The sequence below is a fragment of the Tiliqua scincoides genome, chromosome 1, assembly GCF_035046505.1.
Source record: "Tiliqua scincoides isolate rTilSci1 chromosome 1, rTilSci1.hap2, whole genome shotgun sequence".
Classification (NCBI taxonomy): domain Eukaryota; kingdom Metazoa; phylum Chordata; class Lepidosauria; order Squamata; family Scincidae; genus Tiliqua; species Tiliqua scincoides.
The window spans coordinates 226,184,673-226,246,310 of record NC_089821.1 but is presented as its reverse complement, the minus strand read 5'-3'; the positions used below and the strand labels follow the sequence as shown (position 1 = coordinate 226,246,310).

Here is a 61,638-nt window from a genome sequence, read left to right as displayed (position 1 = left end):
TGTAGTCCTTGGTACACATAATTGGGCACGAGCCCCATTACCCTCTTGGGGTCTTCTAAATAAATGTGCATATTATTATGGAATGGTAAAATGGGTTTTGGAGCTGTAATTATCAATGCTAGCCCAACGGGTTTTTTTTTTTTTTTTTTTTAAGAATATTGACTTTCTCATATACAAATGACTGGTAGCAGGAAATGACACTCAAGCTCTGGCTCCAAACAGTGTTTGGCCTGGGGCTGAACAAAAGGGCTAGTGTCTCTAAACAAAATGGGCACCTGGGATGAGGCAGGGAAAGGGTTAGGTGTCTTGCTACCTCTCTTGGGTAGTAAGAAGACAAAGGCAGCATGAGCTGGGAAATGCTGGAAGAGGCAAAGGGTTAGGATTAGTTCTGGGAGAATCTTGAGTATTGAAGCTTACAGGAGCTGGGAAGTAACAAAACAACTGTAGTTCATGCTCAGAAAACATGTTGCCTAATTCCATGCAAATACTCAAATCTGTAGATTTGCAAATAAAAAAAAAATTACAAAGGCACTGTCTGCATCCAGAGATCTCTCTACAAGGAAGCCTGGTCACTGTCAGCCCAATCCTACTGGTGTTGTACACTGCAAGAACAAGTGTTCCAGCGGCATAGGGTGCTTTCCAGCTGTGACAAATGGCAACATGCTGGAGCATGTGGTGTGGTGGCTGCTGCAAATGGTGAGCGACAGGTTCGGCACACATGATACCTGCCAGCTGGCACAGGTAAACATACATAGTGGAAGGTGACGGCAGGGAAGAGGATGGATAAGGACTGGAGGAAGTGGGTCCAGCTGCAGCAACATCTGCTGAATCCATTCCTCCTTCCTGACCTCAATCTCCTGACCCAAGAGGAGCTCGTGACAGCTGGTGCAGGTCTGAGTAGACCCATTAGACCCATCACATGTTTACCTCAGGGCAAGGGAACAAATGTCCTTTACCCCAAGGATGTCTCTAGAGGTCAAAACTCCCCTATGGGATACAGCAGGTGCCACTTTGGCACCACTGCACTGCCACACAGACACAGAGACTGCAGTCTTTTCTGCACTTACCTAGGAGTATGCCCCATTAATGGGACTTACTTCTGAGTGGACATACAGAGGATGAACATAACAGTAGCATCAGGCAGATGCAGTCAATTGAATGAAAGCCCAGAAGCATGATGTTTAGAAGAACTTTGCTCTTAGACAGAAGTCTCCAAACTTCTCAGTATAAAGGACATGTCATATATTTTACACTTTTTTGTGCCTCCCCCCAAAAATATTCAGTTTTATGAATGAATAAGTTGTACTTGGATCTTTTTTGTAATCCACATAATATGATTCAGAACAAGAAGAAACAATGCCGGGCTTAAACTGATAAATCATATATAATGAGTAAAAATGTCAAACATTAACAAATGTGCTAACCAAAAAAAAAGTTACTGTGGGCCAGATGTGGCTCCCTGGGCCAGAGTTTGAGATCCCTGCTCTTGGAGAGCAGGGTCGTTGAGTGCAAGCCTGGTTTTCAAATCTTACAAGGATTCAAACCCACAGAGAGCAGAGTTGGTGTGGAATAATAAGTTGTAACCCTAATAAAGCTGTGCCCCAAGGAGTTATTTTACTAGTGTCACCATACTAGCATTTGAACACAGAGCTCTACTAAAGAAAGAATACAGTAGCTTGTAACATGGAAGAAGGACTAAAGATATATAGTGCGTATGCTACCTTGTGCCCATGTGAATGAGTGTGCCTGAGAGTCCAAGCCTATGCATGTCTACTCAGAAGTAAGTTCCATTCTAGTCAGTAGGCCTTACTCCCAGGTAAGTGTGAATAGGATTGTGGCCCCAGCCGAGGCACGTCTACTCAGAAGTAAGTCGCACTGTGTTCAAGGAGACTTGCTCCCAGGAAGGCACGGCTAGGATCGCAGCCTGAGTTGGGAGGCGCTGGAGCTCGGCTCGGGGGCTGTCCCTCGACCAGCGGGGAGGGAAAGAGCCTGCCGGGGCGCCTCCAGGCGCGCGGGGATCCCGCCGGGCAGCCGCCGCTCCAGCAGAGGCGCTGTGTGTGTGGCCGGCCGGCCGGCCGGAGCCTTAGAGCTGCTGCTGCCGCCGCCGCCTTCCTCTCGGGCCCGAGCTCCCCCAGCGGGAGAGGGCGAGATGGGCTCGCGGCGGGTGGAGCTGGGCTTCGTGGAGGAGGCGGCGGCCGCGTGGCGGCTACGGAGCGAGCAGTTCCCCTGCAAGGTGGGCGGCAGGCCGGCGTGGCTGGGGGAGGCCGGCTTGCCGGGCCCGGCCGAGCTGCGGTGCGGCGTGTGCCAGCAGCCCTGCGCCTTCCTGCTCCAGCTCTACGCGCCCGTCCACGACCGGCCCGACGCCTTCCACCGAAGCCTCTTCCTCTTCGCCTGCCGGCAGCCCTCCTGCTACCGCCCCGCCGGCCCCGCGCCCGGCAGCCTGCGCGGTAAGCACAGCCCTATGCGTGTCTACTCAGAAGTAAGACCCATTGAATTCAATGGGTCTTACTCCCAGGTAAGTGTGTGTATAGGAGTGCAGCCATAGTCTGGCACGTTCGTTGTGGTGCTTTAGGCTAGCCAGTGTTTCTCAAGCTGTGGGTCGGTCGGGACCCACTAGGTGAGTCACAAGCCAATTTCAGGTGGGTCCCCGTTCATTTCAGACTTGGTGTTACCATGGCATGTGACTGCATTTGGGGAACTGTTAACAGATCTGTACTTTTCACAGGCTACTATGTAATATGCTTTTAACAATGAGTTAATGGGACACTCCTGGGTAAGTGTAGGGTACGATTGCAGCCTATAAAACTCTTCCTGCTTGATGATGTCACTTCCAGTCATGACATCACTTCCAGTGTATCCTAACAGATTCTCAATCTAAAAAGTGGGTACTGGCGGTAAAAGTTTGAGAACCATTGTGCTATACACACTATACACGTGTGCAATCCTATGCACAATTTCCTGGGAGGAAGCCCCACTCAATACAGTGGGGCTTAATCCAAGTAGACATTCATAGAATTGGACTGTTTAAACCTTGCAGCCTTTTTGTGATCAGCGCATGAAACATTAACTTCTACTGGCAGATCGTCAGGTGATTTCTATGAAAAGTTTATATACATTTGCACCCAGAAAAGATGGGGACGAGTCTTTAGGGCGCCACCAGACCTTCTGCTGTAATCTGCTTGGACTAAGGGCAAGATTAAAATGTCCAGTTAAAAATACTTGTTACCATTTTGTAACAAAAACTTGTCATATTCTCTCTTTCCTGGAGTTAATCATTTTATTTCTGAAATCCTTCAAGTTTTTAGGAATCAGTTACCAAGGAAGAATGACACCTACTCTTATGAGCCCCCACCTGAAGAGCCACATCTTGGAGAGGTGCCTTGTGTGAATCTGCAGTTGAAATGTGGAACAAAGTTGTGCAGAGTCTGTGGGTGTTTGGCTCCCAAAACGTGCTCCAAATGTCACAATGCTCATTACTGCAGCAAAGACCATCAGGTTAGGGACTGGAAAGCAGGACACAAGCAACTATGCACACAGTCTGGTAAGAGATTTGAAACTTCAGATAGCCTGAATTTTATCTAAATTATCTGAATTGATTATCCAGATATACATTTCTGGACCATCAGGCATCCCTAGAGGGTGATCAAGAGGGCCTAGTTCCCAAAATGAGAGCAGTTCCCCCGGTGGATCAACAGGTTGGCCAGAGGGTTAGGGTCTTTCTGCCCTATATCCAAGGAGTGACCGATTAGATTGGAAAAATTATGGGTCATGTAGATATGGAACCAATCTGTAAGCCAACTAGGAAGGTCTAACAGCTTTTGTGATCCATTAAGGATCCAACACTCCCCGGGATACACCAGCTGTTTATAGAATCCCATGTGACTGTGGTGATGTGTACATTGGTGTACCAATGGTGTTCCAATGGTAGGGTGTACATTGGTGTACCAATGGTAAGGTGTACATTGGTACCAATGTTTAAGGAACATTGAAGATACTGTCAGTGGGGGCAGGTGGATAAATCAGGTGTACCTGAGCACGCCCTCTGTACAGGACACCAGATTAATTTTGCCCAGACACGAGTACTGGTTAAAGAACAACATTACCAGACAGGATCTATAGAGAGGCTATAGAGATACATTGTATTGTATTGGCAACCTTCAGTCTCGAAAGACTATGGTATCGCGCTCTGAAAGGTGGTTCTGGCACAGCGTCTAGTGTGGCTGAAAAAGCCAATCCGGGAGTGACAATCCCTTCCACACCGGGAGCAAGTGCAGTCTGTCCCTGGTCTGTCTCCCTGGCTATGGGCCTTCCTTCTTTGCCTCTTAGCCTCAGACTGTTGGCAAAGTGTCTCTTCAAACTGGGAAAGGCCATGCTGCACAGCCTGCCTCCAAGCGGGCCGCTCAGAGGCCAGGGTTTCCCACTTATTGAGGTCCATCCCTAAGGCCTTCAGATCCCTCTTGCAGATGTCCTTGTATCGCAGCTGTGGTCTACCTGTAGGGCGCTTTCCTTGCACGAGTTCTCCATAGAGGAGATCCTTTGGGATCCGGCCATCATCCATTCTCACGACATGACCAAGCCAACGCAGGCGTCTCTGTTTCAGCAGTGAATACATGCTAGGGATTCCAGCACGTTCCAGGACTGTGTTGTTTGGAACTTTGTCCTGCCAGGTGATGCCGAGGATGCGTCGGAGGCAGCGCATGTGGAAAGCGCTCAGTTTCCTCTCCTGTTGTGGGCGAAGAGTCCATGACTCGCTGCAGTACAGAAGTGTACTCAGGACGCAAGCTCTGTAGACCTGGATCTTGGTATGTTCCGTCAGCTTCTTGTTGGACCAGACTCTCTTTGTGAGTCTGGAAAACGTGGTAGCTGCTTTACCGATGCGCCTGTTTAGCTCGGCATCGAGAGAATGAGTGTCGGAGATCGTTGAGCCAAGGTACACAAAGTCATGGACAACCTCCAGTTCATGCTCAGAGATTGTAATGCAGGGAGGTGAGTCCACATCCTGAACCATGACCTGTGTTTTCTTCAGGCTGATTGTCAGTCCAAAATCTTGGCAGGCCTTGCTAAAACGATCCATGAGCTGCTGGAGATCTTTGGCAGAGTGGGTAGTGACAGCTGCATCGTCGGCAAAGAGGAAGTCACGCAGACATTTCAGCTGGACTTTGGATTTTGCTCTCAGTCTGGAGAGGTTGAAGAGCTTTCCGTCTGATCTGGTCCGGAGATAGATGCCTTCTGTTGCAGTTCCAAAGGCCTGCTTCAGCAGGACAGCGAAGAAAATCCCAAACAAGGTTGGTGCAAGAACACAGCCCTGCTTCACTCCGCTTCGGATCTCAAAAGGGTCTGATGTGGAGCCATCAAAGACAACAGTGCCCTTCATGTCCTTGTGGAAAGATCTGATGATGCTGAGGAGCCTGGGTGGACATCCAATCTTGGGGAGAATCTTGAAGAGGCCGTCTCTGCTGACCAGGTCGAAAGCCTTTGTGAGATCTATGAAGGCTATAAAGAGTGGCTGTCGTTGTTCCCTGCATTTCTCCTGCAGTTGTCTAAGGGAGAATACCATATCAGTGGTGGACCTGTTGGCTCGGAATCCACACTGCGATTCTGGATAGATGCTCTCTGCAAGTACCTGGAGCCTCTTTAGTACAACTCGGGCAAACAGCTTTCCTACAACGCTAAGGAGAGAGATGCCGCGGTAGTTGTTGCAGTCACCCCTGTCACCTTTGTTCTTGTACAGCGTGATGATGTTTGCATCCCTCATGTCTTGAGGTACTCCACCTTCTCTCCAGCAGAGACAGAGGATTTCATGCAGCTCAGTGACGATGATCTCTTTGCAGCATTTTAGGACTTCAGCAGGGATGCTGTCTTTTCCAGGTGCCTTGCCAAAGGCAAGGGAGTCCAGGGCCACGTGAAGTTCTTCTAGGGTTGGTTCACTGTCAAGCTCTTCCAGCACAGGCAGGCACTCAATGTTGTTCAGTGCTTCTTCGGTGACTACATTTTCTCTGGAATATAGCTCAGAGTAGTGCTGCACCCAGCGTTCCATCTGCTGCGCCCGATCCTGGATGACCTCGCCTGTGGCAGACTTCAGAGGGGCAATTTTCTTCTGTGTTGGACCTAGGGCCTGCTTGATACCATCATACATCCCCTTGATGTTGCCCGTGTCAGCTGCTATCTGTATCTCGGAACAGAGCTGGAGCCAGTAGTCGTTAGCACATCTCCTGGCAGTCTGTTGGACTTTGCTGCGAGCAGTTCGGAGGACCTGCAGGTTGCGCTCACTGGGACAGACCTTGTATGCTGCTTGAGCTCTCCTCTTTTCCTCAATGACTGGTGTCAACTCCTCAGAGTGGGCTTCAAACCAGTCTGCCGCCTTGTTGGTCTTCTTGCCGAATATGGACAAGGCGGTGTTGTAAACGGTATTCTTGAAATGTTCCCATCTGCTGGATGCGTTTGCGTCGGCCGGGCCTGGAAGAGATTCCTCAAGCGCTTGTGCAAATTCCTCCACTTTTCTCTGATCCCGGGTCTTGCTGGTATCAATGCGAGGTCTTCCTTCCTTTTTCGTGTGATACAGTCGCTTTGTTTGCAGTTTCACTCTGCTGCACACCAGGGAGTGGTCAGTGTCGCAGGCAGCACCATGATAACTGCGTGTGATCTTGATGCTGGGAAGGCTGGAGCGTCTGGTGAGGATCAGGTCGAGCTGGTGCCAGTGCTTTGATCTTGGATGTCTCCAAGAGACTCTATGTTGGGGCTTTGTGTTGAAGAATGTGTTGCTGACACAGAGACCGTGATGACAGCAAAACTCTAGCAGGCGTTGGCCATTTTCGTTCATCCTCCCAGTGCCAAACTGACCTAAGCAAGTGGGCCATGAACTGTTATCAGCACCAACTCTAGCATTGAAATCGCCGAGGATGAACAATGGCTCTTTTACAGGGATTTTCTTGACAGTGGTGGCCAGGTCATCATAGAATTTGTCTTTGGCTTCTGCTGGAGACGACAGAGTCGGTGCATAAGCACTGATGAGAGTGATAGGTCCTGCTGATGACTGGAGCTGCAGGGACAAAATTCTTTCACTTCCCACAGTAGGTGGGATGATGGATTTCAGCAGGGTATTTCTGACCGCAAAGCCAACGCCATGTTCCCTGGTTTCGTTTGGTGGTTTTCCCTGCCAGAAAAATGAGAAATTTCTCTCCTTGACAGATCCGGAATCTGGCAGCCTAGTCTCTTGAAGGGCGACGATGTCCATCTGCAGTCTGCTCAGCTCCATGTCGATGACAGCTGTTTTGCGTGCGTCGTCTATTTCTTGCAGGTCATCAGAGAAGCCAGGTGTCATTGTCCTAACGTTCCAGGTGCCCAGCTTTAGGGCAGTAGTTTTCTGTTTTCTGTTGCATGGTGCAGAGTTGTCGATCCGCTTGTCGGTTTTCACCCTAAACCCCACGCACCCCATGAGGTTAACGGACCGTGGCGAGGCAACACCTTACTGGCTGGGGACTGCCCAGCTTAAGGCTATAGAGATACATAAGCATCATAATAACATAAATTGGAAGGAGAAGAGCCTGAGCCTTAGTCATGATTGGACCTGTGTTCTTAAAAACACCAGGATTCTAAGGTTACATGGAGAGCAGGGGAGAACTACAGGTGCCTTTAGGAAGTATGGAACTGGACAGCAGTTAGATGGAACAGGTAGTTGATTAGGTAATTGGGGGTATGAGGATAACAATCAGTGAGCTAACTAACTATAACTTTTTGGGTTAGAAAATCTGTGGGTATATACTGTATATCCTCCCTTTGAATTCAGATGGGAGTGGGCTTTTGTAGAAGCCAGATTTTAACTTAAATTTCTCAGGTTTGGGGTTTAGTAACTTTTGGTTGGAATAATTTGTTTTAGTCTTCACCATCTGTATTTTAGAGGAGCTTTTATATCTTTCCTCTTAGTGTTTTCATTATTTCAACTGTTATCTCAGTCCTTTGATAATGCCCTTCATTGTCAAGGGTGAAATGTTAGGGAGAGTTGAGCTAGTGAATGTACTCTTAAAGGCCATGGAAAGGATTTTTTACTCCATGGGCACCATAAAGTAAGCACCCAAGTCAGTGAATGTTTAGTGGCATGCATGATGTTGAGTGGCATGCAAGTTCTGAGACAATCTATTTCCACTGCTTAGCATTTAGGGCAGTGGTTTTCAAACTCTCATGGAGAGTTTGAGCCACTGTAAGTGCTTGCAGGGGCGGGTGGAAGGCAGCAGGGGTGGCGGAAGGCAGCAGCGTGATCCCCAGGATTGCGCCGCTCAGGGGGCTGCAGGGGCTTGGGGGCACTTACCCAAACCCCCTGCAGCCTCCCTGGGGTGCGGGGAGCCCAGTGTGACCTTTGGCAGGGCTCCCCGCAGCAGTGAAAGTAAAAGCGGAGCGATCGCGCCCCGCCTCCACTAAAGCAGAAGTGGAGCGCGATCGCTTGTGATCACAAGAATTCTCCTTGTGTCATTTGGCATTTCTCTGGCTCAGGTTTTTCCTGGGCAGCAGCAGTGGAGATCGATGCCACACTGTTTTCCTTCCATCTAGGAAAGACATGGAGTGAAGTGTGGGCATGTGTGAGGGGGATAATTTTTTTTCCATATTTGCCATTTAATTCCTATCCTTCCTGTGAATTCCTCTTACCAGTTTGAAGTAGCCTGAAGATGGAGGAAAAGAGGATAGCTAGGAAGCTTGGAAAGCCAAGTTCAAAGTGCACTTGTTGCTGCTAGTTTGAACTTTTGCCTTCTATAATCTGAAAAAACTTCATAGCACTAGATCACTACAGCACATTTTAAGCGATTTTTCACAGTAGCAAAAATATTGGATACTAATCGTTACACATTGTAAATGGAAGTGATCTAGTATGATAGCTGAGATTTTTGAATGACTCTTTTATAACACTTTCAGTTCATTTGGAAGCAATAGTGTGTTACAAAACAACTTCGCACTACGCCCTGTATTTTCCTCATGATTCCATTCTGTAAAATATGAATGTTTTATTCATTTTTACGTATGTAAAACGTTTTCAATGTTTGCTTCATAGCTCAGACAGCTAATGTGATTCTAGACCACAAATTTCTTTTTCCGGAGTATGAAATTGTAATAGAACCTGAAGAACTGGATTCCTCTGATACCCATGAAACAGAACAGGAAGATCTAGACACAAATGAAGAATTGACATTTGCAGATAATACTCGTAAGTAGTAGGAATGAGTGCCTGTGCTTCAAGGTATATTTGGGTACACATACTTTCAGCCCAATCCTATCCTTCACCAACCCCCCCCCCCAACCCCCCACTGGTGCAGCCAGGGTGAAAAGGCACATGCTGTGTCCAGCAAGGGAGGTCAGATTGAGGGGCTTTGGAAGGGAAAGGGGATTTAAAGCCTTTCATTCCACAATGGGTCTCTTTGGATCTATGCCAGCGATTTCAGAGAATTTGTAAGGCATTTATTTATGTGCCACCTATACACAGTACATAATCTTTCCTTAGCCTTGTGTTTTCAGCCCAACTTAGCGTATCTTGTCATATTAAAACAAACCCTGGCTGGTTAATTCTAATAATCATCAAAAGGCCGGCTTTTTTTGCTATTGTCCCCTCCCCTCCCCAATTAATCCCAATCTCAGATTATGGGAGTCTCCATTTCTTGCTTGCACTTTTCTATAGATTTGGTGGCATCCATTGTTTAGGTCTGTTTGCTTTTTAGATGAACCAGTTGAATCCTTGGATGAGAACTTGTTGGAGACAATGGCAAAGCATGAAACCCAAGATGACAAAAGTTTTCAAAAATTTAAGAAGAGGATATCTTTGGAACCAGAACAGGTTTTAAACATGCATTTTTCACATTTTCCTCTCTTCCTCCTAGTTGGTGTTATTTTAATATTAAATATATTTATTATATTATTAGTAATATTAATTATATAATATATATAAAATTATATTATTATTATTATATAATTTATATATTATATATTATTTTAATAAATAAAATATTTAATATTTAAGCATGTCTAACCTTGAAGTGTTTCTGTTGGAGATGTGAAAGTGGTACAGTTCAGAATCCTACAGTATACAGAAGCTTCGTTGGGCAGGTACCCAGGGTCGGGTGATGCAATGACAGCCCCCACATCATCACATCACCCCCTCCTTTGTGCATGAGCAGCCTTGGCCCCAGAAACAGCTCCATTGGAGCCATACAGAGCCAAAGGCAAGAGGGAGGGCCAATTTTGCAAGCTGTGCACTGTTGCCCCCCCCCTCCCCCCATGAAGACAGCAGAAAACCACCACTCCACTACAGGGAAGCAATGTACATCCCCCATGGCCTGGCTTAGCTACACCATTAATAGTATACAGACCAATGTCCTACTTTGGGCCTTTATAATACTTAAATATTTGGATGTGGGGTATTAGAAATGTAGCCCAAACAAGACCTTAATAGAAATAGAGCATGAGTTTTGAACCTAAATGTAAACATTACAATCTCTTTGCGCAAAAATATTTCAAAAGCAGCAGAAATTGAATGTCTTAGAAACCCCCAACTAATTCAGGGATTGTTTCTTTTGGTTGTAGGTCAAGCAGGTATGGTTACCAGGGAGGATGCTCAAAGCCTCCTTTCTTGTGGCTGGTTGTTTATCAAAGCTCTTTCTCTTTGAGAAAGAATTCTACAAGCACGCAGGGCCTCTTCCAGTCATGGAGAGAGCTTCCACAGATAAAGTCCTGCTCCACCAAAAATTGGGATGCTATTCATAGTGGGCTTTTTATGACAGTTTGTATTTACTGCATTATTAGGATGTGACCTCTTTTATTGAGAAGGTGGGATATAAATGTATTGAATAAAAAGCCTTTATTCATGGGGTGCAGTGACCAACAGCACAATTTTGTAGAAGGGATTATTTGCTCAATACTTTATCACAGCCTCTCTGATAAATTCTGTATACCTAACCCAGAAAAGTAAGGTACATTTACATGCCATTATAAGGGGGCTGATGGGCAAGTCAGTTTCTCTGGATTAGGGTCTGTGTAGTTTAATTTCCAACTCCTTTATCTATTGAATTTCAGATTATCAGATACTGTAGAAATGGAGAAGGCCCCATCTGGATTTCAGCAACAAATATTCCACAGGAGACAGAGATCCCAAACTGTGTGTGTGGTGGTAAAAGAATATTTGAATTCCAGGTATGTACATTTGGTTCAGTGTGTCTATTGGTTGGTTGGCAACCTTCAGTCTCGAAAGACTATGATATAAGCCTACAGCACCCAGTATTCCCAGGTGGTATCCCATCCAGTGTGTTATTAGGTTGTCGCCTTAGTTTGTCCTGACAAAAAGAAATTCTGTATAAAGTGATAGCAATTACCTGTACTGTACTAGTCAAATTTGTGGGAAAGCATTCATATTATACTAGTTCGCTCTTAAATCTTGCTTGTTTTTTGAAGTTTTTCTTTGATTACAGCTTAATGATAAATTGCTTTATTTTAGGGTTCAGAATGTATATGCAGCCAGTCAAGCTTTCTTTAATATGAATTAAAGTGATTTGCCAGCTCTTAATTCATTTGCAAACATTTTGTGTTTAAGGTTATGCCACAACTCCTGAGTCACCTAAAAGTTGACAGCCTTACAGAAAGCATTGACTGGGGAACTCTTGCTGTCTATACGTGTGCAGAGAACTGTAACTTGGACAACTGCTACATGGAAGAATTCATTTGGAAGCAAGATGTTTCAAGCTGTGTTTAGCTTCTACAAAACTGAACATTAAAATCATTTCAGGAACAAGCTTACAGTTGTCTTGATCATCCTTAAAGTTTTTTCACCAATATGTGAATATGGTAGACAATCTGATGTGGTTGGATTTTCTTCTGATATAGAAGATACTGAGTTAGTTCTCTCCTTCCTGGTCGGCATGCTTATTTGTCCTTGAGGCAGCCCCAATTTATTTTCTCAAACACTATTAGCACGATAAGGTTTGTGGTTATCTCATAACACAAAAAAGACAGTTGAAACTTGCCGTAAACAATCCAGAGCTTTAGAAGTCAAATATAGATTAAACGGAGCAACGAGACTGGGCTGTGACTAAGTCGCCATCCTGACTCCTCCCCCGATCATCCTTAAAGTTTACACACCAATATGTGAATATGGTAGACAAATAATCCAACACTTTCATTAACATAGTTCATGTGACAATAATAGTGACTCTTCATGCTCAATTAAAATAGTTGTAAGAAGCAAGATAAAAGTAATCTGATTGTCGGCCTCACAGCAAGGCATGTTTGATTTGTCCTGAGTTCATTTTTGCTCTCAAACTACAACTGAAATATTTTTACATAACTACAAAATGTCAAGTATCTGTATATAGATTATAACCTGGGTAGATTATATTCTGGGCACTTTAAATGCATGTCATATTTCACTGCTACAGTAATTTAAGAATACAGTGGATAATCCTTATCTTTGGGTGTAAAGCCTGTGGCTGGAGGGCTGCAGAAAACCTCCAGATGTGATTGGAAGTGCCTTCCAGTTGTGTCCAGGGAGGCCTTCTGAGGCTAGTCGTGTGCAGGCTCCCTGTGCCTCAGAAGGCCTCCCAGATGCTTCATTATATACAGAATTTGGTATCCATGGGAGGTCCTGGAACTGATCCCCCACAGATACTGAGGGCCCACTGTTCTGTATTAGTGACTTACAAGTATTCTACTAGGGAATAAATTTCCTTTTTTATTTTAGCACAGCTAACAAACTTTCACTGATGGACTTAGGAAAATCCATATTGTCATTCATGTTTGATGCTAGGATTTCCTGTGAGCATAGGAAAAAATGGTATGGAAATGTTTTAATTAAATGTTGAATAGGAATGCCTATCGTTCACCCTTGTTTTAAAAAGCATCTCAAAGAAATTTCAGTTGGTAATTTGCCCTTAGAGGGATCCCCTTTCCAAAAGGTCAAAGTTTGCAAGCTATGACAGAAGAACTGATATGAATAAAATTCACCTAGGAGGGGAAGAAGAGAAATGAAGGCAAAGCCAAGTGTTAACTCAGGTTAGGATTCGCAGAAGAGGAATGACTTTGTATGCTGCTGAATAGGTCAAAGCTGCTGCAGCTATTCCAGCATTCTTCTCTATATCAAGCATACATTTGAGAATCACAGCCCCAGCTCATATGTTCTCCACAGCCTCATTTTGCAGAGGAAGAATAAGTTTTCCCTCTAACTAGTGTGAACAACTTGCAGATAACTCGTGTGAATCAGGTGCTTACATGTAATGCCCTGTTTTCATTAGCTCTCTGGAGGAACTACTCTCACCCTAAAAAGCAAGTAGCAATTCTGGCACCTGCATGAACTGAGGCTTACTGTTAATGTATTGTATATAAACTGCAAAGTCACTATTAAACAAGCAATTTTAAAGTGGTAAAACACATTTGCTTTAATACTGAATTGTTAAGAAAAAATCTTATAAAAACCAATTCAATACATTTAAGCATTCTACAAGCATGCATTTAGCACATTAAACAGCAGAATAAGTCAGTCATGTTTTACTATTAAAAATTTTTCTTAAGTCTTATAAACAGATTATACACTCAAGACTCTCAAAAGAAGGAATATATACAGCCATCTGCTTTCATTAGCAAATTGATTCTGTCCTGCTGAACACTGGAAATAGGGAATGTGTCTGGCACAAAGTAGGTCTAAAAACAGAATTTAAAATTCTTAGTTATAAAATTCCTGGTTGAAAGAATGTAATACTGGAATCCAAGGTGTTTTAAGTATTGGGCAACATAGTTTCGCTCATCTTAAATCAATTTGCCAGCATAAAGTTTACAAATAAAGATTAGACATGAAACTGTTTAAAGCTAAAATATAAATAAAAACTCAATGCTTCTCCAAGGAGAGTCCATTGAAGCAACTTACAGTAGCTCAGGACAAAAATAATACACAGAGAGCACTACCCTTCCCGTCCAGGGAAACAGGCACTAACTGGGAAAATACTCCAAGTCCTGTTGTCGCAGTCTGTAAGTCTCTCTCCTTTTGAAAATGTGCCATCAGAAATACCTTTTGAAAATGTGCCGCAATTTCTTGGATAAGCACAGGAAACTGTTACGTTGTCTTTCTAAATCCTTTTAAAATAGGATATATATTTTCAAATGCTTCATAAATTTCCCCTCGGACTTTTGCACCTGGAAGGAAATATAACTAGTATATCAAAATGTTTAAGAAAATGCATGCATTATATTGCAGAAGTAATGATGCTTGTAATCCTCATTGAATGGTTTTTTTCCCCATTACAGGGCAATATGGGGGGGAGTATATGGGGGGGAGTATCTGCTCTCCTTGCCTCTAGAGGGACTTCTGAGCCCCAGAGAGGCGGCGGGCATTTGCCTGCAGCCTCTGCAGGTCTCAGAGCGGCCCTTTAGGCCCCCCCCCCCAAAAAAAAACCCCAAAGTGACATTTTTGGCCTAAAGGGCCATTGAGAGGCCCACAGAGGCTGCAGGTGGACACATGTGGTCTCTCCAGGGCTCAGAAAAGCCTCCGGAGTTGTGGGGGGGGGGGTTTCCCGGATATCTGTGGATTCAGCTATCTGCAGTGGGTTCTCAAATGGAATCTCTGCATGCCTGTACCTTGTTTGTACAGCCCATGTGGTTTATTAATAGTGGAGAGCAGACATCATGTTCTCTTACTACTACAATTAAGCTGTTGGATACCAAGGAATATACCCGAAGTCCATTATCTGGCCACCATGCACTACATGAAGGCAGCCCAATCCTGAGCTGCCCGGGGCGCCCAGGCTTGGCGGCACCGAGGAGGGCTGCCGCCGAACCCAGTGCCTCCTGCGCTACCACGGGAGGCGCCTTGGGAGAAGGGGATGTTCGTCCCCTTCCCCCGAGTAAGGCAAGCAGCCCTGCAATGGGGCTACTCACTTTACCGCCAAGTAAGGAAAAGGTTCTTGTACGGCGCAGAGCCCTCCTCGAACGCCTTGGATCCTGTGGAGCAGAGCTCTGCCTATCCTCCTCCCTCTTTCCCACCGGCATGCCTCCCCCTGCCTTCTCTCCGCCCCCCGCCGGCCTCCCCCCTCCCTGGAATGTCTCCTCTCCACCTCCACCTACTATGTCGCTGGTCGGAGGTCCAGGAGACCGCAGAGCTGTGGAAGGTGGTGCTGGGCTAGCACAGGTGGGAGCCCGGCGGTGAGCCCTGTGAACGTGCCTTATGGCACATTTGTGACTGCCCAGCGGCACGGCTCCGTGTCGCCGAGCACAGGATTGGGCTCTAAGCTAACACACAATTTAGATTTTCTGTGGAATGCTCCTTCAATACCACAATTTTAAGTACAGTCAGTGTGTAACTCGTAATGACTTACCAGTTAAAACAACCTTCCCAGAAACAAATATGAGCAGGACAATTCTTGGCTTGATCATTCTGTAAATTAGACCAGGAAATAACTCTGGCTCATAACTGAAAATGAAGAACAACAGTTATGGAGCAGCAAAATATGAAACTAAAGGTAGTGTGTGTTGATCCAAGTTCAAGATGTTTGTTTCTACACTGAAACAAGCTATGTCCTGTCACCAGCTGTACAGGTGGAATAGGGTAGGCAGAAGAACAAGAAGAATTAGTTCTAAACTGTGTTACTCATTTATGAAAATAGATTTTCCAAAGCCAAACACAGATCTGCAGGGTGCTCTCCTTCTCAAGCGACAGAGAGCATAGTTATTTGAGTGCCCAATTGTATCCAACTTTACTGTGGTGATGCAGCTGCAATGTAGCCGCAAGGTAAGGGAACAAACATTCCCCTACCTTAAGGAGGCCTCTGTGACTGCCCCCCCCCCATACAGGACGCAGTGCATGCCCCATTGGCACAGCTGCATCAGAACTGTAAAGTTGGATAGGATTTGGCCCTAAGTATTTTTTCTTCTATCCATATTGAACTATCGTGAATTACAGATTTACGGCCCAATCCTATGCCTGCCTACTCAGAAGTAAGTCCCATTAGAGTCAATGAGGTTTACTCCCAAGTAAGTGGGGATAGGATTGGGCAGTTAATTTCTTGGGCTACTGAATCATTTGTACTTATAATTGCACAAAATAGTATACAAAACTTACTCCTTATTTTACCCTATGAGATATAGCTATTTTTTATTATTTATTTTTTATGTACGTATATGTATAGAAATCTATACCCTGCCTTTCCCATGCCGAAGCAAATGCCCAAAGCAGCTTACAAAGCTTTATAGTGGAGTACAGAGTATCACAACAAATATTAACATCAAACAAGGCAGTAGAACATTAATTTTAACATTACATGGTAAAAAACAAATATCAAAACAGCAAAGTTTAAGAGAAAAAGAAAAAACTCATTGAGCCAGTGGGGAACACATACATCTAGGGAGGTAGTCAAGTCACAACAGTATGACAGGGACACAAAGGGCAAATATCGGCTCAGCAGCCAAATGCCAGATGAAACAGGTATGTTTTGAGCCCTCAACAAAAACCCTTAAGCAAGGGAACAGTTCTCAGTTCCCCCAGGAAGGCAGTCCACAGCTGTGGCACCACCACAAAGAAGGCTTGCCCCTGAGCTGCCACCCCTCTCACTTGGGACAAAGGCAGCACTGTAGAAGAGATATGACTAATTTCCTACAAAGCAAATGGAAAGAGTCATAATTTGAGTGCAGGGTCAAATATACAATTATTTGCTTTCCTATCAAGCTCTGATACAGATTGCCCTTATTTATATCATGATAGTATCACTGGTTACTTATCCTTTGCAAGCACTGAGTTTGATACTGTAGAAGATTTAAGGCATTGATTAGGTAGATTAGACAGGTTAAAATCAAATTAATATGGGCAAAAAAGACCAACATTTTCCTAGGAGTAGTCCACTGAACAAAATGGGACTTCTGAGTAGATAAGAATAGGTTTGTGCTGTAAGAGAATCAGCGGAGTAATGTCATTCTTCATGATTTTGTACCAAGTCGGAGCCATTTCTTTACCTGCTAAACTGTTGATGTGTAAGTACCAATCCCTCAAGTCTGATTGGAAATTTTACATCACAGCTTCCCACCATATTCTGAATCTTGAAATCCAAGAATTTGGCTGGAAAACCCAACTTCTGCACAACTCTGGCATATTTCCTAGCAGCCAATCTGGACTGTTCCTCACTGGGAAGGGGAAAAAAGTCAAAATTTCACAAAGTTAATAACATTACGAGGTTGTACATACCACTTGTTCAGTTCAGTAAGACCTTTATTGGCATAAAATACAGAGAAAACAGAACAGATCAGGAATATACAAAGACAACACAACACAACATAAGCATAAACATCAGTCACTGCCCAGTCCCAGGGCTCTGCCTGGCTATTACCCCAGATAAAAAGGAAGCAACATTATCCAGAGTCTCAGGATCAGGAGTGGAAAGGAGAGACTGAAGCATGGTTGAATCCTCCCAGCCCTGCATCCTAGCTAGCAATGGACCTAGAAATTTCTTGCGTGACACATCATGTAGCGGGCAGTAAAAAAAGGTATGCATTGAAGTCTCAACACAATCCCTACCACACTTGCATTTCCTCTCTAAGTAGGGGATACCGCTGAACCTGCCCGTTAACAAGGCTGATGGAAGAGCGTTACACCATGCCAGTGTGAAAGCTCTCCGGGCCTGTGGGCACACCAGGTGGTAAAAGAAGGAGGCCGGTTTCCCAAAACTGACTGGAATATGAAGATGGAGTGGAGAACATGTGATTCTGGCGGCACTAAACACCTCTTGTTGTTCGATATCCAGAATTCTTCCTTTGACAATTCTGTAAGCTGCATCACAACCAATCATACCTAACTCTGCAGTGTCTAGCCCTATTGACTTAATTTTAGTTAGAAGATCAGTGATCTCTATAGGCAGGACTGGATCCGATAATAATTGTTGCATTAGATCAGAAGAGGTGGGGTTAAATAAAATCCTAAACCAAAATTTCAGAAGTCTTAACCATACAGTAGTCCTTAGTCGAATTAACCCCACCTCGAGACACAGGACCGAGTAGGGAATGCACCTGGGTAAGTCCAAAATCTTCTGTAAAAAGGAGGCTTGGATGCGTTCTAGTGGTTGGTTAATAACCTTATACCAGACAGGAGAGCCATAAAGAACCTGGGAAAGAACCTTTCCCTTAAACGCCTCCAGAGCGGCCGGAACATAACCATTGCCGCAGGTGAAAAAGAAACGGTAAATGGCTGAGGAAGCTAGTTTGGATGCGTTCTGCACTGCCTTGCGATGAAAAGCCCAAGTGAGTCTGTAATGGAAGTTGATACCCAGGTACTTGAAATGCTTAACCTGTTCCATTTTGTTGCCATTACAAGACCACTTAAAAGCTTTCCATCTGTTAGCAAATATCATTATCTTAGATTTAGCATAATTGATCTGCAATTTGTTGGTCAAAAAATACTCTGTGGCACGACTGAGCAGATGTTTCAGGCCAATCCTAGTACGAGATATCAGTACTGCATCATCCGCGTACAGAAGTAGCGGCACTTGGCTTGCGCCAAGCTTTGGACAATGGCCATCTACTTCCTTCAGGGAAGGGGCAAGATCATTTAGAAATAGATTGAAAAGCATGGGGGCCAAGACACAGCCCTGTTTGACCCCTTTGTTAGTGATGATGGAGTGAGTTAGATTCACTCACTCCAGTTGTTTAGTTAAACACTCCATTCTCAAAAAACAACTGAGTTTTATTGGCAGAGAAAAAGAAAAAGTTTGTTTTAACTCAATGGAACAAGCTGCATCAAGCGATTCAACACAAAAATAATAAACAATTTTGGGCAGTTGTAGCGGGTTCATGTAGATCAGAAACATACGACCCTGCTATTATCCCTTCGTCCACATGGGCTCAACACTTTACAATCTTTTTTATGATAAGAGCAAATCCCCGGACACCTACCCAGACTTTACCTCTGTGGATCTGCCTATCTGGCCTCCTGTGACCCCTGATGAAATTAAAGAGCTAATTATGCAATTGAAGCCAGGGAAGGCCGCAGGGCCAGATGAAATACCACCCGAGCTTTTAAAAGGTGACCCAGAATGGTGGGCCCAGTTACTTGCCCACTTTTTTACAATGATCGACAGCTCTGGCCTATTACCCAATGCCTGGCTTACAGCAACAGTCGTGCCTATTCATAAAAAGGGTGACCCTACCATACCAGGAAACCTTCGGCCTGTTAGTTTGCTTTCTGTACTAGGTAAGATCTATGCTAAATATCTTTGCAATAAACTCACTCTCTGGCTTACTTCGCAAGGCATCTTAGGCCCCGAGCAATCTGGCTTCTGTCGGGGCAAATCAACTTTGGATAACTGCCTGATCCTGTCTCATTTGGCCTATAAGCAGGTCAGGATATGTAAGGCTCGTCTTTATGTAGCCTTCCTTGATTTGAAAGGTGCCTTTGATTCTGTGGATAGGGAGCTTCTTTGGGCCAAGTTGGAAGACATGGGGATTGATAAAAGATTACTGCTGCTGATTAGGTCCCTCCATCTAAATACCTCGTGCAGGGTTAGATGCTCCTGGAGGGGGAATCTAACTCACTCCATACCACTTGTATTGCATGTACTTTTCATCTAGATCAGTGGTTCTCAAACTTTTTAGCCCAAGACCCACTTTTTAGAATAACAATCTGTCGTGACCCACTGGAAGTGGTGTCACGGCCGGAAGTGACATCATCAAGCAGGAAAAATTCTGACAACCCTAGGCTGCAATCCTAACCACACTTACCCAGGAATAAGCCCCACTGACTATCATTGTTAAAAGCATATGCATTGTAGCCTGTTAATAGTACAGATCTCCCCAAATGCAATCACATACCAAGGTGGCATCAAATCTTAATATACTAAAAATTAAATACTGAAAGGAATGGGGGAACATCTGAAATTGGCTCATGATCCACCTAGTATGTCCTGACCCACAGTGTGAGAAACAGTGACCTAGGTCAGGAGTGCCCAAATCCCAGCCCGGGGGCCACTTGCAGCCCTCAGGGGCTCCCAATCAGGGAGCCCCCAGTCTTCAATGAGCCTCTGGCCCTCCAGAGACTTGCTAGAACCTGTGCTGGCCCAATGTAACTGCTCTCAGCATGAGGATGACTGTTTGACCTCTCACCTGAGCTGTTTGACCTCTCACCTGGACTGTTTGACCTCTCACCTCTCACCTGTGGGACGAGAGCTCCCTCCACTACTTGCTGTTTCATGTCTGTGATTCAGCAGTGGCAGTGAACGAAAGGCTGGTCTTGCTTTGTGAAAGGTCTTTATAAAAGCCTTGAGCTACTATATTCATTCATATAAGTTACATCTCTTATAAATTCATTTATGTAAATTTATTCTAATTTGAAATGTAAATTAATTTTTCCCGGCCCCCGAAACAATGTCAGAGGGATTATGTGGCCTTCCTGCCAAAATGTTTGGACACCCCTGACCTAGATCATAATTGGCTAACTCCAAGTTCCATAAAATTGTCAACTGAATAGTACGACAGATGAACATAGATCTGTTACAGACTCATACCTTTTAGCTCCAGTACACACCATTTTTCCAGAGCTGAATATAAGAGCAGTGGTACGTGGCTCTCTTATTCTCATGATGACAGCAGCAAAACGCTGAAATGCATACAACAAATGTTAATACTGCTAGAATCTGAAGAGCTACTAGCATGTAACCTTTGAATTACATTAACCTCCTCGTAATTCACTCTTCATTCATCTATTTAATCCTTAAAATGCTTATAGCCAATGAGGGTATTTTGGGAAGAAAAATTCTAATATAATAGCACAATATAATATACCTCAATTTTAAAGACTTTTTCTGTCACTGCTGCACAGCACCATGTTGGTAACAGCCATTTCCACTTTTTAAGACCCAGAAGCAATATTCTCAAGCCCAACTGGTTTTACTGCAGTAGTATTTCACAGGTAGTATAAAAAATAATTCAGCATCCATCACATCCTAACATGCACTTCCACTCCTGAGAGCTTCCTTCATCGGAAGGACACCTTCTGCTCCATCCACCTGATGGTAGAAGCACTAGTTAGGATGCCACCCTAAGTCTATAACAAACTACTGCACAATGTATATTCTTCTGTTGTGTTTTGTAGTATAGTTTAATTGTAGCAGAAACAAAGTCCTGTAGCACCTTAAAAATTAACAAATTTATGTCAGCATAAGGCTTGTCTGTCTTCAAGGTGCTTATAAGCTTTTTTTCCTGCAACAGATTAATCTGGTTACTCTTCTGGTTAATGTGGCAGGCTCTTCTTCCCAAGTTTCAAAATGGTAAAGAAGCAGTTTTCCTCAGAAAATTAGTCTTCTGTGGTGCACAGACTGCTCACAACTGAATACTACAATACTCTAGCAGAACTCCAGAGAAAAATGGCAGGCATATACATTTCCAAACTGAGCTCCAGCAGCCAGACAGCAAACCGAGACATGCAGCTGATCTATGCAAACAACTTGGGAGGTTGAGAACTCCCCCCCCCCAATACATCTAGATTCTTCCTTATGAGCCTTTCAAAATGAAATGGTAAGCACGAACAAGATCCCATTCCATCCTGCAATGCCTCACCACTTCATGCACCTCCTCTATTTACTGTAAGGTTCTCCTTCCTTCCCCATTCCCCACAGTAAAGGTCTCTCCTCCTGTCTGTCATTTGTACTCTGAGAAAAAAAAAAATTTATATACAACATAGAAGACTACTTCCCCCGCCCACCAAGAAGCTTGGACAGTAGACGGAAATCACTTGGCATGCACTACGTTATCCAAGCTACCTGAGATCCCCTCTGCTGACTAATAACCTATTATTAGTTCTATTCATTTGTCCTATCTTTAGCTTTCAAAGATAGAAGAGTAACATCTTACACATAGAAGAGTAACAACTTTTGTCCCAAGGGGGTTTCCTCCAAACCCTGTTTTACAGCCACAAGCACATGGTATAGTAAACATTTACATGATGGTATAGAAAGTGTTGATCAAACTGATCAAAGTTTTGCAACACTACACTTTTAATGCTGCTGCTACAATTCCATATGTTGAACCATTATTTTAAAAGTTGCTAACTCATGGTAACTAGAGTTCTGATTTTCTTGGAACTGTTGTTTACAAGGCATACAAGTAAGCCTCCTTAGAACAATTGAAGATAAACAATGAGACCCATACTGGAGCCACATGAAAGGTCAAAGGCAGTACTAGTAATCATTAGCTGATATTGACAGGTTTTGTCCAATTCTCCATTGTCCTTACCTTGGGATTGTATTCAGCATTTCGAGCACGAAGGGCAATAGTTTTTAGGTCAAGTTTGCAACCAAGATTTACTGTAGATACAATATTCCTAAAGACAAATTTAGACATGTTAAGCAAAGATTCCTCCATATTTTGAAGTTATTCCCCCATTTTGCCATTGCATTTAAAGCAAGTAAACGACAATGTCTGTATAACAACTGGCTTATCAGATTTCTATCTGGAATCATGGTCTGCTGTTTTGTACCCATTGCCATGAACAGGCACACTACCAATTCTGATGATTACGTAGATTCAACTTTGCAGCCACAGTCCAACAAAACTAAGCTGATGGACTAAGAAAGCAGTCGGGGAAATTTCTATTAAAAATACTAAAAATTAAGTTTATAAGACCTGCTGACTTCTAGCAGCTTTTTCACATCAAAGCACTGCAAAAATGTCACTGGCAGTCTCAAGCATACCAATGATAAAAGCATCTATTTTCTTGCCAAAATGTTTTTCATGGAAAAGAATTCATTTTAAAACATCCCTGTAATGTGTTGAAACAAAAATCTAAGCTAGCCTCTCATTTAAGAAGCTTCAAATGATGAACCCTGTACATTTGGATGTTTAGTTTTCCTCGTACATAAAGATATAAATGACAGATCATTTTGCCTGTTCCACACATTTGTTGGTTCCTATGTAGTCTCCTTCCCAAAACGGTTTTTCCATCAGAGAAATTAGAATTCCTCAGACATGACCTCTGGACATTAAATGTCCATTAATGTCCTCTGGACATTAAAATAGTTCCAGAATTTGCAACAACTGTGACTTCTGCTGCTTTTAACATAGTCAAACTTGTCTATAGTAGGTTCTCTGAAGTACTCCAAGATTCTGCACAGAATGGATGCATTCAGGTGCAGCAGTCATCTACATCTATCATTCAGGGCAACCTCGAAGTTGAAACTTCTCCCCTCTTCACCTAGGAAGGCAGGCAGTACAAGTCTGAGGCTTGCTGCTTCTCCTTTGTCTAATGACAAGCCATGGTCTGCTGCTGCATCAGTGCAGCCAATGAAAAAGAAATGCACTGTCATTAAAGCTACAGAAGTTAATTCCCCCAACACACAGGTGCATTATCAGTTGTGTTCAACATACAAAGAATGCCACCATATTATCTAAGAATGACCAAGACCACCATTGTGAACTTTCCATCTGTGAGCCAGAGCAGGTCACCAAGAACACATGGAAAAATTCTCCATCGTTGACATATAATTCAGGAATTCCCTGACAATGACCATCTGTTCAAGTCCAAGCATCTTTTGTAAGGCTTATTAGGGCTGGTTTGCGGATGAAGGCGTGTGGTTAAGTGGCTTTAGAAATTTTAATGAGAGCACTTCATTTTTGCTGCTTAAGCTAATATCTGACCCAAGTCAAGTAACAAATATTCTATGGGCCAAGATCAGTACATAGTCAGCTGTTTAGGAAGGATGAAGGCTATCACAAACAAGAAGCTTATAGTCATTTGGCATATAAATATATTTTTGATATAGCCTCGCAGGATGGTTTAAAGGAGAGGAGTATTTATACTTACTGTAGTTGTGGTACAATCCCAGAGCTTTCAGAAGCAGGTGTAGCAGGAGTTATTGGGGTCATAGGAGTCATTGGAGAAGGGTAAAGGGGTGTGGTGCCTGGCAAAGGAGCTGTGGTAGTTGTCTGTGAGTGGAAAAGCTGTGGTGTTTGCCCAGATGCTCCCTGAGTTGGTTGTGAGGTGGACTGCTGTGCTGCTGCCTGCTGCTGCTGCCTCTGCTGCTCTTCCAAAATAGATAAGCTGTTGGTGCTCTGAACAGGTTGGGGTGTAAGCCCAGTGCCATAAGGCATCATTGGACTAAAAATAGGAATGCCGGGAGTCATTGCACCCTACAAACAAAGAGAATACAAGAATGTGGCACTGCATAAAAGATCACAAACAGGAGGAAAGACTTGCAAGTTCCTAACCCGTTGCATTTTGCAACCTTTAAAACTAGGTACAAATGAAGAGTTTCCTCCAAAAAGCTTTGTTTTCCAGAAAAGTCCCAAAGTTTCACAATCTTTACCTGAGGGGATGCTAAGCCCTGGGCATATGGTGGCAAGCTGTTGTTCTGATCCATGACCGAAGTTATGTCTCTGGTCAGGTGTCAAATATTTCAGGAAGTTCAGCCCTCAAAAGCAGTTTCACACCATCGGCCTTAAGAAGATCTCTTTCCCTAAAGGATCCCAACATTCGCTACATAGTCAGTTTTGACATATTTGGAAGAACATAGTTTCCAGGTACCTAAAAATAAGGATTGCAGCCTGAAAGGGAGAGAGAAAAAAAACACTTACCACATAATATAAGAATGCTTTTTACATAGCATTTCTCTAAATATTTTTCATTGACCAAAATATGCTCTCCTGACAAGTGTGTTCTCTGCAGAAACATGTGCTGGAGATTCAAGTCATTCATACAAATAGATGAGCCAGTTTGCAGGACAGCTCTTGCACTCTCATCTTAAAGCACCCCCACAAAATGTACTACACTGAATTATGCTTTGGGCATACTTCAAAGAGCATATGCCTAATACCAAATTTAGGGCTCTAGGACAGAATGTTTGGATGTAAACTGCTACTGTAAACAAACAGGTAACTGCAACATCAAAGGGAAAGACCTTTATGTCCAGCCTCAAAACAAACCTTCCAAAATGAATGAAAGAGTACGCAATTTCAATAAGAAAACATTTGAATTTTGTCTCTTCTCCAGTCCAGCAATATTGTAACTTACAAGGTTATTCATAGCTTGACTTTTTGAAAAGATGTAAAATACAGCAATTTTGTCTATTAGATTGGTATTCATAATGGTAATGCACAAGATCCCTCGAGGAGATAAGTTGTGGTGTCAACAGTTGCCCCTTACTCTGGCAGGCAAGCATGGGGTTAACACCAGGGCCTTAAGATTGCAATGGTGTGTTGCACAGCTGCAGCCACTTGGAGGCACAAAGGCCCTTAGGGTTAAAAGTAGCTCCTGCAGGAAGGAAAAGTATGTGGGTAGTAGAGGAAAGCTTAGAGGAAGACAGGAGAGAGAACTAAATTGATGGATTAATGGACTGGCTGATGGACCTGTTGACTGACCAATGGACAGATGGGCAAATGGACTTTTGAGGAGTGCTGGAACAGAGACTACTGGAGACTGGTGTGCGGCTGCTATGCCCAAGACCTGCTGAGGACCAAGGTGTTGCTGTGGTGGCTGGAGGAACAGGTGAGCTACCCTGGTGATGGGGTCCAGCAGTGCAAACTAGGGCCATTGTTGGGAAGCTAATAGCTTAAAGCAGGCAAAAGTTCTCTAGGCAAATCTTGGACTGGGAATTTGGTGAAACAGTATTCCATCTCTCCTTCAAGAAACTCAGAACAGCAGCTGCAAGAGAGCTTTGGGGTGATCTGCCCAAGGGCATCAAATAAGTTTAATTAGTTGAGAATCAATTTGAACTTCCAAGCCTAACACACTAGACTAGTCACTACGACATCCTGGCTATGCTCAGCAAAAAAGATAGTACAAGGAGTACAATTAGTTGCTAATAACTACAGTTCTCACTGTAAAAATCATGAACTAGGTAAGTTAACCTACTTTGATTTAAACTAATTTAAAAGCTATTGCACTGACACATCTGTGGCAGGAAATGGGTTTTAATCTTACTGGCTTCACCAGGCCAAATGTCCATCAAACGATCAGGTGCATTTTTCCTGAACATATTTCAGACATAAATTTCTTGACATATATGCTGGTGGAAAGTCCACCATGGTAACTCAGAAAAGAAAACAACTCAAAAGTGATTGGATTAAAGAAAAAAAGTTCAAAGGAAGTCTCCCTCTTCCGGATACTTGACAGTTATTTAAATTACAATAATAGAAGCTAAGCTAGGATATTGCACACCGACAAAGGTATGAACAAAAACCATGTGGGTGCTATGGTTAGCAAGCAAAGGGCCCAATCCTATCCAACTTTCCAGTGCTTATGCAGCATTGCCAACAGGGTGTGTGCTGCATCCTGCAGTGGGGAGGGGCCACAGAGGCCTCCTCAAGGTAAGGAAACATTTGATTCCTTACTTTGGGGCTGCATTGGCTCTAGAACGTTGGATAGAACTGAGCCCAAAGTTAAGGAAGTTATACAAAGTAAATGTCGTTTTTGAAAAAGAGCATTGTGCAAGTGACACATAACAAATAAGCATGGTTTCTGCAAAGGAAGTCCTACCTCACCAACTTCTTTGAGAACCTCAACAAGCACATGGCAGGACTGATCAGGAAGACATCATATATTTGGCCTTCAAAAACAAAACACTCTTCTGTCAGGCTCTCCCTGAAAGCTCCAGATTAAGCTTAATAGTCATGGGATAGGATTAGTAACTGGTTAAAGAAAATAAAGCAGAGTAAATGCATTGTTCTCACAATGGAGGGAAATAAGCAGCAGGGTTCCAATAGATCTGCATTGGTACTGGTTCTGGCTCTATTAAATTTATTCCCAAGTGATCTGGAATAAAGATTGAGGTGGCCAAACTTCCAGATGACACCAAATTATTCTGGGTGGTAAGCTCCAGAAGGATCATTCCAAACCATGCATCCTAGGGCGAAAAAAAAATCCTTCATACATTTACTTAAGAGGTCTAAACTAATTATGACTAACCAGGAAAAGTGCCTTGGGGTTGTGGTAGACTGTGATGAAAGCATTGCTGTAGTGTGAGGCAGCAATGCTTCATTTATCAGCAATGCTTTCATTTGCCTTTCAAAAGGCAAAAGTCCAAACTACAGGTTATTAAGACTAACTGAAAATAGAACTATGATTGTCCCAGAAATTTCACAGAATGATTAATTTTACACCATTAAACTTTTCTGATGAATGGGGAGAGTCCAGGGAGTACTACCCTTTAATAAGCGAATTGTTGACACCTGCAAAAGTCGTCATAGCATTAAACTTGAGAAGTGTAAGAATGTCTACAAGTAAAGCAAGCAACAGTAGAATAGTGTATAGAAAAAGACAACAAAACTGGTCAAGATTGGTAGAACCACAGTACAATCCTAAGCAGATAAGTTCCACAGTATTACATATGATCTACTCCCAGGTAAGTGAGCATAGCACCGGCACCTAAGACATAGAAGATAAAGCACAGAAAGATGTGTTAGAACTTGGCACTCATTGATTTCTAGAAGCAGAAATCTGTTCATATTAATGTTTATTATTGCTTTTTATTGCCTTAACTCAGGATTGAGAATTTGTTCTATTTTGTATATTTATTACATTTTATATTAAAACTGAATAATGAAGAAACAAAACTGCCAACATCATAATGCCTTTATTATAAAGGCACTGTGATGTTGCCAGTTTTGTTTCCTCATTCAGTTTTGTATATTTATTACATTTTATATTAAAACAGATTAATTTCTCAATCCTGATTTAAGGTAATAATAAACTGAGAAGGCAGCTGCAAATGAAAGTGTATAGTTCTGTTGTCCCATCTCCAAAAGAATACTGAAGAGCTCAAAAAGACAATATGAGGAAAATCTTTTTGGCTTTTTAGGTTTTTTTGTAGGGGGGAAAAAGGAGGGACATGATCAATGCTTATAGTGTTTCACACGTTTTCTCTCTCCCATAACAACAGAATTAGAGGATATTACTGGCATGGGTCATAGATTTTAGGACATACAAGAAATTAATTCTTCAAATTCTGCATAAGTTTGTGCAGATCAGTGCTATAAGATATGGTAATGGTTAAGCACATTCCTAGTTATAAGAGCAGGAGCTTCACTGACCTATATGATCATATTTATGCCATCAACTTGCATGCATCAGTGCCTCTAATAACCTGCCTGGGTTGCAGAATCAATTATATTATTGAGTGCATTGTACTAAGCTATTTTTTCTTGGAGAGTTTTACGAAAGCAGTTATTTGTACTTCTTCCAAGAGTACAATTTTGTTTGTTTCCTGACAAAAGAACAGCACCAGGAGAACAGACTGCATTGGCAGTATACTATAATCAGTATTCACGGAAGAGGAAATAAAAAATTCTTGCTGCACAGATTGTTACACTGTTACATAATAGAGAAACTTTCAACTTTACTTCCAGATTCAAAGAATTGGATTAATACACAAATAGTATAGCTGTTGCAAAATACAACTTTCACCCAGTACAACATGCAATGTAGATAAATAGAACACAGAGAATATATTTGTACAAAAAAACACATGCATGAGGCCTTACAAAACAACTTCCCTGCACACTGATGTGATCTGAAAGTTCTTCTTCCATAGATAAGGAGAGGGATGAGAAAAAGAATAAGGGCACAATCCTAACCAGGTCTACTCAGAAGTAAGTTCTATTTTGTTCAATGGAGCTTATTCTCAGGAAAGTGTATTTAGGATTGCAGCCTAAGTCTGTCTTTGGCCCCAGTTGTGGGTTCAAGGCTCTTTTTGGATTCTGAGAAAGAAAATATGTTCAGTCCACAGTCAGCATGCAAAAAACCTATATTGTCTTTGAACCTGTGAAATACAAGTAAAAATCTAGGTTGTGTCTGCTTCCATTTTGAAGCTTGCAACTACCCTTTCACAGCTGGTGAGAATCTTCCTAATTGGAAGGTGGGGAGTTTTCTTGTTATCTTGCTTCTCAGTGGTCAAGAGGACCAAGATAAGAAGCTCAGTATAGCTAAGTGCTCAAGGGCATGCTAATTAAGAGACTGTTTGCAGTTGAGGTTCTCTGGCTAGGAGGGGATGAGAGCAGGTGACCATGAGTAGCCCAGAGATGGCATCAGCCTTCCAGAATAGTTTCTGGATCTGACTCTTCTGGTTGGCTAACAGCATCATCTAAGGCAGGGGTCTCCAAACTTTTTGGCCAGAGGGCTGCATCAAATATCTGGCATGGTGTGGAGGGCTGGAAAAAAATTTAAATATAAAATTTAAATAGAGATGGAACTTAGATGAGTGAATGAATGAATGGGCTCATTCATTCAACCTCTCTGGCCCTCAGAACACCCTCCAGTTACAATCAGAGCACAGATCTGGTCATGTTCAGCTGAGTGGGCCAGAGGCTTTCAGGACACAAGCGGTTGGCTGCAGGCCAGAAAGAGGCTGGCTGCGGGCTGTATCTGGCCCCCGGGCCGGGGTTTGGAGACCCCTGTTATAAGGTATAAGAAGGACCCCTCAATAAAGGGACTGGATATGCTCTTCAATCCATTGTGAGTGCCTCCCCTGATAGGTAGCCTGAACCTCCTGTCTATTCACAGAAATTTGGAATAACCAGGTGAGAGGAGTAATTAGAAATAGAAAGCTTCATTGTGTTAGGCTGCTGTGTGTTGGTCTTGCCTCACAAGCACTTAATGCCTTTTGACTACGTGTAGCTAAATCCTTGTTCTTAATAATCCAATATATACTTAACAGGCCTATGAGTGATTTTGAGTAGTGAGGAATTGGAATTCAGTTAATCTGGTTTAACTGCCCAGCTTGCTGTCAAAATACATACCAGTGTCTTAACATGTGGGTCCTGAGGGTAGAGGGAGCCAGGGTCTGCAAGAGCTGGGAGAAGCCTGTAGGTCCTTGGCTGCCCTGAAGCTGAGGGACTGGCATACCCAGGGTGGGGGCAGTATTACCAGAAAGAGGGCCTTGTTGCCTCAGGAGCAGTGTACTCACTTGGCTTGAGTAAGTATATGAGCTAGCCAGTGCTTATGACCAAGAACTTTATATTCTGTGTTTGATTTATTTTGGCTAAGAACTGTGCCCTGTTATCTCTTGAGTTCATTGTGTGCCCCTCCCCCATAGCATAGAATGGAAGAACCCAAATTAAGAACAGTAGCCTATACCAGTGATTCCCAAAACGGAGTACATGTTTTCTCAGGGGTACTAACCAGGACCTTTACAGCTACTCAAAAAAGAATTGAATAATGGCAGTAAAAGGCAAGGCTGGCAAGGCAGCTAGCTGGCTGTGAAAGCCCCACCAACTGCTAGTTTGGGGTAATCAAATTGTGTATTATCAGATATGGATCAGTAGCTGAAGACATAAATTTGAAATATCAACTATATCAAACATTTTGCTAATATAAGGGGTACAATTTATGGAACTGGACCGCCAAAAGGTACGCAAGTGAAAACTTCGGGAACCACTGGCCTATACAATCAAGCAGAGAGATTGGATCCTTTGAGTGCCTCTTTACCCAAGAATATAATAACTGGGTATTTATATACCACCTTTCTGGTCATTGGATTACTCTTGACTTTATTCAAGGTGGTTTACATAGGCAGGCTGTGAATTTGAGCATGGATGCCCCTGAGCTTTTGTGAGGTTGGGTCAGTGGGCCTGGGGGGTGCTATAGTAAAGCCAGGGAGCCCTGGGTGAGGACTGTCATAGAATCTAAAAGCAAAGTGTACAGAGCAAAACTGAAAGTATTATCAGGTGTGCTTGTGGGCCAACATGGCATGCCTGGGCAACAAGCTAGGCTGATTATGTGATTATACTGGCCAACCTACAGTGAATCAAAACAAGCAAGAACAGGCTTATTGACAGCAAGGTGATAAGTTACTAAAAAGAAAAACTATGTATAACTACTTTCAGACTTTCATCAGATGGGAACTTATCAAACAGGTCCAACCAAGTAATGGGAGAGGCTGGTACAAGCAAAAGAACTATAAACCTTAAGATTCTTGGGAAAGCACTATGTAATGTGTCTTGGAACTGTTGCTGGTCATTTTTTTGGCTCAACTTCTAATGAGAATATTCAAAGGAAAGCGGTCAGCTTTCAGAAAGCAGAAAGTACAGAAGAAAGATGGTTGATAGGCCACACAAGTCTGAGCGAAATCAAGTTTTAAGTACCAGCTGCAAGCTTCACATTTCCAGGTCTGGTCCAAGATATCCTTTACACATAGCAGCAAGACTCCAAATGGGAGTTTTAAATAGGTTTAAGATGGAGGCCTAAAACATCATGATTCCTTGTTATCATATTGGTCCACAGAAAGATAACCCATTTAAAAACAGACTATTTATTTAAGCCAGCTTAGACCCACTAAAACTAAGACAAATGACTTCCTCAGTTGACACTCAATGAATCTGACCCTCCACAGCAAAGTTGCCATAGATTTCAGTGGAGGCGGGGGGGGGGGGATGCTCAAAATTGTATAGCATTTGTTCTCACAGTTTAGGCCAGTGGTTTTCAAACATTTTAGCGCCAGATCTTGCTTTTTAGAATTTCTGTCAGGACCCACTGAAGTGATTAACGTGGAAACGATGTCATCAGTGGAAGTTACATTAATTGAGGCCTCAAATCTGAGCCACACTCAGCCAGAGGTTCCACTACACGGTGCAGTCGGGCTGTTGTTTTGCATGGCTTGGCATTCAAACGTTCCAGCTCAGCAGTCAATGCAGACTTGGGTTCTTCTCCAACCACACAGCCCTCCCCCTTTCCAGCATCCCATCTTCTCGCCTCTTCAGGGCAAAGCACCACGTCTCCCTTCCACGGTGAGCCCACCCTCCGTTTTGGCCCCCCTCCGCCCGGGAACGGCTCCAAAGGGAGGGGCCCCTCGCCCGCCTCCCTGCCAGGCCAAGTGGTCCGCCCCCCCGCCTGCAGGCTGCGGCCTCAGAGCCTTGCCCTAGCCATGTCTACTCGGAAGTAAGCCCCATAACGGTCAATGGGCTTACTCCTGGGAAAGCGGGGCTAGGATTCCACTTCCCTGTGCGAGCCGCGTGGGGCTTACTTCAGCGCAGAGACACACCTGGTCAGGCTGGCCTCTCCCAGCCGAGGGAGCCGCACAGGCAGTGCGAGGGTGGAAGCGGACAGAGCCGGCGGGGAGCGGCAGCCCCACGAACGAGGCAGGGGAGCGGGTGCGCCGGTGCCCGCCCGCCCGCCCTTCCCCGCGGGGCCATCCCAGCGAAGGGAGCCCGCAACAGAGCCCCCCCCCGGCTGCTCAACGGCCGCAGGCAAGGGGGCAACGCCCCCGCCTCAGAGGCTACTCACCCCAGAGCTCCCCCCCGGGCGACGCGCTGCCCTCTCGTTCTCGCCCGCCCGCTCACTCTTTCTGCAGCGGCGCCGGCGCGCTTCTAACACGTCACGCGAGCCGCCCGCTACTCCTCTTTCGGACACCGCGGGCGCCAAGTTTCTTGAGGGCGGCAGAGCGGGAAGGGAGAGGAGGGGACGGAGCGCGCATGCGCGAGAGGAGCCGCGCGCAGCCCCGCCCCCGCAGTGCAGGGCTGTGGAATCCCGAGCGTGGCGCCCGTGCACAGACCAGGGAACCCTGCGGGGCAGAGACACGCCTACTTCCCCCTATCTTTGCTGTCGCCCCGCACGCGCTGTCCTTTAGCCGCCGGTCAGAAAGGCCTTATACTGTGCACACTTACCTGGGAGTAAGCCCCACTGAGCAGAATGGGACTTACTTCTGAGTAGACCTGCATTGGCTTGGGGTCTGAGGCTGCAGTCCTAGCCACACTTTCCTGGGAGTAAGCTCCATTGACTGTAATGGGACTTACTTCTGAGTAGACCTGCATTGGCTTGGCTCTGAGGCTGCACCCCTATCCACACTTACCTGGGAGTAAGCCCCACTGAGTAGAATGGGACTTACTTCCAAGTAGACAGGCATAGGATTGGGCTCGGAGTCATCTGTCTCTAAGAACAGCCCTGCTGGGTCAGGCCAAAGGCCCATCTAATCCAGCTTCCTGTATCTCACAGTTGCCCACCGATGCCTCAGGGATCACCCAAGACAGCAAAAGACCTGCATCCTGGGGCCCTCCCTTGCATCTGGCATGCTGAGGTAGCCTACTTCTAAAGGCAGGAGGTGGCACATTCCCATCAAGGCTTGTAACCTGTAATGGACTTTTTCTCCAGAAATCTGTCCAACTCCCTTTTAAAGACATCCAGGCCAGATACCGTCACCACATCAGGTGGCAGGGAGTTCCACAGGCTAATTGCATGCCGGGTAAAGCAATATTTTCTTTTGTCTGTTCTAACTCTCCTGATACTCAATTTTAGTGGATGCCCCTAGTTCTGGTGTTGTTGTCTTAATTGGGCATCACACCCTTATCATTTGGGGTTGCTGAACCCCAAACACATGCCCTTGCTGAAAGGGCAGCAGCCTTGCTTCTATTGCCATGCAGCATAGAGTGTAGGCCTATGCATGACTCAGTGATTGTCAGCCTTTTTCATTTCAGGGCACACTGACAAGGCATTAAAATTGTCAAGGCGCACCATCAGTCTTTTGACAATTGACAAGGCACACCCTGCTGCCAGTGGAGGCTCACATCCCCTATTGGCCCTACTAACAAATGACCTCCCCCCAAATTCCTGTGGCACACCTGTGGACCACTCATGGCACAACAACGTGCCATGGCACAGTGGTTGAAAATAGCTGGCATGACTCCTTGGCAGCAAAGCTCGCTGGTGTTGTAATCTTATTCACACTTACCTGGGAGCAAGCCCCATTGACTATAATGGGACTTACTTCTGAGTAGACATGCATAGTGAGACTTGCTCCTAGTTGAGTGCCTGCACAGGACTGCAGCCTTACAATGCAATCCTATGCAGGTTTACTCACTGTATTACCCCAGGTAAGTGTGCAAAGGTTTGCCCTGTTGGAGCCCAATCCTATGCAGGATTCTCAGGTCTACTCAGAAGTAAGTCCCACTACAGCCAATGAGGCTTACTCCCAGGTAAGCGTGGGGAGGACTGCAGCCCATCATCCCTCCCGCGAGCGCGCTGAGGCTCGCGGACAGCCCCGCGCCCAGCCGGAGTAGCGAGTGCTCAGTGCTCCGCGCACCACCTGAGCCGGCAGTTCGCTCCTCCCGCCTGCAGGGGACGCTGTGGGGGCGGCGTAGAGCGGAGGAGCCAGCGCTTCCGGGGTGGCCATTTTGTCGTGAGACAGCAGTAGCCTGGTCTGGGCTGTTGAGGCGAGGATGCTGTCTGCGGCCGCCTTCGTGGATCCCGCTCTCGGGCCGGGCTGGGACACCCAGCGGGGCTCCGCTGCGCAGCACCGCTTCTCCCCCTACACCTTCAATGGCGGGTGAGTGTCTGGTCGCCTGGCTGGCTGGGGCTTGGGAGCCACCTCTGAGTGGTGCCCCCCGTTCCTCTGCTCAGCCGCCTCGCCTCCATTATGGTGGTGCCTCTGCCCTCTAACCCCCCTCCCTCCACCAGTGTGGGCTCCTGGATGGTCCTCCTACCTTTTCCGCCCCGACATGCTTCTTCAGTTCAGACGTTCAGTGAACACGTGAAGGGGGGGACAGGGATAGTGCTTGGCGCCTGTGCTCCTGATCTCCACAGCTTCACTGAAGGTGTCATCCAGTGGTACGGATACCACCAGTGGTACTTGAAGTGGTGTCTGGTGGTGCTCAAGCCGCCTGCCACCCTGCAGCGAGACCAACACAAAACAGCAGTACAAGGCTCGGCTTGAGAGGCAGAGCCCAAAGCATGCTTTTTGAAAAAGGCCTCCCACCCACCCTGAGCCTCTTACTGGTGTTCGTTGTGTCACCTCTGGCTTCCCAACCCAGAGTCACTGGCCATGGTGTCACCACCAGTTACTTCCAGTGGTACTTGGAACAGGTGGACTATGTGAAGTGGTACGGTGGAGGGCAAACGTTGAGACACACTGGTCTGAATGGTGTATGCACGCCCGTTTGCACAACCACAAGGTATACCACATCTCACTCTGTCTATCTACCTGATCTTTCCCCCTGGAGATTGGGGCTTTTTGCCTTTCTCCTAATTTTCTGCTCTCTCAACTCCCGCCCCATAACTTGCATTATAATGCTTTGCTGTGAAATCAGTTGTATTTTTTTTTATCTTTACGTTCCCTGTTTTTCTTCTTATACATGTGCAAAACTGGGTTGGTTAGGTATACACTACTGATTTTTAAAATGGAAAATTTAGAGCAATATCCATATTCTTTCATACAGTCCTTGGAAACTTTTCTTTCTAACTGAAACTGTTCACAGGTAATGAGCTGAGGATGGGTAACCTTAAACTTGCTATGTCTTCTTAAAACAGCCATGTCTATCATTTTAACACAGGGGTGCCCAAACCCCGGCCCTGGGGCCACATGCGGCCCTCAAGGCCTCTCCATGCGGCCCTCGGGGAGCACCCAGTTTCCAATGAGTCTCTGGCCCTCTGGAGATTTGTTGGAGCCTACACTGGCCCGATGCAACCACTCTCAGCGTGAGGACAACTGTTTGACCTCTCATGTGAGCTGTGGGATGAGGGCTTTCTCTACTGCTTACTGTTTCACATCCGTGATGCAGTAGCAGCAGCAAAGGAAAGGCCAGCCTTGCTTTGTGCAAGGTCTTTTATAGGCTTTAAGCTATTGTAAGTCCTTCATTCATACATTCATATAAATTCATCTTTAGTATATTCATTTATGTGTACTTATGTAAATATATTCAAATTTTAAATGTAAATTAATTCTTTTTTTTCCCTGGCCCCCGACACCTTGTCAGAGAGATGATGTGGCCCTCCTGCCAAAAACTTTGGACACCTCTGTTTTAACAGAACCTCATCTACTTATGTTGTTGATCCCCCCCCCCCCGAAAGTATAGTAGTAGAAACTCTTCGTGGCATAGTGTGAGTCAAGTATGCTAAGGAAATCCTTTGGACCAGGGGTTTGGGAAACTGTGTGAATGCTGTGTTACTTTTGCAATTTGATCATTGCCTGAGACTTGGCGCTAGAGTGACTGGTTGCACAAACGAGTGTGTCACAACCTGGACCTGTTTCATTGTACTTATGTGTACAGTAGTACACAAACCTTCATTTTATATAGACATGCAGGCTTCTTGGTGCCTTTTCTAATTTGGGCCTCATTGAGATGATTAGTTTCATCAGCATACACTGATAAATCAGATGAAGATGGTGCACTGAAATTATTCTTCAGGACAAAATTATTCAGCCAAAATTAAGCTCTTCAAACCCCACTGGTTTCAATGGGAGTGGTAAGTACATACTTAAATTCCATTGGAATCAATGGGATTTAAGCTGCCTAACTCTAGGTGTCCATCATAATTTCTACCAACATTTTAACTGCTGGTGAACGCTAGCAATTTGTGTGGATTCTTCTTCACCTGCCCATTCTGGCTTAATAGCATAGGATGGGAAAATATAACTCATCTCGTGAATCCTATCAGTAGTGGTGTTTGACCCTGGTGAGTATCAGTCTTACCAAACACAATGAGCTTACTTCTGAATAAAGTAAATAACATTGTTTTCAAACACCTTTAACTATCAGTTATTGCCCAATAGAGGTTGGCATCCCATGAATTACCAGGAAATTAAAGCAGTAGCAGAATTACTTTTTTACTTGACACTGTTTCTCAATGTGTCTTAATTTTTATTTCAGAACTCCACATTCCTGTTCTCGGGGGAGGGGGGATGGGACTTTTTCCTTTGCAGTTTTACTGTCTTGAATGTATTTTATAAATTCACACACGAATGGAAAGGCTTCAGTAGAAACACCCTAGTTAAATAAGGCTTAGTGTAAAGCGAAATCTTGTGTGTTTATGTAGTTGTGCTATGTATTCTGTTGAACCAGTCAAAACTGAAACTAAAACCTATGAGTCATAGGCTATGACATATGTTATGGCATTTTTAGTTTAAGGCACCAGAACTGCATTTATACTAAATGTATTCAGAAACTGTATCTGTTCATTTCTTTCTTTGGAAGGACTATATTGGCAATTGCTGGTGAAAATTTCTCTATTGTTGCATCAGACACCCGACTGAGTGAAGACTATGCAATTCATAGCCGAGACAGTCCAAAATGCTACAAGCTGTAAGTTTTACTTGAAAAAACGTAAGACTGTCAGTGCTTTCTAGTAGTAGTAGTAAACATTAAGTTAGGAATGATGTTTGTTTTGGATAACATTGGATGGTATTGTCTTTGAAAAGAAATGTTCAGTTAACATGGAATTTCATTCATACTTGATGTTTTTATAACTATAATTTGACTTACAAGTTTCAGGAAATTTGGGGGGGGGTGATTAACCAGATGCAGGTAGAGGGAATGATTAATGAGAGTAATACTGATGTTGTAAGGAATTTTGCCACTGTCTAATGCTGGCATGCTGAGATTCTTGGACTTAGGGGAATTTGAAGTTGTGTTTGTTAAAAGCACATACCCAATACTACATAGCAAACTACTCTTGAAACTGTGGGAAAATTCTGGCATGCGTGCTAGTCTGCTGCTCAGACACACACAAGTCAGAAATCCTTCAAGTCATGTCTGGACAGTCCTAAAATAGCTCTCTGGATCCTGTTTTCTGTCTTTTTGTAGGTTCTTCAAGAAGTCTGCCTACTACATGGAGGCTAAACTGTAGCCTCTAAAATAAAATCTCCTACTCTGAATTAATAACCCCGTTTCTGCCCAGCCCACAAGTGTACACATTTGATCCCTGTTGTGTATATGCAACGTTGGGAAGAAATGGCTTAAGTAGTAAACTTTTAATTCCTATGGCGTCCTATAAAAAATTGTCTTGAGAGGAATCCTTGGGTTTGGTGGTTTATAGGTGCTACATTTCATAACAATCCATGACTCAAAATATTGTAACAAAAATCCTCATTCAAGGAAACATTCATTACAGCATACACTATTATAAGATTACTTAAAATCCTATCAATCCTCTTTTTTACAGGACAGACAAAACAGTCATTGGTTGCAGTGGATTTCATGGAGATTGTCTTACTCTTACAAAAATTATTGAAGCAAGACTAAAGGTAGATTATAGTTGTTTGTGTTTGCAAATGAAGGTGACCAAATATTAGTATAAGATTGGCAAGGAAAAGAGCAGCGGTTCAAGTCCTGAAGCTCCTCTATGCATGATGGTGAAATGTAATTGAATACTTCTGCTTTTGAATTGATCTTCTGTACAGCTCAGGTGAAGCACTATATTAGTTGCAATAAAGTCACAAGAGAAGTTTGGAAGCAAGAAACATTTTTGCATAAAAGATAGAAACATTAATTTATTAATATAAAGTTATGGTATATCAGGAAATACCAGATCTTGTAAATGTAGGTATGCAGCCAAAATATATAGTGCCAGCTCAATCTGTTTTGATGTCTAAGGTGGAAAACTTAAATATGCCTTCTCTCACCACCTCCACCCCCAGTAGCAAAATATCAGGAAGTGACAATTTGCTATTCTTAACAACAGGTAGCCTGAGTTGACCACCATATTCTTGACTGAAATGGTATATACCAGGGGTGCTCAAAGTTTTTGGCAGGAGGGCCACAACATCTCTCTGACACTGTGTCTGGGGCCGGAAAAAAAAAAAAGAATTAATTTACATTTCAAATTTGAATAAATTTACATAAATGAATACATTAGAGATGAAAAATGAATGACTGAATTCAATCCAGTTTATGATTACATTCACCCTAAGATGGGGGGGATCTTCATGCCAGTTTATGATCACATTCACCCTAAGACGGGGGGGGGATCTTCATGCTAGTTTATGATCACATTCACACACACACACACACAAATGGAGGGGGGGATCTTCCACACTTTCACATACTCGCCTTCTCACCTGCCCCCTTGCCCTCCCTCCTTCATTTGCTTGGGCTGCCTGCCTGCTTGCCCAGCTGCCTGCCCACCTGCCTGCCCATGTGCTGCTGCTGCTGCCTGGCCCGCTGGCCAGCCAACCAGCCCTCCCTCCCTCGGGAGGGAGACGTGCTGCAAGCTGGGCTGGGCTCCCCTCCCTCGTGATCTCTCTCTCTCTTTCTCTCTCTCTCCCCCCTGGCTCAGGTTGCGGGAGGGGAGCCCAGCCCAGCCCATGGGCAAGGAAGAACAGACTAGCAGGCAAGCGTGCAGGGTCTTTTATAGTGGGAAGTAACGTGAGACCTGCAAGTCTCATGTTACCTTCCCACTATAAAAGGCCCTGCACGCCGGCTAGGCTTGTCTTTCTTTCGCTGCCGCTGAGCTCAGCGGCAGTGAGGGAGAGCAAGGCGTGGAGCTCGCGCGGCAGGCCAGCGTGGGCTGGGGTAAGGGCCGGGTGCCGATTGGAGGTGGGGGGACCCCCTGGGGGCCGGGGTTTGGGCGCCCCTGGTATATACTCTACAGTTGGTTGAAGCATTTAGCACAAAGTTCTGCCCACTTCTGCTCTAACCGCTTTATCTTTTGGTTCCAGATGTACAAGCATTCCAATAACAAGGCTATGAGTTCAGGGGCTATTGCAGCCATGCTTTCCACCATTTTGTATTCTCGCCGATTCTTCCCTTACTATGTTTACAACATAATTGGTGGACTGGATGAAGAAGGTAAAGTCTTGGTACTTCCAATGAAAACATGAGGTCCTCCTGAAGATGACAGAGAATAGGTTTATGTAGGAGAGGAAAGCACTTTGTTACTGATGATGTTCTGTTGTGCTGCTTTTTGAGGACATTTCAGCACAAATAACTGTTATGTATTTTATTTGATAATTAGCTATCTATAAATGAAAAAAAGCTTTTCAATTAGTACAGAACTTGAGCTTAAATGTAGCAGTATTGGTCTTGGCATAATGAATATGATGATTTTTGTATTGGACCAGGTGAAAACAAAAATCCATGGTAATACGACTTACAGAAGCAATGAGTTCTCAGAAAAATGAGTCACAGTAGGTGACTTATAGTACCATCCTATGTATATTTACTCAAAAGTAAACCCCACTGTGTTCACTGGGTCTTAAGTGTGTCATGCACAGTTATCTGGAAGTAAGCCCTAGTGAACCAGTAGGAATTACCTCTGAGTGAACATGCATAGGATTATACCTCTTAGGGAGAAGAGCTCCTCAGTTCCAGCTTCAATTTCTCATAAGAACAAGAGTTTAGTTCTCAAAAAGTCTTCTTAATGTTCTTTAAGAATAAAGACATTTCCATTTCTCTGAACAAGTACAATTTGAGCTTAGCTCTGTTTTTGCTGTATGCGATTCTTACATTTGTTTCTTGCTTCTTCAGGAAAAGGTGCAGTGTACAGCTTTGATCCAGTAGGTTCCTACCAGAGAGATACTTTCAAAGCTGGTGGCTCAGCTAGTGCCATGCTGCAACCTCTTTTGGACAACCAGGTAAAATAGTTCTGGCATGGTTCTGTGGTTAATGGTACATGAACACATAAATACTTCAGAAACTAAGCTATTTGAAATTATTCATGTGTGTTTGTTGCTCACTTTCAGTAGAATTTTTCCTACTGAAGATTGACTGAAAACATTTGCCATGTCTCTCAAACCTCTAAACCAGGGGTGCTCACACTTTTTTGGCTCGAGAGCTACTTTGAAACCCAGCAAGGCCCGGAGATCTACCAGAGTTTTTTTTACAATGTTCGCGCCATCATAACATATAACATTTATGTATACAATGTATGTTGGTGTACATTGAGCCCCACTGAGTATAACAGGACTTACTCCTGAGTAGACATGCCTAGGATTAGGCTGTGAGGCTGCAGTCCTAGCCACACTTACCTGGGAGTAATCCTAGCCACACTTACCAGTACAATAGGCCTTACTCCCGGCATTTCCTCCCAGAGGCACCTGAAGGGGGGGGGGGGTCGGCACTCCGCGATTACTCATTTTGCCTCGCGATCTACCGGTAGATCGCGATCCACCTATTGAGCACCCCTGCTCTAAACCCTTGCCACAAAAGCTGCTCCCAAGAGTCTGAAGACCCTTGGCAGCAGCATATCAAAGCATATCATAGGGCAGGGATGAGAAGTCATAGTTAAGAAACTGGAGTTAAGAAACATAGTTAGGTCATAAGAGTAACTGGCCCACCTCACCCCAGCACTGTCTGTTCTAGTGGCTGTCTGCTGGTATTCATTTGCATCTTTTTAGATTGTGAGCCCTTTTGGGACAGGGAGCCATTTAGTTATTTGATTTTTCTCTGTAAACCGCTTTGTGAACTTTAAGTTGAAAAGCGGTATATAAATACTGTTGATTGATTGTTGATTGATTAAGAAAGCGAACTGCTGGTGGCTGCTTCTTTATCAGGAGGTGTGAGAAAAGGGAAGGTGGCTTGCACAGGCGCTAGCTGTGGATGTTAGCCTCGTATTTATCATTTGATCATACAAATATGTGAAACTGCTCTAATAGCATGTTTTGTTGTCTCACGGATCATTTCAGCTTGTCTCTTCATTTGATTAACACTTAGTTGTTACCTAACAAAGGGATAATATGAATTGGGCCTTTGCTGTACCCCTTTCCTCCCAATTAATCTGTGATGATAGTACAGTACTATTTTGTATTATGTAGTTGCCTTGTACATTGGTTTTCTTGAGTGCTAAAGCTGTTTGAGAGTGGTGAAGGTGGTTTGGTGTAGCATAGTAAATTAGTATTCAGAGTCACAGTAGACTCTGTGATTGTTCCAATCACCAAATCAAAGCAGAAAACAATAATTTAATATCTTTCCCCCCCCAAAGGTTGGCCTCAAGAATATGCAGCATGTGGACCATGTGGCTTTGTCCCTGGAAAAGGCTTTGCAGCTAGTAAAGGATGTCTTTATTTCTGCTGCAGAAAGAGATGTATACACTGGGGATGCACTGAAAATCTGCGTTATCACAAAAGATGGGATTAAAGAAGAAACTTTTCCACTGCGCAGAGACTAAATGGGTGTGTCGTTTGTTTGAAGGTGTTCAGTGTATAACCTTAGTTTGTATGTCTTCAATTTACCAGTAGCATGATGACATTTTATGTATTAAAAAAAGGAACCAAAGTTGTTTGTCTGGTCATTACTATTTCACTCCCTGTAACATGAATGCGATTTGAGTTATGTGCTCTCATTAATGAGAAATCAAACTCAGTTAATTGGGCATAAGATGTGTATGTAGGGCATGGTCTGGGAGCACATGGCACAACTAGCATGTTGAAGTTCAGTAGGTCTAGATCTGATCAGTGCCAAGATGAATGGCTGCTTGTGAACCTCATGTGTGTCACCTTGAATTCCATGATAAAAGAAATGTGGCATATATATACTGTTAAATGGAACAGGAAAGAATATTACAAAGATTGTAATATCAGTCACATGTGCACTGCCACGTGAGTTTAGACCGGCTTGTAGTATTGTAATGCTTTGGATTTATGCAAAAGTCTGACATTAATTTTATGTGTTAAATTAAAATGGCACTGGTGGGGCACACACTTGTGTTCACTAGCTTGGGAATTAAGTTTTGGGTTCCTCTGATACTCTTATATGGTTAAGAGAGTGTATCTTAAGTTTGCATGGAGCACAGTCAGAAACTTCTTCTGCTTCTGGAAGGAACAGTGCATTCTTGCAAAGATCCCTTGTGTAAACCCAACACTTTTTCTATGAGCAGAAGCAGCTCCTGACAATAACACTTTTGTATGAACTTTGGATACATCCCGCCTGCCTGTTTAAGGCTCCTGCTTATTAAATGGAAAGCAGCATGCATATTGATGAGCCTAAATACATTGTGGTTATGTACATCACTAACAAATGTTAGTGCACTGTAAGGAATTTTCTTAACATGCTTTCATGGAGCTTATCCTAGAGTGGGGAAGTTGGAACAAAGAGAGAAATCAGGAACTATGGTGGTATCTAGTGCAAGGGAAGGCAACATTTTCAGCAAAGGGGCAGGATGTTTGGCAGTGATGTCATTGTGTCATTTCTGAACTTCTGGGTTGCTGAGTTCCTGGAAGTGGCTGCATGGAGCTTGGCTTGGCTTGGGAGGCACAGGGACTCCACAAACCTGGGCAGGCAGCTTTGCTGTTCCCTTTACAGTGTGCGGGAAATTGGGCAGGAGTTTCACTTCCCAAGCTGAGCCAGACAACCATGAGCCCCACATGGGCCAGACAACCTTGGATTGTGGGCTGTAGGTTGCTGATCTCTGATCCAGTACAAGTTTTGTTGTCTGCTTAGGTTGGGGGACAATGACATATTAACCTTACAACTGTATATCCTCACATTTCTCCCATGATATATGAAAGGAGAAGGATCCATGCCTCAACTCTGGAAAGGTAATTCATGATCTTATTGTAAAGAAAACCAGGACAGTGTCCTGTTCCAGCAAGGGGATTAAATTGAAATTTGCACATCATATTTCTCCCCTTTTTAAAAAAGTGAATTTTGACTTTCATGTTATACCTCCTAGCTGTAGTTGTATAAACTCGTAGTTTTTTCCATTTTATTTACTGGTCTGGAATGATCAAAATATACTAATTTCAGTGGACGTTAGTAAACATGTTAGTAATGTGAGTAGTCTGAAGTCCACAAGTCATACTACTGTGGCCGCTAATTTTCAATCTTCTTGGCAATAAATAGGAATTTAGAAAATTTTAGGCTCCCTCTTGTCTCCCCAGAGCACACTAATTGATCATCAGGTGTTTGGCAGTAATTTTTTAATAAATATTTTCTGTACTGTAGAACTTTGGTTTATGCCCATTTCCCGCAGTTCAGCACCCTACAAAAGCAGCAGTGTTGTTGGCCACCAGGTGGCATTATTGTTCTTTTCAAAGGAAGAAGCTTTTCCCACCTAAGTATCTCTTGAGATGCATCTTTATCCATAGGCATTAGCTTGAAGAGAACAAATTGCTGATAAGGTACAAGACAGATACTGCTGTAAAAAAAATTATTCCTCATTCCTCTATAAAAAAGATGGTTATGGAGAAATCTCATGACACAATGTTCAACCAGGGCCTTCACACTAGGCCAGACTACAAAACTACCATGTATTACTTAGTTGCAGGTGTATTTCAAGGCTCATGAATGTACATCAGTTCATATGTTTATGAACTAGTCCTGCATATCTTAATTCTGCCAGGAATTGTACTGTATCATTCTAGTGCAATCTCATATTCCCTCCAAAAGAATTTTCTAAGGCAGTGGTTCTCACCCTTTTCAGTCCGGGACCCACTTCTGAGAATGACAGTCTGTCTGGGACCCACTGAAAGTGAAGTCATCAAGCAGGAAGTGACATCACTGATATCAGAGCTGGAGGTGATTTCATCAGACAGGAAGTGACATCACTGTTCTTACCTAGGAACTCAAACTGTAAATGACAAGAGAAAATATTCCAGCTCAGAAGCTTCTTCCAATTCTCCCCCCTGCCCGCTACCATTATACCATACCAGAAGTAAGCCCTTCTTACTGCCTATTGTGTTAAGTTGGGCACAACTTAAGTTGTGTTAAGTTGAACATTTAATGTAGTTTTGTGATATTCTCCAAAAGGAAAGGTCCTTAAATCTTATTACTCACTCCCTGGAACTAGCCTGGGTCATGGTGCTTTGGTGACAAGGATGCCAGCAGGTGAAACTGTTTGGGTGGGCAGAGGGCAATGTGGAAGTCAGGGCTCCTGAGTTCGCAAAATTAATGACATGATTCTGTGCTCTGAAAAGATCTGGTGTTTATATTTAAAAAGCAATTATCTGTTTCTACTGACTATCTTAGTGCTTTCAGGAATATGAAAGTTTAAGAACGTGCATCTGTAAAACCACCACCAAGTAGGAAGTTTTAAACATATGCCAGAACTGTCAGCTGGCAACAATAAAGCAAAATTGGTGAAAGACCATGGCAGAGCTGTAATTCTCTGAAGATTGAACCAGAGATACAAGCAAGGAGTGAGCCTTGTGGGCTTTGAAATCACTCAGCTGCCAGGAGAGCCACCACCATTCCCATCATCAGTAATGCACCCCATTTCACAAATTACCCTGAAGATTCCAAATGCTTCTCTGCCACACACTCTGACTTTACTTTCAGTCAATTTCACATACAAACTTAAAGATAACAAAAATCATGGAATTGGAAGCGACATAAGAGGTCATCTAGTCCAGCTCCTGTCTGTTGCTTCTCAGACATATGCTCAGTGCTTACTTTCAGCCGATTTCACACACAACCCTGAAGATCACCAAAATCATGGAATGACCTAAAAGGTCATCTAGTCCAACATCTAGCTTCTCAGACATGTTCAGTGTGGAAGAGATGACCAAGGCACTTGGAGAGATGTATCATACCTGTTTGAGTACTTTTAATGGTGTGCATCCGAGAAGTGTGGGGTGGGGCCATGCAGCATCCCCCTCACAGCTGGAAAGATAGGAATGCCCTGCTGTTCTCCTCCCAGCTGCTAAAAGGAAACAGTGGGGTAGCTATATTGGGAGCACTTGCTTGTCCTGGCCTCTCCACACTCCCTCTCGCCTGACTGAGCGCATGGCAGCAGACTGTGAGCACTGAAGCCTCCGCTGTCGCCACCCATGGCCCCCACTCCAGGGCACTTTTCCACTCCCCCTCTCGCCTGCCTAAGGTTAAAGGGAGCCAAACAGAGGGGTTCTGCATGCCCCCAAGAATGAGGGAGCACTCACCTGAAAATCTCCAAGCAGGCTCTCCTCTCCCCTCCTTTGAATGGGGCTGGGCAGCAGCACACTCACAGAGGAAAAGCAGCACGCTGCCTGCCCTGCGCATGTGCAAGCCGCTCTTTCTGTTTGTTTACTCTGTGTCTGGAAGCCTAAAATAGCTCCCCAAGGGTCTGCTTGGCCTTTTTCAAAATGGCGCCGCCTGGATCTATTTGCCCTTTTCTAAAATGGCACTTCCTGGGTCTACTTGCCCTTTCTCAAAATGGCACTACCTGGATCACCTTGGGGCTGCATTGCGGTTGCATTGGCACTAGAAAGTTGGATAGGATTGGGCCCTGAATCATATTCAGCAGTTTTGCTACCACATGAACAAGTTCTTTGGTGAGGGGCAGAGATGTCACATAATAGTTACGTTTGTTATGCAGCTTAGGGTGGTGAACTGTACAATTTAAGTATGAGGTACAGGAATAAGAACTGTTGATGCCTGTGACATCCTTCACTGTTCCTCTGGCTCCCTACAAAACTCTAAAACAGTTGAGAAAACCATCTTGATTCATATGGCTGCTGTTAACTTGGGTTCTTCCTTACCTGAGAAATTCTTATCTGTGAAGTCCAGTGAAAGTTTCTGTGTGTCAAGGTAAAGCTAATAGCCACAGAATAGCATCTGATCAACCACTGTGGAAAATGACATTGTTCCAAAAAGGAGCTACTTTTAGAACAAAATATTACAGAAATGCGTGTGTCATCCCCCCACCCCGAATTGGGCACAAGAATTCAGCATTTTGTGGCCTCATTGTGTGATTGATTGCTTACCTGTATGCTGCTAGTTTGCTGTTTGATCTACAACTACAGAGCTGCTGAAAGTGGGTTGAGTAGTAGTAAATGTTGGTGGAGTGATGATCATAGATTGACCCCTGACTACTAAGTTCCATTAACATGCTAGCAGGTTGCTACGAAGAGCTATTTACCTGTAATAAAACTTCTTGTTGAGAATGTTGGGTGGGTGGGTGTCAAGGTCAAAGAACCCTTCATTGGCTTATCTGCTCTGACATCACAGAGGAACAGGAAAGCCTTGATCCAAAGTGCTGAGTGCTAAGTGGAGAGTGGAAGACATTTGAATTCCTTACAGTTTTATTACATTGTGTAAATAATGCCTAAACACCATGGGAATGTGACTGATATCTTGTTAATCAAATCTGCTGAGCAGTTAAAGAAGTTTTCAGAATAGACGGATGATACTTTCTTCCTTACGGTGTGTGCGATAAATTTGTTTTTCATCCTGGGGGGGGGGGGGTCCAACAACTTACCCGAAGGTATTATTACTCATAGGGCACAATCCTAACCCCTTATGTCAGTGCTTTCCAGCACTGGCATAGTTGCACCAATGGGATGAGTGCTGCATCCTGCAGTTGGGTGTCACTCATGGAGGCCTCCTCAAAGTAAGGGAATGTTTGTTCCTGTACCTCAGAGCTGCATTGCCCTGATGTCAGTGCTGGAAAGCACTGACATAAGGGGTTAGGATTGTGCCCATACTCAGTCAAACAGTTTGCCAGATAGCTTCTCTGCAGCCAAAGAAATGCTGATGCATTCATGTCCAAGTTTGTTTTACCACTATAATGATCTTGATATCACATATACTGTATTGTGTAGCAAGGAGATTTAAGAATGTAACAATTTAGTGCTATCACAAAACCTTAAATTCCACATAACAAGATAAAAGCTCTACCAAAAACTCTGCACTGGCCCACCAGCAGCTTCTGGGAAGCTCACAAGCAAGAAAGAAAGGCAGACTGTACTGTGGAAAGCTGGCGACTGGTATTCAGAGGCATATGGCCACTGAATATGGAGACAGCAATCACCCTTCCCACTGAATGCTGCCTCTGATTTGCCCTCTGCCCCTCTTCCTTCACACAAGCAGAGCTCTATTGCTTATCAAACATTGCTAATCAAACAAACCGAAGTCCTTATGGTTGTCAAACTGAGCTAGTGGCACCTGAATGGCTTAAAGTGAGGCTGTCAGCCCATCCCATGTAAACACCAAGGCAAATTCATTACAATTATGAAACACTGAAGGGAGAAACCTCTTGGATAATGGGTTTGTTTTGAGTTAATGGATCATCTCCCCAAGGAAGCCATCTGGTCCTCAAAGTATGCCATTTACTTCCGGGTTCATATGATGCCCAAGATCCCAATCCTGGGTAGAGTGTCTGAACACTTCTTTTCACATCTTTTAATTGAATGCACAATTTTGTGTGTCGTTTGGGATGCTGAAGTTCCACTGCAAGCTGTAGGATTTTTACACAAATGTTTGACTAGGCACCGCATTATGGCCTATGTGTTCATCTAACAACCTGCAGTCAGTGTTAATTATGACTTTTCACTCTGTTCTTTTCAGATTCAGGTACAGCAAATAGGACATATCCATGACTAAAATATGTTCTTAATGCAGGATGTAAAATATGATCATATGCCCTCCTATTAAGCGCCAGCATTCCACTGCCAGAATGTCTAAGAGCAAGAATGGGGTCTCAGGTGCCAGACCACAATGTATGGCCCAACTCTAGCAGTAAGGAGCCTTGGCACTTCTGATTATCCTCCTCCTCTGTACATTGTAAGAGGAAAGACAATGAATTCTTTCCCGTTTGAAAGTCCATAGTAATCACAAATAAGGAAGGTAGCGGTAATAGCCACCTTAACCCACTCTGACTAGAACCCAAAATAACCCACATATACCCACAACAATGAATGTATTTGTACTTTTCATTGATCAACTTGCTTTAGAGTTTTGTGGTTAGCATGAGGATGGAGTTTTTGCTCAGTGCAATGTGGTTTTTCCAGTTCAAGTGATGGGACACCAGTGGGCCAGAAGGTGGAGCCATTGTCTCTTTCTTGCTCAATGTCTTACCCTGAAGGTTCTACCATTTGCAAAGTGAGCAGCTATACTTCAAGCAAGCCACAATGTGAGGGTGCTGGCTAACAGCACATACACTAGCAGCCCAATTCTGCCCTTGAGATACACCGTATATCTCCATGAACACCAGTGCAACAACAGCCCTGCCAGTGTAGAAACCCAGTCGCTGATGGATGTGCTATGGATGCTGGAGCAATGCCAGGCCAACATAACTCAGATGCTGGTGCAACTCCGCTGGCAGAGAAGCCATAACAGGAGATTGGGGTGTGACGTAGGAGGGATGAGAAGGAGTCAATGTACACCGTATTCAAACTACCTTTCAGAACAGATACACCCCCAACGGCAGAAATGCCACACCAACAACAGAGCTGGTGTAGGTAGGAGTAATCCCTTAAGAAACAATGAGGAAGCAGAAAACATCAGAAAATTGCACCTCCTATCACTCCCTACCCCACCCACCCTGATGGTGTCATCTGGTACGTCTGCACCCCAAGCATTTGGGGGCGCCACATGGGAAGGAATGGTACATTGAGGCTGGATGGCAAAGGACATTTTTAGAAATGGATCATTGATCCTAACACTGTCCTCACCCAAACTGGTGACTTTTAAAGTGAAAAAATTGGGATGTGGGCTTGAGCATCTCCTGGGTGGGGAGACTGGCATTTTGCATCCTTTGAGTTTGACATCCTTCTCTAAGTGAAGGGAAGAACTCAGCATGGAATATTATTTTTCCCATGGCAAAAATAATACGTAACCCAAAGCTTTTGCAGCTGCAATTGGCTCTGAAGGCGAGGAGAAGGAAGGAGCTGCTTTACAGCAGCACCAGGCTCCTAAAGAAACTTAGTGTTTTGCCTTCCCCTCCAGGAACAGCAGTGATGTAGCCCACCCTTGTGGAAGGAGTTACACTGAGGAAAGAGAAGGATTACAGATGCTCTCACCAAGCACAGCACATACCTCTCTTGAATCTTTTAGCAAAGTCAAGCAATGGCTTATATATGTAAATGAGTCATCACTGATGTTACACCACAGACACAACTTTTCTGTCATATTGCAAACTCCATCCATTTTAGTGGATTAAGTGCCCAGTTTTATCCCCAGCCATCCCAGAGCATGCAGCACTACTGACAAAGCACATGCTGCATACTATACATGGGAGGCACCAGACAGTTCAGGAGAGGTAAGTAAAGTTCTTTTTTACTTGGTCACTAATAGGCTGTCTCAGACCTATGTCAGGTCTTGCTGGTGTAAATCAGTAGTGACTCCTGGGAGAATCCAGGCTGGAAGGAGGAGATAGGATCTTGGCATGCACATCTCTCACCAAGATCCTCCTCCTCTTCCTGTTCCTCCCACTCACAGCCTGGTCTACTCCCTGCCCCGATCCCCCCACAATCCACCCCTGCCATCAACCTACCTGCTCCAGCTGAGGTCAGTCCAGCAGAGGTTCTACAGGCCAGTGGTACCTGTGCGCCAGTGTTGCCTATGTGCCTGGCCACTTGCGTTGCCCTCAGAATGGTGGGTCACCTGCTGCACCAGGCGCCCAGGATTTATGGTGGCGGGTCACAAGATCTGCCATCCTAAGGCCTGCATAGGATTCAGCCCATAGTTTCTTTCATTCAGCTGCCGGACAAAAATACAATGCAGAAAATTACTGAATGCACTTGTCAACCAGGATTTCATGTCCAAACATCAAGGGATGGCTTATATGTGTGTGAACAGCAGCAGCACAAACAGATCCTTCGTTCTATCTCAGATGCAGTGCTTTTCAAGTAAAGTCAGTCCACATGTTCAGCTGCCTTTAGGTTACAATGGGAAGTGGTTTAGATGGGATACACTAGGAGCAGGCATCAGGTGGCAGTATTGAGTCATTGTCACTGCCTTTAGAAGGCTGACTCCAGGTGTCCAGGTATTTACAAAATTAAAGGAGCTTCATTGCATTTGTTTACTTCTCCATTTGGATTGACCTGGGAAGCTTTTTCACATGTGAGACTGTGAAAAACATGAGACATGGATTGACTTGAAGCTTTTTCACATGTGAGAATTCAGTGGACTTTTCCTTATACTGGACTGTTATTGCAAAACCAACATGGACAAGAACATGCATTCAGTTTCTCTTTCTGTCTTGTCCCACATTAAAGGCATTCACATGTGTGACACAAGTAGCATGTGAGAGGCCCCAAGGCACTTGTGATGAGGTCAAAAGAGATATCTGTTGAGTCTCAAACATACAATGGACATTGATTATCAATAAAAAGAGAGAACTGTATAATATCTGAGTGTAAATGGCAGTGCCAACTTCTAAGTCCATATTTCACAGTGTGCAGGTGAAACAGTTTCTTTTCTCTCCATCGGTTTTTTTAAAAAGCTAACAACATGCAACAGATCTCTTTTTAAAAAAAAACCCAGAATGCATTTTTAACATAAGAATGTTAAAGAAGTTGCCTTGTACAAAATCAGGCCATTGGTCTATCTAGGTCAGCACTGTCAACACAACCTATCAATGGCTCTCCAGGGTTTTAAGCCAGAGTTTTTCTCTGCCTTCCCTGGAGATCCAGGGAGTAAAAAATGCAATGAGCAATGGCCCTTTCTTGATTTGATCTGAGTTATTGTACTACCATGGAGATATATCATTCAGAGGTCAAGCCTAGTTCCAACATTTAAGTTACATTTAACATGTGTCAAGATGGAGAAAAACAATTCAGTGTCCAAGGAGAAGAAACCAGACATACAGGTACCCTAGCATCACTTCCCCAGCACTCTCTGATGTTTGGAATCTAGGTTAATATGATTGTATAATAGCCCAAGAGGTGATGTGTTCATTTGCTTTCTACCGATATATTATCCTATGTCAATATTAGCAGGTGGCCTCAGAAATATTATAGGCAAGTTCTCCAGCTGCTGGCAATAAGAGAGTGAATGGAACCATCTTTTGAAACTGAGATCTGAACTTCCAGCAGATATTTATCTGTATGGGATCCAGTCTTTGTGAAGGTGTAAAGCCACCACACTTCCAGGAGGGCTAGGAAGAACTCTCAGGGTATGGTCTGAGATCACATATAACAACCACCTTACTGAAGCTAAGCACATCTAAGTTTGGTCTGGATGAGCAACTGGGAACCTTCTGTACGCTACATTGAGTTCCATGATGGTAGAAAGGTGAGCTCTCATTATCCACGTAACAAAAAGGGACCTTCACAGTAGGCTTGTGAATACTTCAGACTACTGTGTTCTGAATTCATTGTCATGATGATCAGGTAACTACACAATGTAAATTTTCTTTGGATTTTTTAAAAAAAGGGTTGTGGCAATGGCTACAGTCATAGCAGTTAGAAATGTTCTTGATGACAGATTGGTTTTTGTGATGAATGAAAAACTCACAAAGACCCACAAAGGTGTATCTGCATGGCAAACCTGAAGGGGGCAAATATGGGCACAATCCACTGGGAAGTTCTCCTGCACAAGTATGATTGAAATAAACAGCAGCTGCCCAATAGCACACTATTCCTTTTCATAGGCCTTGCTCAACAACGTCTTCCCAGAGGATTGTACCTTGTGTGGTCCATCTGCACAACCAACTTAACAGCCCAGGCCTAAAGTGGCTAGTGCTGCTGGAACAATTCCAGCAGTGTTAGGTGCTTTCTGGCTATCACAAAATGTAGCCAGAAGTAGCAAGTGGCTGGTTCTGTGCAGCAGCAGACTCCAGACACCCACCGCCCCTGGTAAGATCACACAGGAGGTCAGAGGGAGTTGGGGGGAGGGGGAGGAGATGGAACAGGGGAGGGGGTAGTCAGAATTGGGCAGCAATAGCGACAGGGGGTGAACATCTAGGCCAGGTAACATCACCGGTTCTCCAGTATCTTCGGCAGAAGCTTTCCTCAGCCCAGCCGGGCTACAAGAGCTCCATCCTTTAACTGGTGGTGCCAGCGACTGAACATAAAACTACCTGCATATCATCATGCACTCTGCTGCTGAGCTCTGGCCCCTTCCTAACCCAGCATAGAGAAGACATAAAGATCAAAAATAAAACCCATCCAGTCTCTGCCATCTGCATTGCAACCAGCCAAATGTGCTTGTAAGTCTGGTTTGCATATTCTGCTGGTACTGCACAGACAAACCATGCGGCAATGCTTCACTTCTAAACTGAGAAAGGTTCCAGGGTATAACCACAGTCACTGCACCAGTTAAACCCTCCAAAGTCAAAGTCATGCTTTCAACTCCACCCCCAAGCAATGTACTCGCCTTGCCTCTTATTACAGTTTACTGGTGTCAATTGGCGGCTCCCCTACTTTAGCTCGCGTTTCTGCTCTTGCATGGGTGCCATTTGCACAGGCATTCATCAGCTGATGATGTGTATGTGTGAAAAAGTTGTCACTGATAAAATGCCTTGGACCAGTTCAGATGACTCTTGCGCTGTCCACCCCAGCCTGACATAGCAAAAGACGTGTGCTCATGAAGCTTGCACATCTTTGCTCCTCCCCTTCTGTCCAGGGGAATTCAGGGCATTTTCTTCCATTGTATGGGGCAGGTGGTTTATCTCTGTGTGCCATGATAAAGACTGCAGTCCTATGTCCACTTTCCTGGGAATAAACCCTTTTGAGCACAATGTTACTTATTTTTGAGCAGACATGCATGCAATTGTGTTGAGAAATTGACTTTTAAAAGAGCCCCTACAAGACTAAAGAAAATGTTGTGAATCCCCAGGGTGAAATCCCTTTATCATGTGGGGCCAGTCGGATGGAGTAAGTGTCATGTGAGTTGGCCCCATGAGCTTTCACATCCGCTCGGCCACAATGGTGTCTAATGGAATCTATTCACATGCAGCACATTCACCTGCAAGTCATCACGTACAGAGAAAATAAGTAATGGAGGCCTGCTCACATATAGTTGAACTGGATCTCAGTTTTCTCTCATCACTAGGACCAATACCATGTGTTGCCTTGAGCTAACTTGGTTATGTGCCTAGAAGAGATGCTCTAAAGGTTATGTGCCTCTAAAGATGGCTCTTGGCTGCATCAGTATATTCAGAATCTTGAGTATTACATCAAGTAACATGATTGTGTAACCCTGTTAAGTGTTTAAGTCTGTTAAGTAGTTAACAAATTAATAAATGTTAAATAATTCTAAAGTAACTGGGTATGAATCACTGTGTCTTGCTAGTCTTCAAAACATAAGAGGTACCAGATGGGTGTGGTAATTTCTTATTGTTGGTGCTGGACAAAGGTTTTTCATCTGACTACCAGTGTGTTCCATGGAACTCTAGGCTCCCCAGATCAGAAAGTCTGTAATAGTAGATGAATGACAGCTGAATGATAGCTCATGCACTCCTACTTCTTGATCTGCCCTGCTATGTGCAGTGGAAGGGTTGTCAATGCATTCTAGAGTTCATGTTAGGCAATGGGGAGACACAACATATCTGTCCAGTGCCCCACATGAACTAAGAATGGGGTGTCTTTTAGGGTACTGTATCATCTGGAACTATTGTGATTCCATAGCAGATGCATCTTTTCCTAGATTCTTTTTTTTAAAAGTCTTCCTCATTCTCTTCATTTCCCCCCTTCTCTGAAAAAAAAAACCTAATGGACAATGATATCATAACTCATATCTGGATATGACCCAGATATGAGTCATGACCCATCAGTAACGACCAGTGCATTAAGGAACTCTGTGTCAGGTCCAACTTTAAGCCAGTTAGACCAATTGCTCCCAACTGAGCGCTGCGCCTAAGCCCCCCCCATACTAGGGTAATCTACTCTAGTTTGATTGTATGCAATTTTATACTAAAGTGTGCTCAGATCTATTTGGGGCCCAATCCTATGCACCTTCCAGCACTGATACAGCCAGAATGCAGCCCCAAGGTAAGGGAACAAATGTGCCATTACTTGTGGAGGCCTCCATGACTTCCTCCTCACTGCAGGATGAAGCACACATTCCACTGGCACAGCTGCGTCAGTGCTGGAAATGGGATAGGATAGGGCCCTTGTTTCATTAACTCACATGCACTTTTTAAGTGCACATTTTGATTGCTTTCCATTCTATCATAGAGATATAAAGTCTATAATACATTTTATTTTTATCTCCAATATTCACTTTGGCTATGAACCTGGGGCCCTGTAAAAAATATTTCCAGTTGGGCCCCCAGCTCCTAAGACTTTGCCATGACTGTTGTGGACTTTCAAAGTTCCTGATTCTTACCCAGAGTCTCCTGAAGTGAAATGCCCTCTGGCCCTTGCCACTTAGAGCCCGGAGGAGGTTGCATCCCTTGCCTTCCAGGAAGAACATCTCAGCAAGGGGGAACATCAGACTGGTCCCAGCCACTGGCCAAAAAAGGAGCAGTAAGGAGCTTATTTTTCCCTCCCCAGATATAACTCCGCTCTGCTCCAAATGCCAGTTTCCCCAGGAACAGGAGAATGGAAGAGTTCCCCTCTCTAGCAAGGGCTGGCCCAGGTCCTCCTGATGCCTGACGCTGGCTGCCAAATGCCTTGCCTGAGGATGTGTCAGCCTCTGATTGACCCACTCCCCAACCTTGTAGCTCAGCAGTCCCCTAATCTTCACATTTCCTGTCTGTTCTCCTCTTCCTTTTCCAAACAAAGGAATGGGAAGAAGGATGAGCAGTGGAGCCAAGTGGGCAGACGGAGATTGCCCCTGACCACCAACCTGCTGCCTGACCACTTCAGTTGGCCTCATGAATTGGCCAGCGCTACCTCTGGTCACCACCACTGGCCAGAGATTTCAGGGCTGCTGAGTCGTATGTGTTTGCAATTATTCTTGTATTGCATTCAATGCATTTCGTTGAAAAGGGGTATATAAATCTTCCAAATAAATATATAAATTACCAGAGTTGCAAAAACACTATCCCCTTCTCCCCTCCATATCCTGGCCATTTTTTATGCCTTTCTTGTCATCTCTGAGAATAAGCCCTCTTTGCACATGCCAATCACAAGAGCTATTATCATACCTGTCATACATGGGGTATTCCTGTTCATATTAAATGTCAGGAAAAGCCATCTTTCTCTCAGATCTCATGCTTGGCAGTCTGTTTTTCTCACTCTGTAAAGTTTTGCTGGAGATATCCTTTTAACTGGAGCATAATGAAGTGTGACATTAAGCAGAGGGTTAATCCCTTCTCTTAAGCAGATGTGGTAACAAACATGTCGACACCCAAAAGTGTTTATTTGTGAACTCCACAGAGCAGTCCCAATCTCGTTACTGCGACATTTACTGCTTCAGCCAAATGGACATTGAAACTGGTTGACAGTTTTAACAGCTGCTCTATACAGAAAGATGTTCCATTGCACTCACTCTTTCACTGTGCTCCTAGAGGCTATCTGACTTAACTAGGATGAGGCGGGATGTATTCTTCAAGGAATCTTTTGTGGGGTGATACTCTCCGCTTTCAAAAAACATGACATCTCTTTGCATGGCCGAACAGTGTTAACAGGCCAGAATGGGGGGGGGGGGAGCAGTGGAACCAGTTGGCATAGCCCTACGATTTTGAGGAGGACTACAGTTAAGGGGCATCCTTTGTCACTAAATATTAAAATTTGAAAGACAATTAAGACAGATAAAATATAAGCAAATAAATGCAGATGACAGAAACCAACTTAGTGCTAAATTTAAGTGACAATTCATGGAAAATAAGGAAATGGAAATACAGAAAAAAATTTGACTAGAGTTTGGTGTCCAGTATTTGGATGTTTCTGCCTTTGATGCTTATGAATTGTGAAGGAGGTCCTTAGTGTGCAGAGATTCCCATGGTATTAAGATGGTATTTAATATCTAGTTGAATGGCCTGTTGAACTATTTAGTAAACAACCCAAGACAACAATACTCTAATTCAGTGGTTCACAAATCACTGGGTTCCCAAACCACTGGAAAGTATTGGCCAATGCCCCTTTAAGGGGCAGGGAGGGGGGGAAGGCAGCAACACAATCCCCAGGATTGAGCTACTGCTGGGGATGGGAGGGAGGTTTTCTACTTACTTGCAGCCAAAGCTGTAGTCCTGTAGGGGTTGGGGGGGGGGGTGCTGCAAAATTGTGAAAGAAAGAAAGAAAACCAAACACTTCCAGTTTTAGAAGCTGAATTTGCACATAGTTTGCTGGAAATTGATTGCAAGGTTTAAGAGGGAAATATTTTAAGCATTTTGGGTCCTGGCATTTTTGCCAAATAATTTACTTTTGAGTTCATCTTTGTATTTTTGACATTGTGTTTCTATTTGGCTTTCTTGGATTGTATAGTTCTAAGAATAAATAGTTTAATTTCTTGTAAGTGGTTGTGATTTTGTGCCAAACGAGTAGCTTCTTAGCCAGTACAGTTCTATTACTTTCATTCTGTTCTATTACTTGTAAGTATACCGTACACCACATGTACATGTATATACCCATACATAGGTCATATGTATATAGCACTGATTACAAAAGTACTTGAAAAGTACAGTTTGAAATAGGGCCTACATTTCCCATCTGGCCTGAGCCTATATCCAGCTCTACACGGCCCTGAGTGTTCAATTCAGATTTGTCCCTTGCACAATCCCTGAAACCCTCTATCAAATTTTTTGAAAAGATTTGGCTTTATTCAGGGTTGAAAGCGTAATCCACCCCCCCCCCCCGCAAATATTCTTGGAAAAAGGTGACTAATTCAGAATAAATATTTACTTAAGGGAGGAAAGCAGCCAGGATTTTTGGAAAACACATACTCCAACCTGGCATGTTAATGGATTTTCCCTTTTCTACAAAGGAGATATAAATGGGTGTTGTATTTTACCTTCTTTTATAATGGTTCAATTATTTTTTAAAATTCAAAAGTCCAGATGCGTCCTTAGAATGATCAAGGAATTTGTGTTACCCATCTCCCCTCAATGAACAGCCCTACTACTATGGCAAAATGCCATCCTCTACAAAGTGCTGCTCTAGGAATCACCTAACAATGTCCAGACCTTGAATACCTGAAAGAGCTCCCTATACCATTTACTGAACCAATCAGTTAAAACAACTACCAGAAATATACTTAAAAGAATTTTACTTTTAAAGTGATGCTAGCTTTTAAGAAGGCTAACGCTTGGCAAAGCACTCAAAACTGGACATAATAATTTAGAATGACATTGAATTTAGGATGACTTTGAAGGTGTATAGTCTGGGCAGCCAGAGCTGTCAGTCTTGGTCACTCAGCTGAAGATGCCACTGGCAGCAAGGGAGAGGCGCCCACAAAAGGAAACCGAAGGCCTTTCTCAAGAGGGAAGAGAGAAACCCAAGCAGCCACAGATGTGGCCAGGGGTTAAAACCACCTAGCTTTCGCCGCCTCTCTTTTTCCCAGGGATCACAGGCAGCCACTGTCACAAGGCAGATGCCTACCCTTTAATGAGCTCCTCATCAGCTGCTGGGGAATCTATACACAGGTACCTCTGGTCTCCACCCTACCCCTTCCTGCTCTTGCACCTGTGTAAGTGTTGCTCCCTTCACAGGCTGTGATGCTGAAGAGAGTTTCCTCTCCATGACTGGTTATCCTGCCAGCTCTTCTGGCAGGTTGCTGAGGCTGCAAGGCTGCACAGTTGGCCGGTTATCTGGAAGGACTGGGGCAGTCTGTGACCCAGGCACTTCGCAGAGCCTGGGGTTGGTTGCTGCATCGGGCACCGATTGCAACAGCCAGCCAAGCTCACCCCAGAGGGCCCAGCAGCAACTGTGTTACTACTTCAGGGAGTATGCTGTGGCTGGACTGCCCGGCCGTGGGCCTGGTTAAGTCACAGAAAGGACCACTGGCTGTCAGGGGCTCCGCAGGATGGCCCATGGGGGGCTTGTGCTGAGGACCGCCCCGGACAGATTCTCTGCTTAATCATTCTCCAATACAGTTTTCTCTGATTTCAAACTAATGTTTGGCTATTGTTGGTTTTCTACATGTGAACAATCCTTTCATACTATGCTATCTTGCCCAGAGAAGTACAATAATGGTGTTTCAATTGACTGTCCCGTTTGGCAGAAGGGTATGCTGCCCTCTCCCTTTATGTTTCCTTTTCAGATTCTGTGAATTGTGGATTCCATTGCATCAGCTCGTGTACAACCACAACATTAGACATCTTTCCAAGACCAGATGCTGGGGTCTGTTCATCACCAAAGAACTGATCTCATCTGTGTATTCATCACCTGACGACGGCAGGATCATATGGTGATTTGTATACGTGAATGGGACTTTTCAGACCTAGGACCATATACAGAACCTTCATACCACCTTAAATCTACTCAAACACTGTTGTCAGTGGGACGCTGACAATCAATCACAAGGCACCAAGTGCTGAGTAAGCAATTGCAGCAAAGTTAGTGATGTGTGTGCATGTGTGAACCCGCCTTTAATTGGCAGGAAGAACTTCTAGAGGAAGGCAACTGCAGGTTCCAGGAAATCTCCAGATTCCAGCTAACATCACAAATGACCCCAATTATCTCCCCACTAGCTCCAGAGTCTGCAGTCTTCATGCTTTATTCCTGGAGACCATCAGAATGCAACTATGAAACAGCATCATGAGCACCAAGAGGAAGCCATACAAAGGAGGTGAGGGGCTATGTGGGCTGTAAGTCTTAGCCAACTGCAAAACACAACAGCATGAGCAACTGCAGGATCATCCCTCCAGCATGGCACCATGGCACATACCAGAGCAGTAGAAAGACTGTTAGCATTGAGATGCAGTTTCTAGTGGAACGTATCTGACCTTACAGAAACTGTGACCTAGTTGAACTTACTCAACCCCTTGCTTAATGGCTTCCCTGGACTTTAGAGAACCTGGATTGCCTGGTGTTGGAGGAATCTTAAAAAATTGGTTTCCTCTTTAGGGGGGAAGCAGGGTAGCTTCAGCAGCAGACCCCCTCTCTTGCTGGGAATCAACCCTAGGGAAGCTCCCACACCCGGCTGACTGCTAATCAAGAAAGACAAACGACAATGGCTGGTTGAAGTTGCAAAAGAAAGTCATTTACTCACAGTTCCATAGAAGCATATGTTACAGCATCTGATTATGATCAGAGGTTACACTAAGCTTAAGATAACAAGGCCCTGGAGCTGCCTCGTCCTGCATGCCATGTGGTCAAGATGGCATCACCAGCAGAGTTCTGCTGTGACCTGCTTGTGAGGTCAGTGTTCAGTGGGGAAGAGAGAGCGTGCTCAGAGCAGAAGGGAAGGTTATAGTGTCTGGGTCATCCCCACATAGGTCATCCAAAGTGTAGGGTCACTGGGCCATGGCTTAACCCTTTCAGGACAGTATCCTGCCACCTCTGGACAGCAGATGGAGTTGCACCAAACTCCAACACCTGGAATGCCCGCATTCACTCTAACCCTTAACTTGATGGGTCTCCTAGCCAGGATATGTTCCTTTCAGTCTTGCTACTTTTCCCTGTAAATAGATCCAGGCCTAAACAGAACTCCTGACACTCAGGGCAAATATATCTTAAAACAAGGGATGCTAGATTTGGTAAAGAAATCAAATGTTGATCATCCAACCATATTTCCAACAAGTTTGCGGCTATTCCTTTTCTTGAAATTAGACTTGTTATAAGCAGTGAAAACCAAAATTAAAACAGCATTGTTCAAGAGAACAATGAAAAAACATATAAATGGGACACAGATATATTCAGCCTGGGATTTGTGGATGTGCACCAACTCATTCAGATCCATTTTTGTAATGGAACGCAAGGGAACGGTGTTCCGGTACCTTTTTTCCCCCCTCCTCCTGGCCCCCACCTTTTTTTCCCTCCCTGCGTTGCCCAGCACTGCTGGCTAGGGAGGAATTCGAATCTCCAACCTTGTGCTCCACAGCCCAGCACTCTCTCCATTGGGCTATAGGAAAGCCTAGAGTTAGAGTGTTCAGAACTAATATATAAGGTCCTGAGCCCAGCTGGTGGCCATCAGCGCCTCAAGTATTAGTTCCAAACACTTTGAGCCCAAGTCTTCCAATAGCTCAGTTACTAAAGTGCTGGTCTGTGAAGCCAGAGGTTGGGGGTTCAAATCCCCGTAAGGAATAATTTTTTTTTTTTAGGTGGGGAGGTAAATAAATAAAAGATTACACTTGTTAATCTTAAACTTGTTCTTGTAAGTGGGTTCCTGCACCTTTTATTTTTTTATTTTTTACAAAAAAAGCACTGCCCCTGCCTCACCGCACTCAGCTCTCGCCTGAGCCCAGCCCGCCTTTCCTCTCCCCGCACTCTGCTTCCCCACGCTCAGCTACCAAACCGGTGAGGGCGTGGGGACATGTGCTGAGGAGGAGGAGGACGATGAGGGACAGCAAGCCAGGGAGACGGGTTGCAGCACCCAGGTACTGGCTTGGCAAGAGGAGGGGGGGAAGGAAGCTGGCTGGTGCAGCCCCTGCACCTGAGACAGCCTAGGCATGTCTACTGAGAAGTCAGTCCCCTTGTGTTCAGTGGGGCTTACTCCCAGGAAAATGTGGATGGGATTGCAGCCCAAGCCTATGCAGGTGTACTGAGAAGCAAGTAATTCATTCATTTTTATAGTTATTAATATAAGACTTGGCTGATCTAAATTAATTAAGCAAAAATTATTACTAATAATTTAGTGGCTTTGTAATGTCATCAACAGGAGATTTAGGTTTTTAACTATAAATGGGGAAGCTTAAGTGTCCTTGCTGCATTATAACAACACTTACGAAATATGTATTCCTCTGTGCAGTAGGTCAGATCATTGTTGTCTATTAATTTTTGGTTTTTTTAGACTATATTTAATAATCACTATTATTATAATGGGGAATGGGGACATAGTACACAGGGGAAAGGGGGGAACCACAAAAGATGGGTTAATGAATTGATTAAGTTATGAAGTTATGAATCAAAAATCATGGGGTCACACACCCTCTATTGGTTCAAGATGAGTTGTAAAATAGATTATATTCCGGTATTATATAATTTATCTATTTTACAATTCATCTTTTGTGTTTATTCTTCTGCTCCCCCCCCCTTGTGTGCTTATATTGCACATTCATTGTTATCTGATCACATATTTCTCTTTTTTTTTGCACCAATCATGTATCAATGTCTTGAGCCAATAGAGGATATGTGACCACATGATTTTTGATCCATAACTTGTTTATTAAGCAATTAATTAACCCATCTTTTGTGCCCCCTCTCCCCTGTGTGCCAATTGATTTGGGTTCAAACAAATCTGTAGAGTGATGTAATGTAATCATTTTTTATATTTTGCCTTCATCAATTGTTTTAACCAATATTTATTAAATGTTTTAAAAGTTTTAATTAATTTTTT

The 61,638-nt window shown here is 44.1% G+C and overlaps 3 protein-coding genes across 5 annotated transcripts; 2 read left to right on the top strand and 1 right to left on the bottom strand.

The window, feature by feature from the left end:
• Positions 1 to 2,048: 2,048 nt before the first annotated feature.
• On the top strand, positions 2,049 to 11,764 carry PDCD2 (programmed cell death 2). The gene is made up of 6 exons (XM_066611395.1): positions 2,049 to 2,447; positions 3,299 to 3,541; positions 9,041 to 9,193; positions 9,702 to 9,817; positions 11,053 to 11,169; positions 11,567 to 11,764. Exons 1-6 carry the CDS (start codon positions 2,150 to 2,152, stop codon positions 11,723 to 11,725), a joined length of 1,086 nt encoding a protein of 361 aa, XP_066467492.1. The 5' UTR covers positions 2,049 to 2,149; the 3' UTR covers positions 11,726 to 11,764.
• A 1,681-nt stretch (positions 11,765 to 13,445) lies between these two features.
• Positions 13,446 to 32,279, bottom strand: TBP (TATA-box binding protein). Of its 3 annotated transcripts, XM_066611392.1 has the most exons (9): positions 32,201 to 32,243; positions 26,462 to 26,613; positions 24,294 to 24,531; positions 23,792 to 24,117; positions 22,225 to 22,312; positions 20,499 to 20,590; positions 16,963 to 17,130; positions 15,333 to 15,427; positions 13,446 to 14,154 (listed from the first exon to the last, which is right to left on the bottom strand). In XM_066611392.1, the coding sequence occupies exons 3-9, from the start codon at positions 24,345 to 24,347 to the stop codon at positions 14,075 to 14,077; spliced, it is 903 nt and encodes a 300-aa protein (XP_066467489.1). In that variant the 5' UTR covers positions 24,348 to 24,531; positions 26,462 to 26,613; positions 32,201 to 32,243; the 3' UTR covers positions 13,446 to 14,074. The 3 variants fall into 3 exon arrangements, with proteins under 3 accessions (XP_066467489.1, XP_066467491.1, XP_066467490.1); XM_066611394.1 differs by lacking the exon at positions 26,462 to 26,613 and having other exon boundaries at positions 32,201 to 32,279; XM_066611393.1 differs by lacking the exon at positions 32,201 to 32,243 and having other exon boundaries at positions 26,462 to 26,725.
• A 1,807-nt stretch (positions 32,280 to 34,086) lies between these two features.
• On the top strand, positions 34,087 to 41,895 carry PSMB1 (proteasome 20S subunit beta 1). The gene is made up of 6 exons (XM_066611386.1): positions 34,087 to 34,235; positions 36,880 to 36,987; positions 37,847 to 37,928; positions 39,342 to 39,471; positions 40,150 to 40,256; positions 41,603 to 41,895. Exons 1-6 carry the CDS (start codon positions 34,129 to 34,131, stop codon positions 41,786 to 41,788), a joined length of 720 nt encoding a protein of 239 aa, XP_066467483.1. The 5' UTR covers positions 34,087 to 34,128; the 3' UTR covers positions 41,789 to 41,895.
• The last annotated feature ends 19,743 nt before the right edge of the window (positions 41,896 to 61,638 follow it).

Coding starts and splice junctions, on each gene's coding strand:
- PDCD2 (XM_066611395.1), top strand. CDS start 2,150: ATGGGCTCGCGGCGGGTGGAGCTGGGCTTCGTGGAGGAGGCGGCGGCC. Junction 9,194..9,701: donor GACATTTGCAGATAATACTC/GTAAGTAGTAGG, acceptor TTTGCTTTTTAG/ATGAACCAGTTGAATCCTTG. Junction 11,170..11,566: donor AAAGAATATTTGAATTCCAG/GTATGTACATTT, acceptor TTTGTGTTTAAG/GTTATGCCACAACTCCTGAG.
- TBP (XM_066611394.1), bottom strand. CDS start 24,347: ATGGATCAGAACAACAGCTTGCCACCATATGCCCAGGGCTTAGCATCC. Junction 20,591..22,224: donor ATGCTGAATACAATCCCAAG/GTAAGGACAATG, acceptor TATGCATTTCAG/CGTTTTGCTGCTGTCATCAT. Junction 17,131..20,498: donor GTGTGTACTGGAGCTAAAAG/GTATGAGTCTGT, acceptor TCCCCTTCCCAG/TGAGGAACAGTCCAGATTGG.
- PSMB1 (XM_066611386.1), top strand. CDS start 34,129: ATGCTGTCTGCGGCCGCCTTCGTGGATCCCGCTCTCGGGCCGGGCTGG. Junction 34,236..36,879: donor CCCTACACCTTCAATGGCGG/GTGAGTGTCTGG, acceptor TTTCTTTGGAAG/GACTATATTGGCAATTGCTG. Junction 39,472..40,149: donor TGGTGGACTGGATGAAGAAG/GTAAAGTCTTGG, acceptor TTGCTTCTTCAG/GAAAAGGTGCAGTGTACAGC.